A 72,089-nucleotide genomic window follows, 5' to 3' on the forward strand; every position below is an offset into this window, starting at 1 on the left:
AGAAAAACATACATTACTGTAACCACTTCAACCCTATATACATTTCGACCATTTGAAAATAGCTGATCTACAAGCTCACAATGATGAGAAGATAAGATCTTTATTGTCACTGTATATGAGACATACAACGAAATTCTGTTTAGTGCAGCACAACATATAACAGTATCAAGAGAGGACGCAAAGACAACGGAGAAAAAACTGAAGGGGCTAAACTTCATGGCATAAAACTGTTAGTCCGTCATAGTCCTGTCCAGTCAAGTCATCTCAATCCATTAATAAATATGAAATATTCTAATGCGTCGCGATGCATTGTGTGTGACCTCTCTTTTCTATTCAAATATGAATATAAACTAGAAAGGTCGCAATTTTGAAGAAATGCAAAGTTGTGGTTTGCAGTTACATTTCTCGCATTTGCGGCGCCCCCTATGGATGAAAATGGAACTTGGTTGATTGAACCACCCGCGACATGCGATTAAAATTTGGAATGGATCGGACATTCCGTTCGTGATTTATGGCATTTTTTGTAAAATAGGCCCCTCCTACTATCTTCGGACGACGATTACGGCCGAACGATACGCACTACCAAAATTCTGCAGGGCGTGGAAATGCATCATGACCCAAGGAATCCATGGAAAAAGAAAATTTGAGTTTACGACTTACGGTTGAAGAATTATAGGGAAAAACGTAAAGTGGGCTGTTATAGCGCCACCATGAGGCAGACTGATAATTATTTTCAATTAATTTTCATAATTATTATTATGAACCTCCCCCCAAGTCTTGTAAATATGGCGCTTACGGTCTCCAATGGAAAGAAATACTTACATTTAGTCTTCGATTTCCCCATTATAAGTCTATGGAGAACTAATTAATTAATATCAATTAAACTATACAACGGATCTCTTAGAAAAATACAAGCACACGATTCCCGATGAAGCCGGTCAATTTGACATATGGCTCGAGTGTGTGGGAGGAGTAGTAGTGCGGCAAAGTATCCTCATTTACAATAACAATAGTCTGGTTGCCCTGTAACCACACTAATGACAATCTCTTCAAATAAACAATTGAATCAGAATACAGCTGACTTAGCAAAAGGCACTGACCCATGTGATATTTAATTGGTGTTATTGCACAGTTTCAACCTTGTAGTCTTTAAATGGTCTCTAAGGCCTGGGTTGATTAAACAACAACTCTGTGTATGTGCGTGCGTGCATGCATGCATGTGTGCGTGTGTGTGTGTTTGTGTGTGTGTGGGAGGGGTCCGTTAAAACGACCGGATTAAGGTTGGTGAGGGGTCCGTTAAAACCACCGGATTAAGGTGTATTACCAACATGGATAACACTGAATATGATTTGGTCAGACTCATCTTTTTCAGTAAAAGGAAAACACCTGTGGAATGGGATCTGAACATATTTAATGAAAAGGTTAAATACTAGTTGAAATCAATGTCACTGCTTTCATGACTCTAATTTGGGAATGTTATGCTTTTGTAAATGCATTGTTTCTTATTAGGTAGATATTTGTATATAAAGGCCTAAACCAGGGACTGTCACTGGGGGTCGCAAATTAGCCTTGGGATTTTTTTATACCTTGGTGTATCTTTTTTCCCCCTGTTAAATAAACACCTGAGATTGACTAACGACGTACATCTATGAACAATAAAACATCCCTCCAGTAAAATAAGGATTTGAGTCTCATATCATATATCATTATACATAGGCCTACATGACTTCAATTGATTGATTGATTGATTGATTGAAATTATGCAGAATGGGTACATTGCAAACGAAAGCACGAGTCAATACGAAAACTGTTACTGTGGACGACACCATGGTTAAGCATCAGGCCTAGTACACAGGGTCCACCATGTTCAATTAATCAGAGAAAGCAGTGTGTTAGTGAAAAGAGCAAGTATTCTCTTATGACATTCTCTATTAGACATTGATCCTGTGGTGGAAATGCATGTGTCATAGCAGCACAACAGTAGGCATGGGATACAGCAGGTATGATACAGACTTAAAGGGATTGTGACATTAAAAAAAAGTTTTTGTATTTTTCCTTACTTTTTTTTAGGTTTTCAATTGCACCCATAAAATGTAATGCAGTGCGAAGTGATCTGCTATTTCCACTAGTCTGCTTTCCGGGCAAACATCTAATCTTTCTTTTGGGTCTTGAGCTAAAAAGTTTGTGAACCACAGCTCTCAAGACAGACTCTGCTAACAGCAAGAACAAAGGGGTGGGGGAACATGTTTCTTTTTTCGAATCGGTTAAATTGTTAAATTGTTTTGACAGACAGTTACTTAGGTTTAATGCTTACCTGCTAGCTGCTATTCCAGTTATTTTGTGGCAAATAGCCTATTTTCTCTAGCCTATAGTGCAAGTGTGCCTTTTCCATTGATAACAATAAAATACAAGGTCCAATATCAAACACTGAACACATTGAAAAGACAACATTGCCATCTAGTGGACTCATAACTGTTAAAACAGTGACTTTCAAAAAAGAAAAAAGAAAACAATAGAAAATCAACAGATAGAGCAAAGGCGTAGTTCAGGTTCTGGGCTGTTCTCTCTATGTTGTCTCAAAATTCCTCAAAATCATTGTTTGTTAGTTAATTTAAGAAAAAAAGCATTCAATGCAAGCAAGAACACAAAAAAAACATTGTTTCTGCCACCACTTTTCATATGTAATATATATTATTATATAATATATATGAAAAGTGGAAGTGGAAGTGGAAGTGAAAAGTGAAAAGCCACCACTTTTCATATATAATATATATGAAAAGTGGTGGCAGAAACAATGTTTTTCGGCTATTTGACGAAATAGAAATAAAAATACATTTAAAATACTGTGAATACAAAAATGAATACAATTATGTAGTCCTATAAGAGTTAAAATAAAACAACGCAATCTAAAACTATATAGTCAAATATTATTTCACTGAGATTGAGCTAAAGCACACTTGTGTTTACGAAAGCCGCCGGTGACGCGAGGTTATGTTTACTGCTGGGCTATCGAGCACATGGCTAATTTGCATATAACTTCCGGGTTACCCACAGAAGACTGTCCTTTATAAATAATAAAATAAACTATTATTGAGTTTCCAACACTATTATTGCATCTCATCTCTGGCCTCTAGAGTGAACAGATTAACTGTCTAGCACAAAGCGACTAGATTTCGAATCCCCTCGGACTGGTCAGTCTTTTCTTTTATCCCCCTGTTCCCCTTACTGTATATATACTTTTTTTCCCTTTTCGCTTCCTATATGATGAATTCCTGTTCTGTTCTTTAACTACATAGAAGTGTCTATTTGTTTGTCTCTAAATGTTTTGATGAATTGAACAATGTGGACCCTGTTGTAAACAAGTGTAAGGCTTAATTGGGTCGTCCACTCACAGTTAACAGTCTTTGTATTGAGTTTGTGCTTGAAATGTACTGTAATTCTGCAAACTGTTAATAAAGATTTCAATCAATCAATCAATCAATCAATCATACAGTTACAATACAACAGCATGATGCAAGCACGACTACAGCAGCAGCAAACGTTAGCAATAGCTCGTTGCTACATAGCCCTGGTTCAGTGCTTACAGTAAGCACTGGACCAGGGCTATAGTTGCGAATACACAGAAACATGTTGGCAATGGCAGAAAACATGTTTCGTTATGCAGCTGTGAGCTGCACCATATAATCGTTAATTAACTAATTGAAGACCATGCTGTTGCCAGATTGCGCTGGATATTATTGTAGGCCTACTACAAGATTCAGTTCAGTAAACTTCAGTTTACCTTAAAGTTTCCTCACTCACTCGATCGGTCTCAGAGGGAGCTGCGCCTGGACGACAGCAACACATGCATGTAGGGGGGGCGGGCGGCACAACATATTTTCAGATGGGGGACTATATGAGTCCGCGGCCAAATACATATTAATGTGTGTGTGTGTGTGTGTGTGTGTGTTGGGTGCTTGACATGAAATGAAAAAACGAGTACGTCACGAGCAGCACCAATGCAGTTTTCTTTTATCCCCCTGTTCCCCTCACTGTATATATATTTTTTTCCCTTTTCGCTTCCTATATGATGAATTCCTGTTCTGTTCTTAACTACATAGAAGTGTCTATTTGTTTGTCTCTAAATGTTTTGATGAATTGAACAATGTGGACCCTGTTGTAAACAAGTGTAAGGCTTAATTGGGTCGTCCACTCACAGTTAACAGTCTTTGTATTGAGTTTGTGCTTGAAATGTACTGTAATTCTGCAAACTGTTAATAAAGATTTCAATCAATCAATCAAAGTTGCACGGGAGGGGACCTAATACTCTATGGAGTGGACGCGTTCGGAAATACCGCATCGGAGCGCACTCGCCTCGCATTGTGTACAGTGCGAACGTGTGGGCTGTCTGTGCCCCCCCGTTGATCATGAGATCAGAATCACCAGATGGGGTGATCCTCCTCCGAGTAGGCTAGATCGCCTGAGCCAGAGCCCAGAGCCTTATATGGCTCTGACCTGATCGAGCTCGCTTCAAGTAACCTAGGTTACCCGGTACTTACAATCATAGACAATAAACAGGGGCGGCCACGTGACGTCTCTCGAGTCACGAGTGTTCTGTAGTAGTAGTACAGTAGTGCAGCGGGCAGATGTGTGTCTCAGAGAAGAAGTAATCAGGCTATTAGTCATCATTGTTTTACTTAAAGAGAATCAGTTCTACTTCTACAGGTGAGGGAACGCAACGAAATATGTATTCAGTCAAATCACTGATGAGGATTTATTTCCGCATTTTCCCGATATTGATACCGGGAAGCAGCTTCTACAGTCCACACGTGGAAGGTAAGGTTACATTACAGTTACACTATAATGTCGACAGGTCGACACACATAAATTGTGACAAGCTGTTTGTTAGAATCAATGTAATTGTATTTACAGCCGCGTTACTGACAGCAGCTGGCCTGGGGTTTAAACTGAGCTGGCAAGAATGCATGACTCCGCAACAGCCCAGCTTTAATGATCTTAAATCCCTTTATTTATAAACATTACATGGGGATTTTTCATAAAGGGGTAGCTCTGTGGTCCATAGCGCAAATGCTTCTATGATTCAATGCAGGGCAGAATCATAGAACCATTGGCTATGGAGTGGGTCCAGTCCAGAGCTAATAAAGGGGCAAAAAGGTGATGAAATATGTAATATGAGAGAGCATACAACTTCCCCGCCCTCCATCCAGAAGATTCCAGATTGAAGCACCACGGCTACACGCCCCCTCACCAGCCCCCCAGCCCCCCAGTGCCCACCCCAAATCCCCACCGTTATTTACACTCCATAGTTAGTTACTAATAAAACATTTCACCGTTTGTCTGTCACGTCACGTGTGTCAGTAAGTTTACAACACTTTGTGTTTGTGGCAATATTATACCACACACACTGTTGACTGTAAATCAGTCGACGACAGCCACATAATAGCATAAATAGCTCTGAAGAGCATTTACGTTGTGAATGAGTGACCTTGAAGAACGGGATGCTATCACTGTTTGTGTTCGTCCTGCTCAGTGCTCACACTCACACATGCATGCGCCTCTCTCTCTAGCTGCAGGAAAGTCCCATGGCTGACAGCCAGCGCCATGCGCCGCACCTGAATGTGCTGTTACATTTCACAAACTGCTGTGTCATGCATCATGATCCTATTTGATGAGGATCTCATCTTTATGTTTCACAAACCCAAAAAAATCACATTATAACAATGTAAATTACACCTCTGTCTGGCTTTTAGGCTTTGTTTCTAAACAAAACAATGGGCTGGGCTGGGCTGGACAGTCATAACTTTAAGCCACATCAAAGCCATCAAAATTTACTTAAAGTACCAAACATAGAAAGTGCTCACTATGCAGAATGTCCCATTTCAAGCTTTCAAATGTATAAATAAATCTTTTGAAAATAGCAGATCTACAAGCTCACAATGTGTCACACCGTGACATAGTGTGAGCTTGTAGAAAGTACAATATCTGTGGCGTAGAAGTAAAAGTATCGGAAATGAGAAATTCTCGAGTAAAGTACAAATACCTCACAATTGTACAGTACTTTGTAGAGTAAATGCACTTAGTTACGTTGCACCACTGACTAAATGACTGACCGGGAACCAAACATCTAAAATAAAGCATAGCCATGTACTACCGCCTATGTCTAATACGTTTTTTTCAGAAAATAGTGTCGATATATGGCTACAAGTCTACAAGCTCACTCCTCATGTAGTGGAGGAGTTAGAAATAAAAGTACACCACTGTTCATTCATACACTAAAAGAGTTTTCTTCTCTCCTCTCGTCTTAAGGAGAGCATCGGGTGGTCGGCTCCTCTCGGGCCGTCCTGGCCAGGGCAGGGGAGGACGTGACCCTTCCGTGCCACATCGAGCCGTTCCGTCGCGCCGACAAGATGACGGTGGACTGGTCGAGACCCGACCTGGTGCCGGTGTACGTGCACGTCCGACAACAGGGCCGCGAGGTCTCCGAATCTAGTCTGAACCCGCGGTACCGACGGAGGACGTCCCTGTTCGCAGAGGAGGAGCTTCTCCGCGGGAACATCTCGCTGAAGCTGTCCGCCGTGCGCCTCTCGGACGAGGGGTCGTTCAAGTGCTTCGTTCCGAACCTCAGAAACCTGCACAGCAGCAGTTTGATCCAGCTCCGAGTTGGTAAGGCTAGTTTATAGTCTTCAAAGCGTTGAGCTTTTATTTTTATTTTTTATGAATGTATTTATTTTTGCAAGATTTCGCACAGTTTTACTTGTGAACTGTTTAACCCAACTCCTTCAATGCCACATGACGCCCTTGGATGCCTTTCCCGTCACGCCCTCGTTGCCACTGGTGTGCCTCATGACGCTTTTTTGAAAGAAAATAAATATATATTATTTTACTTCATCCAGATTTTCGAAAATTCCTCTAATCTGGTGGTTCAGGTGATGATATGCACATTACTATGCACAATAGAATTTACAATTTATTTATTTTATTTATAATGGGCTTCTGTGGCAACGAGTGGCACTGTTTCACGACTATACCTTCTAAATCAGTAGTTCTCACGCTTTCAAAGATTTTCCAAAAAGGGTTAAAAAATAGGAGATGTACCAGATAGATCTGCTGTTTTTGAATAGCCCGCAAGCAAAAATCTAAAATGACACAGATTGACACAGAGTGAAGATGGATTGATTTTTTTTTTAAATTTGTGTTTATCTGTTTTTTGCAGGGGTCGTGTCTCAGCCAGAGATCTCAACTAGACCAACAACAGACGACGGCTTTACTTTGACTTGTGATTCCGGGTGCTGGTATCCACAGCCCGAGGTGTCTTGGCTGGACAGCGGGGGGAAACTCCTCGCCGCTGATGGCCCCTCGGTGACAGTCGGAGGTCCCGGCGACTGTTACACTGTCCGGAGGAACGTGACGGTGACTCGGGGAGCGGGGCGCGTGACCTGCAGAGTTCACCTAGCACACATCAACCGCACCGTCGAGATTTCACACAGTGTCATCGCAGGTAATGGACGCTTCCATCGCTCACCTAGGATGTCAGAATTGATCCGCTTCTGCCCAACAGCACGATTTGTTTATTAAAACTTTCACAAAGTTGTGCTTCAACATCCTAAAAACAATAGTTCATATCATTACACTGGGGAGAGCAACACTGCATCATAATTTGGTCTTCTCACAGTACTGCATGAAATGTTATCAGATGATGTTAAATGTTATTTTTTTATTGGGGAATAAGACTTGGAAAAAGGCAATAATTTCATTCATGAACTGGTATAAAAGTCAAGGTTGAAGGTACTGTTATCGGTACTGGTATCAGTACCCAGCCCTATAGGCTACATTGCAGATTATTATTAAATTGATGGTTTATTACATATCTGTGAAGGCAATACTTTTCAACACTCCCTCACCTTGATCTTGTTTTATCACAATTCTTTTAGGACTGCTTATTCGAGGCATTCACGGGAATTCCATGCAGGCTCCCTCACGTTCTTGTTCACACTCGCTACAGTCGATTTTGCCATCACATTCTTTAACATTAGTTCAATAACATGGATCATAATAATATAGTCAGTCCAAGACCATCCGTGCATAAGGAAGTCAGGCCGGGCTGTCCAGGGTCCAGCAAAAAAAGCCTCCATAAGTTTCTTCATACGTTGAAACTATCGTTGGTGGCGTCATATTTTGGCTAAACGTGAATTAGAAAGGTTCTGAATGAATGTGGAGTCAGTAAAAGTGAGTCCAAATCCTAATGATAACAGAGTTGTATGTAACTGCCATTTACTGCTGTCATTTCAGATCATAATTTCACTCGACCCATTGGCAACGATAATTCCACTCAACCCACCAGTGATCCTGTCATCATGACTGTCATCATGAATGTCATTTACAGTGTCATTTTCATTGGCAGTGTGCCAACAGTCGGTTACATTGCCTATCGCCTTTGGTGTTGTAAAAAGGCGGGTAGGCCTACATGTAAGTATCTCTTTTTTATCATATATATATATATATATATATATATTAGCCTTTCTATGACATGCCAAGAAAGGCTAGATTGTGTCTACGGGTCATGTACTTTTTAAATTACCATAACGTGCTCAATTTTCAACCACTTTTCAAACAGCTTGGTTTGTTATAAGAGACGTCGGCATACTTATATGCTTTTATATGACATTCATATGAAAAAAATAACATTAATCATCCGACAAGCATCCTGAATCATAGCCACGTTGGTGACGTTTGTAATAAACCAAACCGTTTGTAAATCCGTCAAAACTTGAGCGAGTTATGAGTATTCTCGTTTGAGCTGCCGTAGAACATACTGTACTGTAGCCTACTGTAGGACTGCAGCAAGATGGCCACCGGTGAACTACGTCCGGAGACTCCACCTTGAGCCATCTAGCCTTTATATATGTATCCACACTTTTCCTGGGCTGTGTGTGCTCCAGTTCCTGTCGATTTGATCCAATGAAAGCCAATGAAACTGGTCAGATGACCAATGAAATGAACAGAAACTGGAGCACACACAGCCCAGGAAAAGTGTGGATATGGCCAAAACGCAGTATTAAGACACTTATTTGGCTGTATACTATTTGCAGGCGGTGTCACAGAGCGACACGTGAGCTTGTAGACCTGCTATTTCCGGGGGAATAACACCAGAGCGCAAGCAAGCATGAAACGACCTGTCTTTTAGTTCTACTGGATCTCTTCTATTCTACTACTAGTCCCTCCCTAATATTTTAGTCAAAGTTTTTATTTGTTGACAAAATTGTCAATACATTTTGGGCACCTGTTCACTAAGAAGTTGAACTGAGAAGAGAATAGCGTGTTCCTCAACGCACGTTACATGCCCCTGGGGAAAATAAGAAGACTGGCGACGTCAGATTACTCGCCTGGTGTCTACCCCTATACCCCTCAGCGATGACATGGTCCTATACTGTCCTACAGGACAGAGGGACTTGACCGTGATCAGTATCACCGCAGTTCATTGTTGTGTGTAAAGACAGCGTTCACTGAAAATAATGAAACCACTTTCTCTTTTTTCTTTAGCTTCTACCTTTGAACATGTTTGAGAATTGCGGGGCCCCCCACTTTGAAAACATGCACATGCTTTAGGAGTGTTATTATAAAGAGCATTTACAGAAAGTATTCATGTGGTCAATGTTGTCCTTTGTTACAGCAAGTGGAGGTGAAGGGAATAGCGATGACACGGAAAACGGTCGAATGTTACCATTGAGGAAAGAAGAAGAAGCCAACCACATACGCACTGATGACAACAATTAGGTCATTATTTATTTATCAGCTACAGCGTTCACTATGAATTGTCTTCTGTACGATACGGGAGTTTCACCTGCACATATTGTACAGTTATGCTTCCTGAAAGAATTATCGGGAGCAGTGTCTCTCATAATGGGAGGAAAAAGAAGGTAGTTTTTGCCTACCTGTGTCGTGTCTTATTGGAGGCAGTGTTCTTTAATTATCAGAAACCGTGTTTCTCATAGTAATGCCTTGCAAAAGACCAGCTATATTTAACGTCCGTCTCTTTCTTAGGTAATATTTGACTACTATACTATTTTTAATAGTATGTTGATTGCTTTTGATGCGGTAATGGTCAACATTTTTCATTTGTGTTTCTTTAGAAGTATTAAAAGGGTCCTTAAATTGGCACTTTAGAAATGTGCACCCTGTATACTGTACACTTACGTTACACTGTATGTTTACGGTTGATTGTTGCACATGAAGCAAATCATCTGGGGACCCCCCTAGGGGTCCTGACTCGCAGGTAGAACCACTGCCTATACACAGTGCATGTTGTCCAAATCTTCACAAGCCATCTGTGCCATTTCACTATCATGTTCTATCGTTAAATGTAGGGAAACATTTCAGGGAAAACTTAGTTTATTTATATACTAGTAACTAGTTCATATATAGACAACAATATGAATTGTTTTTGTTATATTTATAATTATATTTAAATGAGAAGTCATGAAAGGGTATCAGAATGGAATTGCACAGTGATGACCCCACGAGAGGAGGAAGTAGCTACCGTACATTTTATAGACTGTATTTGCCTCTAAATGTATAATGTGAGTAGAATTCTCCCCTGAATCCTCTGAATCCAAACATAATGCATGGAAGGCTGATCTACAAGAGGAATTGACATTGGAAGAGTGGAGCTCAGCCTGTATGGATGCTCAATCCCAGACGGGTAACACTCGGTTAAAACTGTTGCAATATAATTGGCTGATGAGGGTCTATATCACTCCAGAGAAATTAAATAAATGTAGTGCAGATATTCCAGATACTTGTATCAGATGTGGTAAAGACAAAGGTACACTTTTCCATTGTCTGTGGGCATGTCCAAGAGTGAAAGAATTCTGGGAAGAAGTGAGGAGGGAGATCCAGAAGATATTGTCGATAGATATTGAGCTTGACCCAAAACTTTTTCTATTAGGTCTTTGGCTTTGCCCACCTGGCCATAAGATACAGAGTAGCGAACAAAGATTTCTGGATTTATGTTTACTACAAGCCAAAAGGGCTATAGCCTTATCGTGGAAAAAGATAGGCAAACCCAGTATTGCTCAGTGGTTTAGGGAGTTATCATTGTGTCTTCCTCTGGAAAGAATCACGTATACTTTAAAGAATAAACAGAAGATGTTTGATAAGATATGGGGAAGCTTTATCCAATATATTACGGTTAATGATTTATCTTATTTAATGGTGGAAATGGTCTAATTGTATTCTCTGCAGCTCTTTGGTCTTGTTTGTTGTTTGACTCTGTTGTTGTTACCATTCAAGTGCCATTATTTTATTATACTGTACTTATATATGTATGTACTGTATGTTATTGTTTTGTTTTTTGTTTTTTAAATAATTGTATTGTATTGTCTGTATTATGTATTGTTTTGTTGTATTGTCTGTTTGTCAAAAACAAAATGCAATAAATGTATAATGTGAATGTTTCTCATTCAAAGCCATCAGCATTATTTTCAAAACCACTGGAATACTTTTGTTATGTAACTTTTAAATACATTTTTTCAAAATTGTCGTTACAAACAAGCCAGTATTGGACGATTGACAGTGGCCTATAATGACTGTATGAGGCTGCTACTGAGAGCTCCAAGAAGCCAGATGTTCGTCAGTGTTGGGGTCCCCCCTGCTCTGCTGTGCTAATCTAATGTATAGATTTATGTGTAGAGTATCTGAGTCAGTAAATGGCATCGTTGATGTCATTACTAACCCTATACGACGTTCTGTCAGGTTCTCCTCCAGACTGTGGAACCACTGGCGAACTTGTCTGTATGTTCGAAACTGAACATGGTGGAACTCTTTTTTATTGTATATTTCTTTATATATTATTATTTATTGTATTGTTTTGTACTGTGATGGATTCTGCAATAAAGATTGAACTGAATTGAAGGTTGGTATTTCCATTTGGCAAAGGAAGCTGGCAGGTTAGGAGAGTAAGTGCTCTGGTGAGACTCAGATTGACAGAGTCCAATAGTTTAGTTTGTACTAGGCTACACATAACTTAGCAGCTTTAAACACTAATGTATATCCTGCATTAAACAAAAGGCCCTCTTATGAGGTTGTGAATTATTTATTTATTGCCCTCTGGCTCCCTCTAGTGTCTTTTGTGAGTCATAGCCCAATTAGTTCAGAGTACTGCAAAACACAATTTCCATGCATATGGGAAGAGAATGAATTGACTACTGGGTTGCTTGAGGAAAAGGGGTGTTTTTCTTTCTTTTTTCCCCAACCAGAGCTTAGGACAGTTTATAGATATGCAATAGCATATCTATCAAATAGGGCGGCTGATGAGAGTCAGCTTTACCACTGTACCCACACAAATAAGTATAGGTGCAAACTATTAACTCCAGCTGTTTGTGTTCTTATCAACTTCATAATGAAAGTGGCTGCACACAAAGGAAATAACTCAATGTCCACAGGGTGAATGTCATTTTTGGTTTGCATATTTTACTTGACTTCCATTTAAAGTGCAGTGATGCATTACAAACAGCTTCTCAGTGCCGTATGGCATTGTTACAGTATATATGTTCACTCTGGTAAAAACAAACAAACATTTGTCCAGCCAGTTGCATGCCCTTTCCCAATCACCCAGGCTCTCTCCATCAATCAATTAGAACCGGGGAGGCGTTCCCTTGGTGTCAATCAGATCATCTAATAACTGAATAATCGATCAAACTAATACCAAATAATGCTAAACAAACTATACTACAATGAGTATAATACTAATCATATATACAAACAAAACAGTGAGTGAGTCAAAATATATTTTCCATCTATAGCCATGAATGGAAGCATGGGTCATAAATATGAACCACTAAAACATGTACGGGCTGTATTTTGCGCGTCTTAAGTACCAGGTCTTATTCCCTAACTTGAGTAAACTAAAGACCTGGAGGCGTGATCAATGCTCTTTGGCCACTCAGAATAGCCAAATGGCATTGATCCAGGTCTTTAGTTTACTCAAGTTAGGGAATAAGACCTGGTACTTAAGACACGCAAAATACAGCCCTACGTAGTCTAGTAGTGTAGTCTAGCAGACCTACAAGTTCATAGTGCGTCTGCTATTTTTCAATAGCTAAAGTATAACAATGCTTAGTTAAAACACCAAAAGGGGTTCCCGCCCCAAAATGGTTAGTTTCGTTAAATATGACATTTCATGGTCCCACTAATAGAGCCTTGTAGGCCAGATTGTAACGACCAGTTGTAACGTAAGACAAGACAGTCGTATACTTGAAAGTATGTGAACCCTTTTGGATTTGTCATTTGTTGGACTCTTAAAATACATTTCCTGATGAACATGTGTCTGAAATGTGAGGAAAAACAGACCATTCCAATATCGCTGAGATATTTTCAAGCAATACATAATTTACTCATGCAGTTGAGGTATATATACACTTTTGAATATTTGTATATTAGCAGTTATTGTCCCATAGATCAGGGGGTTTCTCAACCAGGAGGTCACGACCCCTCGAGACACATGGCCAAAGCATGTCTGGGGGTCCCCATAGCCAGAAACGTTGAACCCCTGCCATAGATAATACATTGACAGAATATTGTGGATGCTGCTATGTACTTTACAGTGATTGATGAAACCTTATTATAGACTATCCACCCCCTCCCCCAAAAAACATTATACTGTCACAGAACCAATGTTAAAACATTGTGAGTGATGTACATTTCACTTTTGGTTTTGTGTGTGTGTGCGTGTGTGTGTGTGCGTGTACGCGCGCGCGCGTGTGTGTGTGTGTGTGTGTGTGTGTGTGTGTGTGTGTGTGTGTGTGTGTGTGCACGTGTGTGCCTACAGTATGTGTCTGCGTGCATGACTGTGTCAAACCACATACTGTATCTGTGGCAGTTTCAGTCAGGTTTTTGTCAGCATGGCTTTTCATGCACCAACCTGCATAATATCAGGTGAGTAGGATACTTTATTTTAATGTATTCATTTTAGATCACTTGAGCCTTTTAACTGTATTTCTCTTGTTTTTGCACAAATTTTATTTCCTGTATTTAAATAGACAATAAATCCCATTAACTATTACTATTGTTAGTGCTTGAGGGACAATTTTTGTGTTAAATGTTTGTGTTAAAGCCTGCCCTGGAGGTACAGTATATCCATATACTGTATAGCCTATCATATAATGCTGAAAATGCTCACAGCTAAAATCCCCACTCATCCCTGCTGTGAACAGACAAAACCCAGGAAGAGAGGACCCACCATGGGTTTTAAAAGCTTGGCACAATCAAGAGTCGGTTAACGAAGTTAGGAGACATAATTGAAGGAGTCTATTGTCTCATTTTCTCATTTGCATCAGCGATATAATCTATTAATATGTATTGATAGCTATTTTCTACTATATGAGCGTGTGCTTGGGCGAATGAAAGGCACTTTAAAATACATTCACCACCACACCATGCAGGGTTAACAAGCTAGTATATAATCTGTAATGATGCCAGTCTTTATAACAGAGCTCGTCTAAGAATGTCCAGACTACTAAACAGACCATGGACAAAGACGTTGAGCCGTATGAACACCGAGCACGACAACTATAATTCTAAAGATATTGTTCTAACTCGAGTGCATGGAGGAGTCCAATTATAGTTACTGTGTATATAGTGCTTGTGCACAGCCCATAAGACATCACTAGTATGGACTCAGATGGGCAATGATGCTAAAATGAATACGTCTGTGGAACCAAATTCACTCTGTTAATACTTGTACACTCACACACATGCGCGCACGCACACGCACACACACACACATACACACACACACACAGCATCAAGAGAGAAAATAAGAAATCGGGTGATTATATGAGAAACAGGAAGTCTGAGTGGAAAGTACAAAAGAACCCCCCTCCACACACTGCGCACGCACGCACCCACGCACGCACGCACGCACGCACGCACGCGCACACACACACACACACACACACACACACACACACACACACACACACACACACACATTTTAGAGGGGGTGCAGGAGAATCATATCGTTAAATATACTATTATTAATGTACTTTCGAAGTGAAGGCTTATTCAAATTAATTACATAAGAACAGACAGACAGATGGACATTCAGTTGTCGTATAGCAGCAACAGCAGTAAGCGTGAAACAGGATATAGGGCTTTCATCTGTACTAAAGTATACAGAGACATGTCTACTGTCCTATCAATAAAGGCATATAAAAGCCTAAAAACAAATCTTACATGAGATTTAAAAAAAGGTTGTGTCCTTTATTTATGTCATGGCAGTCAGAGATGCACATTGCACACACAGACCAATTAAGGACCTTAATGTATCCCACAACCTAATTGACAAATTAAGGAGAGAAGCAGAGAATGTCCGAAAACAGACTAGGGCAGCCAAACTGTCATTCACTTTAATGCAGTTTTTTTTTTACAATATAAAAATATTTTAATAGTCTCTGCTATGCGTGTCTCTCTCTCTCTCTCTACCCTGCTGTCTCTCTCCCCACAGTTATGCATCTCCTCGTCTACTGTAGACCTGCTCAAACAGATGGTGAGACATATTCACTGCGCTAACATATAACATTACACCTTATACAGTAACAATGCACATGTATGCAGTGTATCTATGCAAAATGTGTGCATCCGCTGTTCAGCAACGTGACTGCCTGTAAAAGGAAACAGCACCGGAGGTACAGTAGGTGGTGTGCAATTTGGTATAGGGCTGTTGGCCTCTCCTTTTTACAGCGAGTTGTGGCACTTAATCTTCGCCAATTGTTTTTGCTGCCATGATGAACCCTTGACAGTCTTCTGTTCTGAGCTTTCAGGTTGCCAAACCACAGCCTAGAACACAATGACATTTGCAAGCACAGATCTGCTGTCAGGGTGCGTTCAGAGGACCCAAAAAGCAGTACGACCAAAAGGCAGGATTCACAGTTCAGGATGTTTATTAAACTTAAAACCCATAAAACGGGGCAGGCAAAACAAGGACACAGTAGTAGGCACTCTGACATGAAAACTGGGGTATATAAATAGACAAAGACTAACTAGACACAGGTGAACTCAAAATACAATCAAACACAGGATAGGCTAACAGGACAAAGAGGACACAGGTGAAAACACTGACACGTCACAAGGTAGGTGAGACAAGGTAGGGAACAGCAACTAGGCAGACGGGAAACACTATAAGGGACCATACTACAAAATAAGATACACAAAACCAACAGGGCAACAGAAAACCAAACAGAACAGGAAGACTGAACCTAAAACAACCATTTAAGGTCAAGCCACATATTAGTCCAGTGGTTTGGAACTAAAGTCAAATGCTCAAAGGCAGAGGAGCGAGGCGTGACACAGACCAGATAAAGTTTTAGGTTGTATCTCTGTCTCTCATCTCTTGTTTTATTGTATGTATTTATCCCCCTTCTTGTCTCTATCTCTCTCTTGTCTCTGTCTCTTTTCTTCTTCTTCTTTTTCTTCTCCCAGTGTCTCTGAGAATCAGTCCTGATAGATCTCAGTTCTTTCAATATGAATCTGTCTCACTGAGCTGTGAAGAAGGAGAAGAAGGGAACTCTACGTTGGCGTGGTCTGTGAAACGGAAGACCAGTGAGAAAGGAGATGGAACCTGCAACAATGAATGGGGAACCGCTGAAGTTACCGCTGGTAAGTAGGGACGGATGGAGGGAGGGAGGGAGGGAGGGAAGGATGGGCGGATCGGACCGATATCCTTTGAACTGAAATCCATCTTTCATGTCATTGTGTTTCCTTGTAGGAGTGTCCTCACTGTCCTGTATCATGGTTCTGTACCGTTGGGACAGTGGACTTTATTGGTGCCAGTCAGGGTCAGGAGAACTCAGCCAGTCCATCGACATTATGATCTCTGGTACAATCTACCATATATAACCGCATCATTCAATAATATAATCAATATATTGTTGGGGTTCCATACGTGTAGATAATCATTCATAACTGAACCTGCTGTCGGTTCTATAGAAGGAGATGTGATCCTGGAGAGCCCTGTACTTCCTGTGACGGAGGGAAGTGATGTCACTCTGCGCTGCTGGTCCAAAGACAAGACAACCGGTGAACCATCCTCTGACCGCCCAGCTGATTTCTATAAAGACGGATCCCTCGTCGGGGCTGAGTCTACAGGACAGATGACCATCCGCGGTGTTTACAAGTCTGACGGAGGATCCTACAAGTGTCACATCTCTGACCTTGGAGAGTCACCGGAGAGCTGGATGGATGTGAGAGGTGAGAAAGTCATGCGGTAATTTGGAATACAGGAATCAGTTACAAAACTAAGAGTTCAAATTCCCTGCTATAGTGGCATATACAGTAGAGGCCATGCTAGCTGGTCTGATACACCCCCCACATGGCAAAAGTGGTTTCCTGGTTTGTACCGACCCACCAACCATCCAATCCCCCCCTGTCCATATTTAGAGTTCCACACCTTCACAAAGGGGAGCTAGAAATTGGTATTTTCTGCCGTACTGTTGGTCAGAATTTTGGTCAGAATTGTATTGAAAGGATAGCCCCTTGAGATTGCAGCGTCACATTTTAGAGGGGGACCCGTACACAGGGAAAAACATTACATACGGTACAGTGCAGTTACACAAATAGACAGTGCACAATAGACAATACAGACATGTACAGATACAGTTAGCTTGCTCTCCCACCCACTCCCCCATCCCCCCCAACTCTTTCTGGACAAGCATATACAGTATGAGACTAGTACAGTACAGTGACTTGAAACAGGGGTCAGAAGTAAACAGCAGTACGGGCAGTGTTACGCGTATAGCATGAACAGGTTGAACAAGTTTGTTTTGAGGTGTGAAATGTTAAATCTGCAAATATCTGCCTGAGAAGGAATAGCTCGCATCTTTTTGACATTCGAAAGAGATTCACAGCTGTCAAAATGTGTGATCTATAGAGGAATATTTATCTGCTGCTTCAGACCCTCCTGCTTCCTCTCTGCCTCCATATTTCCACCCTCTGCTGTGGGCTGCTGGCGTCTCCATGGTTCTGCTGATTCTGGGCCTCATGTGCATCTGGAAGAAATGCAGAGGTACGTCAATGATGCTCACACACACACAACCATTTTTAGAGACACTCTTAAGATTCTCAAGGGGCGTGATGTAACCGTTCTTGTTATTTATATGGGACGAGCAGCAACAAAAAGCACACGGCAAAAAGAAAGAAAAACTCTGGCTTTTTATTCTTCCAATTCCAATTCCGGTTCCGGTTCTTCCAAGTTCACAGTCAGACCTTCAGGACAGGGTCACAGACAGACCTTCACCTGTGATTTTGTCCAGAGCATTATTACTTATTATTACTGTATGTCCAACTTAGCAATTTGATACAGTATATACACACGTAGCCTACAGTACTTCGGAAGGCGGTCATGTTACCTGCCATTAATGTAAGTAAATACTAATCAATCAATCAATCAATCTGCAGGCTGTAGGACAGACGGACACAGAGAAGGTGTGCGTGTGAAGCGGGAAGCCAAACACAGCACGAGAAGAGGTAGAGTAACTCAACATCACATGAATCACATCTGTATTATAATCACTGTAAACATGCTGAATTCTACGGCATAGCAATTTAAAGGTTCAAAGATTGATGGTACTTTTTTTCCCTCTATTGACAGATCCATATGCCAGGCAAGTATTGCTCTATATGTCTGTTGTTCATCAACATGCCAGCAGTAACAGTATCCCTATTTTGTACTGTCATTTCTGCTGAATATATATTTATATTTTAGTTTCAGACCCGTTCAGTCTCAGGGCTCATCTGCAGACCGGAGGACCAATCAATGTGGGGCTCTTGAAGACACATACTGCTCACTGCAACATGGTCAGTTTTTGAACCAATCATGTTCGTTAACCCATTTTGACCTGAGATCAGATTCTACAAATGTCTTCTACATCCTGACAGTTTTCTGAAAAAGCTATGTTTCTATGTCAGTGGTTCTTTGATTTTTCAAAAATAGTAGACCTATACAAGTCAGCTTGTAGCTCTGCTTTTTTTCAATAGCTAAAGAAAGCATAACATAATGCTAACACCATTGGTTTAGAACTCTGGAACTGCATTCAGCTCTGCGTTTGTTTTTTTCTCATTTGCAGAGGAATTAACTACTTTGAAACTATGCATGAAATAACAAAAAATAAGCACCACAATAATGCTTTACATTTGTTTACCTTTAGGCAACACAGACATCTATGGCGTAATCAGGCACTCTGCTGTCCCAGCGGCAACACACTCTTGCAGGATCTCGAACCAGCAAACATAGGACGTTTGCGAGATCAGACGGCGCCCACTCAGGGGACCAATTTGTAGGATTTTGTGTACCAATTCTCCTCTAGTGGCTCCAATTGGAATGATGTATCTTGTTCGGTCTGGATCTATTCTGTGCTGATGTGCATATCGGCAGACTCCAGGCACACATGCACAACTACAAGCCCAAAACAAATTGAACTTCTGAACCATTACCTAGGCATTGAGATGTGATCAGAAAGGCATGAGGGGGTTTGATGTTTTATTTTATTTTATTCTGTAAATAGTTTCAAATGGTTTTTAAGATATCCATGGTGCTGCTCTCTAGCTGCCCCAAGCCTGGTCCCGATGGAGGTCGTAACCTGACCTGACCATGAATCTTCTCCCTTCTGGCTCCCAAACTATATGGAATGAACTCCCCGTTGCAATTATATGCAGAGTTCGCAGACTCACTCCCAATCTTCCACCGTAATCTGCAGATCGACTCACGTGTTTAGACTCCACCTTAATTAGCCCACATAGCGCTTGCCCTATAGACTCGACAACCTTCAAAAGCTTAAAGGCTAAACATGTATTTAGATTTAGACTGATGATAGGTCCTTGATTTACTTATGATCCCACATGACTATTTCTCTGCATTTGATGTAGTACATTGTGTTGTCCAGTTGCTTACTGTAAATCGCTGTGGATTATTAAAGAGCATCTGCTAAATGTCTAAATTGTAAATTACCATTGTCTGCTGGGTGTGTATATGTCTTTAGATTTTCGCTCCATGGATCTGTAAGAGGTGAGACGTCTGTCTGTCTGTCTGTCTGTCTGTTGGACTTTTTGTTCACAGATGCTGGACAGATCAGCACCACGTGTCTTGCACATTATGTACGTCTGCCAGACACAAACTGCCTAAAGCTAGAGACGCATAATTGAGGCCCTGCTTTTTAGTCCATTAGCTTGGTATTGTATTCTAAATTATCTAACTAATTTAGTCTGCCTAGCAGCCTATAGTCTGCCTAACTAAGTCTCTTACTATGGTTATAGCCTGTTGACTGTTGTAATGCAATGTTTTCTGTGCTAAAACAGAGAACATATGGCACAGTGACACAAGTTGACCACTGGATGTCAGTATTGAGCTTTGTGTTTGTGCAAAAGGAACAAACTAATGGGTGTGTGTGGGTGGGTGGGTGTGAGAATGAGAATGAGCTGCTGTAATAGGAGAATGATATCGAATGGAACACAACCACCCTAAAGACTACTAATCATTGTGTGTATTCCTGCATCTGCATCGAGTGATCTCATTGATTTATAAAAGGTCGGTATTATGTAATAATTATATCATAGCCTCAGTAACAGGGAGATTCATGAGGTGTTCTCAGGATTTGCACCTCGGTTTCTTTCTTCTTTGTTTTCATGAATATAATAGCGATGTTTTTTTTGTATATCTGTAGGTCTACTGTACGAAATAAAAATGATTTTGATCTAAATAAGGGATGTGAACAAGGTGATGTTCTGCCTGCCTTAATTTGCCCCAACTGCATGTGCCCCTTGCCCGGGTGTGACTTTGCCCTAACTAACCTCACGTCCACCTTGGAGGAAAAAGGTGTGGCGTGGCTAGTGACTAGTGCAGGCCAACAACACTGACTGAAGTGGAGTGGCAGAGGGGGTGATTATATAGGTGTGGACTAATGAGGAGCAGGTGTGTATAGTTAGTAGGTTGGAGATGATGATCTCTGGAATGAGGGCATGGGCGTGGTCCAGCTGACACTAGTAGCCTACTGCCTGTGACTCTGTGCTGGTCCTGCTGGATCATGTAGCCTATACATTGTAGGTCGACATTCCGGGTTTTCGTGTATAGGCCTATTCCTTGTCCTGTATTTCACCATGTGTGGTGTTGGTGTAAGGCCTACCTCACCCCTCACCTCTGTTTGCATTTTCATTTAAGTAAAGACGCCGTTAATCGTGGGTTTCCTGCCTTATTTTCATGTTGAGTTTGTGCATTTGGGTCCAAAAACACATCCTGAGCCCTGACTGAAAATCTAGCCGTCCTCTATTGGCCGATGCAAAGACCCCGTATAGGCCTATACTGCACTTATTGTTCCTGTTAAGTTCACACCAGCAAAGGTTTACATCGCAATCATTTTAACCACTTTATCCATTTCACGTTGGCTATTAAAAATAACAATATCTACAAGCTCCCAGCTCATCACTTCGTGTCGCGCTGTGAGCTTGCGCACATCTGAATTTTTTTGGAAAAATTGCGATAATAAAAACAAAACATGGATCTTCTTTTCTGGGGGTTCCTGGCACAAAACCTTTTCAGATGGGTGTCTGCGACTCTGCGGCTCCGTGCCCAAAAACATCATTTACTTGCCAAGTGTTACTGCTGCCATGTCATGGTTTTATTTCTGTGTTCTGTCCTCTTGGGGGCGCTCTAGGTGTGTTCAATGTGTTGTGGGTTTCTCGTTGTGTGTCTGTGTTTACTCCGGTTTGTGTGTGTGAGAGAGGTCAGAGGTTATCATTGCGCAGAAGGAAGGAAATGCACTGTCCGGATCGCTGAGAGAGAGAGAGTTCTGTGCAAAAGAAGTTGGAATTAAGAAAGAAAACAAAGTAGACCAGAATAAGTAAAGTAAACTAGAAGAAGTAAAGAGAACTATAACATGTAAAGCAGAAGAAAGTAAAGTTAAGTAGCCTACAGCAAAAGTAAAATAGAGAAAAGAACAGAAAACAAAAAGGGTTTTCAAGAAAGACTGAAGGATCCAAGTCGACCCCCCCCCCCCCCCCCCATTCATGTGCAAGCAGGCAAAGTGGTCAGTATTGTATTTGTTTGTGAATCTTATTGTGAAAGTCATGTATTATTATGATGAACGTCCAAGTTAATGTTTTGTTTTGTTGTCTTGTTTTTGTATGTCAGTTCTACGGTGTTAATAAACAGCAGTAAAAATAACTCCGAGTCCCGTGCGATGGATGGGCGGCACACCAAGGTTTGACAACATCGGACTGTCTTAAAGGTATCACATGTTTTGTTTAGAGGTCTGCCGGCTTTCTTTGTTGCCACTCTAGTTGCATGCTCAAAACCACAACACACCCACACACATGCACGACACATTCCACAACATCTGATCTACACAAGACTGAACATCCTGCATGAGAGCTATATATGCGGATATTCATTCTTCACAAACGCGACCTCATACAGTATGCATAGTGTTTAAATGCACATTGAATACACAGATTCATATAGGCTACTGAACATTATTTGTACATTGTACTTGTGTTAATAATTACAATGTATAGTTTTCTGTAACCAATGCACACAGACACAACTTAATTGCAATTCTTAAAATCTTATGAATCTTGGCAAACCAATTGAATCCAACAAAGGCTTTGTGCTTTTATGCAAAGCGCATTTTGTCACAGTGCAACCCAATTGCAGACAGACAGGCGCAGGCAGATGAGCTTCAATGCAAGGGTTTTATGCCAAAAAACCAACACAAGGAAGTACATGTACTTGAAGTACATATATCAGGAATACACTAGGAGTTAAATCATGGATACACGAGGAGCTGAACACTACTGACATAAAGTGACGAACTAGCAAGGGAACTGAACAAACAGGGGAGTATAAATAGACACAGACTAACTAGGCACAGGTGAAACAAAACTCAAAATCAAGACAGGTATTGGCTGGGGGACTAAGAGGACACACAGGTGGAAAACAAAGACTAATCACAATATAGGTTAGACAAGGCAGGTACAGAACTACAGGGGCAGACAGGAAGGCAAAAAACAATACTACAAAATAAAGGGTACACAAGTAACCATGACACGTCACGGACCGTGACACATTTAACCTGTGTTTTTGGGATACATGCACTGCATGCATAAAGGTTATTCTGATCTTAAATGATACACATGCACTACATGGGTACGAATTTGATTTTTTATTAGTGGCACACCTTTCGAATCGTTAACATAGGACCAGAATGGAAACTACGGGAGTGTTCGGAAATACCGCACCGGAGCGCACTCGCCTATTAGTTTGCATTGCACAGTGTGCTCAGTGCGCTATTTCCGAACGCGCCCAAATGAAGTCTCTATATGACTTCTTATGTGTGTGTTTTCATTTTAAAGGTCAAATGTCTTGTGCCGTTTACATTTCTGTCTAATAAAGTATGCAATCAATCAAACAAACCTCATACAGATTTCAGCTGAAGATTTGATTTGTATAGGAATGTTTGTATGTTCTTGCCATTCTTGCCTGACTGGTTGATACAGTCACTTCAATGGTAGTCTCTGCACGTTGTGTGCACAGCCTAGCGACTTTATTCATGCAATCATAGCAACAAACAAATGCATGTCGAGACAGTGGCCTTGTGGTTAGAGTGTCCGCCCTGAAACTGGGAGGTCGGGGTTCGATCGCTGACCGGGTCATACCAAATTAAGACTGTAAAAATGGGACCCAATGCCTCCCTGCTTGGCACTCAGCATCAAAGGGTTGGATCGGGGGGGTCAAATCTACTAATCAAATTATTCCCGAGCGCGGCACGGCTGCAGCTCACCGCTCCTTGGCTGCGGCTCACCGCTCCAAGAGATGGGTCAAATGCGGAGAACACATTTCACTGCGGTAACGTGTGTGACAAATCCTATGACTTTGACTAGTTCAAAGGTTTATTATTGTTTATTTTTTTATCACCATTGTTCCCCACAGAGATAGTCAGTGGTCTAAATGTAAAGTGGCCTAAATGTAATTTCTAGAAATAGTGAGTCTTGCGTGGTCTCTTTGGGGGCCAGATTTTGTATTTTCTACCAGGAAGCATTTAGAAAGTCCTCTTGCCATGCAGTTTTCAATTAACACGGTAATTTCTCCAGATCTTCCGATGTTGTCACCAGAGATTCAGGTACTGCAAGTAATGACAGTAAAGCACACGTCAGTGATCATGCATGGAATGGAAACTATGTGAAACAGACATGTAATCGTACCAGGAAATCATTGTGGGACACATACATTTCTGAAACATCACACCCGTGTGAACTGAGTGGTGCAACTCCCCCCCCCCCCCCCCCCCCTCTTTCTCTCTCTCGCTCATTAGCAGGCACTATCTCTCACTATCTCTCTGTTTCTGGCACAACAGCGCCCCTACTGGTACTAATAGTCATATACTGGTGTGTCACATATAGGTGGGTTAACGTCACATAGGTAGGCGGACACGGACATTGCTGTTCCTTTGAGTGGTTGCACCACTCAAAAATGTATGTTACTACTGTATATCAGTAGTTCTCAAACTCAAATTCAAAATGCTGTGTATTTGCTATTTGGCCCGGCGACCCCCATCTCAAAATATGTTGTTCCAGGGAGTCAGGGACCCCCAAGAAGCAAAGATTTTAGTTTAAAAAAGTTCGCTTTAAAATATATATTCAAAGATTTTCACATTTTCTCAACTTTTCTAAAAAGAATATCAGCTCTACATGAAAGCTGGTTTATCTGCTGTTTCTGAATAGCCAAAGTATAAAATGACAGACGGTATTCCCGGTATTAATGGGTCTTATCTGTTTTTCATACCTTTTTTTAAATTACTTTTCTTCTTTATGAAATACGTGATGATCAATGCCGAAAGCACAATTCCACCTACAAGTCCTGTGACTACACACAGAACAAAAATAGGATCGGACGTCTGTTGAGAGTGAAAGAGGGGCTGGTCCTGGGAGTCGTCTCCTGAAAGACAAACAACACGTACATTTATGAGCACAGTCAAAGTCCCATGCAGCCATATACTGTAGAAACACTAAACACTTTGTTCTCAAGAGTATTAGCTTACAGCGGGTCTCAATGGGGATTTAAAGGTAAAACATGTCTGAATGTGAGATATATAATAGATGTTTGAAACGCCATTGAGTGACTGTCGTACAGAAACAATTGTTCAGGGGAGAATGTTCTTCTGTCCACTGTCCAGCACCTGAAGGTTTATCGTTTAGATCAGGGGTGTCCAAACTTATTTCAAAGGGGGCCATATTCAAAAAATATTAAAACACCCAAGGGGCCAACTTCATAATGTACCTTTGATTCTAAACGATTCAATTTAACTATTTTGTCAGGTGTGCGCTATGAGCAAAAGGTGTAACTCAGCCTTTTTACCAATGTAACCAGACGAACAAGGTAAAAAAAAAAAAGAAATACAAGGAACAAGGAACACTCACAAATTACCATACTATGGGAAATGCCCGCACGTTAAAAAACTTTAATGTAAAAAGTACCCCATACTGTTGGGCGGGCCGTTCATAATACAATTCAGGTATGAAGCTGCTGGCCGTATACAATTTGCCCCAGTGCCGCATTTGGCCGGCGGGCCGCACTTTGGACAGCCCTGGTTTAGACGTACATGCTTTTGGTTAATGCTTTCTCAGTGCATTCTTAGAGGTGGTGGTTCTTAAACCTTTTCATGTCAAGAAGGAACCCCGATACATATTCGTCTGCAGACCCCCATTTGTACAGTATACAGTAAGAGAATATTTTTTTTCGGGGTGGTTTGCAGTGGTTCTCAACCTACTTTCAAGCACCCCTTACTTTGATAAGCATTAGACCCCCATTTTAAAACTCTGGAACCAAATAACTGTGTGTACACAAATTTGGTTCCAGGTGTATATACACTCAGTTACAGACCTGCAAATGTCCATTTCGTTAACTAAATAACTATCAACAATGTTGCTATAGGGACCACCTCAATGACCCCTGGGGGTCCCCGGACCCCACTTTGAGAACCAGTGCACTAGACTAGATGACATGTACAGCGCTAGTCTGTGGTCCAGTTAAAGTGACAAAGTCTTTGCTGAAAAGCCTCACCTTGAAATCGTCTTTCAGGTTGTGTTCGATCTGCATTCACCTGTAGCGGCTTCTCGACTTGTCCACTTCCAGCCAATTTCTGTGTTGAGGTATCTATACAAGTCATCGTAATAGAATGACAGCATTGTAATTGTGAAGTATTTAAGATGGCACATTTTGTATCTAGACTAGAGCCCAGAGTTGGGTGCATTAGTGCATACAGTACGTTGGTTATAACATACCAACAGTTTGACAGATATCGTCAGACTAATGCTGCAAACACCTTCGCTCCTGGCGACATGCGTGGCCGGTTACAACTAACCCGTGGCAGGTTAACCCGTGGCTTCCTGTGAGGTTATAGGTTTAGGGTTGGGTTCTATTATCTATAGGGTGTTGTCCGACTGTTAGTAGGCCTAACGTCGGTTCAATGTCAAATGCAATGCGAAAGTGTCCTTTAAAAAATAAATCTATTTTTATAAAATGGCACCGAAATTAGATTTTCCAGTTTCCAGCACTGACTCACTAACAATAGAAGTGACTCACTAACACTATAAGTGACTCACCAACAATAGAAGTGACTCACCAACAATAGAAGTGATTCATCAACAATAAATGAATGACTTACCAAAAATAAAAGTGACTCACCAACAATAAGCTGCACGACAGCTTCCTTCATGTGACTCCTCAGTTTGGGAATGAAGAGTCTGTATCGCCCAGTGTCTGACGACCTTAATTGATTGATTGAACATTGTATTAACAGTGTTCCTAATGGGTATACAGTTCAAGGAAAGTACAGGTCAATGCAAAAACTGCTGAGAGGACGAAACCAGAAAATGCATTAAAGACTCGTTTTACACATACCTCACCCTGGAGAGTTTCAGGGAGACGTTTCCGTTCTTCAAGTCGTCCGCAAACAGCGACGTCCTTCCACTGTACGACGGGTCCTTCATGTCCAGAACCTCTCGGCCGTCCCGTCGGAGGTGGACGTGGTTCCTCGTGTTCCATTTGGACGACGGCGACGGGCCGGGCTTCGTCCACTCCACCGTCATGCGGACGACGCTGAACAGAGGCTCCAGGCGACAGGGCAAGAGGACATCTTGTCCGGGTGTTGCAAAGATGATCTTAGAGGGACACACGACGCGAGGCTCTGCTGTGTGGGAAACACAAATATTGATTCGTTTATTGATTTTTTTACACTCAACCTTTGTTGCAGTCTATTTGCTTCTGCACATGCAGTGCATGAGTCATGACGAATACCAAAACTCTCGCCGGCAGAACACAGTCGCCCCGGGCTCAAATCCAGGGATTAACCCATATAACTCAGACAACCCATTAGTTATGTTAGAAATGTCGAGTATGGGCCTATCCCTCCGGCATTTAGAAACTGCTGAATGCTAACTTGCAAAAGTTGGACAGTGTTCATAATTAGCATAATAAGATGGGGTACCATTAACAACGTGTACAGTATAAGGCAACATTTATTTATTTTTTATTATGCTTTAAGTAGCTTGTGACGAATCAAACTAGAGGTTCTGAATCCACGATTCTGAATCCATTGCAAGCATTAGTTTTGCATGAAAAACACTCCTTGGGCTAAATTCGGCCATATAGCCATATAGAATTTGTGCACAAATGTGCTGACCTTATCATATTTGTGATGACGGCTATGGTAGTTTTTTGGCCCGAAGGAGTGTTTTTCTGTGCAAAACTAATGATTGCAATGGCTTCAGAATCTATGGGTCAGATTTATTTAGAGTTCTTCCTCCCAAAGAGAAGTGCATGTGTCTGCATCATGTCTATCCAACACAAGCGTGTTAATTACACACAATGAAACAAACAATCATTGCAAGACCAAGACAGTTAATGTTTCTAGTCATACTGGTGATTTTTCTTAGTATGTGATGGAAGAAAGGCAACAGATTAGAATGTCACATGCATCGTACCGTACATACTCAAAGGTGTTTACTTACCAGTAAGTGAAGGAGCTGGCAGCCATGTCAGCAGATAAATTAGACTGCAACATATTAAGCGATGATGAAAACAACATGGTGTGTGATCCATAACAGCCCCTGGACAAGTAAAGCAGTTAACCCTAGAACACTAAACCCTAGAACACTAAACCCAACATTTGTCACTAAACCCCATGTGATAATAATAACAAATATTTCCCACCCGGGTTTAGTGTTCTAGGGTTAAATAAATGCCGTTGTTGGTCATAAAGGTAAATTTGAGGCCGTGCAGCCTATTGGACCGTCGCTCTCCCTCTTTGAAAACACTGCACTCCTTTAAAATATTGTTTCTATGGACACAGCAACAGGTGGGAGGATACTATTAGCCTACTCCTACTGTGATAGGCTGCGCCTTATAGACAGAAATGCAGAGGTGGTTTCAAAAACAAACAAAAGGGAATACCGGGTATACTAGCTGTGCAGGTGCTATTTCCTGTATTGTGTGCGCAGATTTATTATCTTGCTGTTTTGCCAGGAACGTCCAGCTTAATTTCTTCCTTATTGGAAAAATGCTGAAGGCTTAAAATACACACTGGTTTAAAGGGGAAGTTGCTAGAGAGATCAAGAGATAATGAAGTGGGAGCCTTGCCAGACACTGACAGTAACTAACTATAAGAAGATAGAGCTTTCTTATCGAAGATCGCTTAGTATAATCTTAACAATTTCTAATCACATATGATTGGGTACAAGCTGTGTCTACTCTAAAGCAGATTGTAGTGTACCATACCTTTCTCTTGCTCTGTGTTATAAATATGCATGTGTGTGCGCACGCCTGCCTGCCTGCACACACACACACACACACACACACACACACACACACACACACACACACACACACACACACACACACACACACACACACACACAATATGGGTGAGTGAATTTATAAGAACAGCTCTCATCTAAAGTAAAAAGAACGAGAAAAATCAAAATAATGTAACCTTGAACTTAACATTTAAGTACAGTAAATCAGATGAAACACTTGCTATGCATCCCATATCCATAATGCATTATAAACATACTTAAACATACGCTTTGGACCAAACCTCTTAAATCCATTGGACCCTATAAAACTGTCTGCTAAAGCAGGCCAACTCCACCACCTCTCCCCTTCTCATGCAAGTAATTGACAATATATATATATATAGCAGTATTGCTTTGTTTTCAAAAAATAACTTCCTGAAAAATGTAAATTTTTCATTTCCTGAAAAACAAAAACATTTTGGATTTAGGTGGTTTCTTGCGACAGCAGAGTTATGTTATATGTCTCGACTTCTACTCAATTCAATTCAATTGTATTAAAGTGTCAAATCACAACAAGTTGTGTCAAGACACTTGCATGTAGAGCAGAGACCGGACAGTCAAGTTCAAGTTTATTGGTCATTTAAAATACACACACCTTATACAATGTATTCAGGGTTTTCTTTTTTGACCAAAAGGGAGTGTTTGGCAGAGGCCTCAGCTTATAATGCCAGCCCTTTTAATATTCAAAATAGCTATAAAAAAAAGGAAAAAAAATACAACAAAACAAAAAAAAACATAACAAAAAAAAACAGAGGACAACAGAAATTATAATAATAATAATGGTAATGATAATGATGATGATAATAGTAATAATAATAAACATGAAGGAGGAAGGAGTCCAACCCTGAGCAAGCAATTTTGCGACAGTGACAACGAAAAACACATACACCCTTAACTGGAAGAAACGTCAGTCAGACGCCCCACCCTGACACAATGCTGCTTGTCAGGGTGGGTGGGGGATCCCCAGTTCAAATATGATTCTTTGTGGGTGGTCGCAGCCTGAAAAGGTTGAGAACACTGTGTTAGCAGACACTCTTAGAGCAACATAATAGTTGTATTGTTGTATGCACTGTTGTGTAATAATTAAACTGCAAGTGTGAAAAGCAGGATGTTTCTGGAACAAAAACATAATTGGTGCTAAGTGAACCCACCCTGGACAAATGAAAGTAAAATAAATTGCTTCATAAATGCGTTCAAGGTTCAAGGTTTGTGTTGTCACAGGTGTATGATAGCCTATACAGCTGCCGTAACAATGCCTGTAGTGTGATTATTGCACTTATTGCAGTTTCCTCAACATTCTGGTGGTTTTGGAATATTATTATCTTTTCCTTTATTCTTTTAAGTTGAAAATAAATACGGGGCTGCAAAAAGGACTCGCTCCGTTTTTAGGAGTTTACATTTTGGATGTTTACATGAATTAACATTTCTCCATGATGCTTTTTTATTTACTATAAATACATTTGAGCCAAAGAGAGAGGAGGTCAAATGGCCTACAAATTAAAAAAAAATATTTTATTGAAAATGTTTTTCTTTTTGTATTTCTGCCTCAATGTATTTATATTTTGTTCATGATGCATAATATGTTACAGTAGGCTACGTATATTTTAAACGGTTTATTTGATGTTATTACTTGATATGCATATCTGACATTGTGCCTTCTTGTTATAACTTTGTTTGCTTTGTTTATGTCTTAACATTGAGTAGGCCAGGGAATAGAGACATGAACAAGGCAAACAAAGTTATAACAAGAAGGCACAATGTCTTGAAACTGAGACCATCAGGGCTTCTATACTTCCTTCCATGGACACTAAACACACAAGGGCAGCGACTGTTATGGTCTGGCTCCCTGCCTGTCCATCTTTCCATTTTGGCCACTCCCCCCTCCCTTTGCTTCTACACACACCTGTCTCCCACTGCCTCATCAGCCCTATTGGTCCCCTCTCACTACTCACCTGTGCCAACTTCCCCCATCAGCCTCCACCCATAAGACTGGACTCATTCTGCTCATTCTTTGCTAGAGTATAACCATTTGTTAGTGTGTTTTCCGGCCTCCTGCCTTTCAGTACATTTTGCCTGAGTGTTCCTCAGGTTTGACCCTCTGCGTTGTTTTGGACTTGTTACTTGTTACTCCTTGTTTACCTTTTGACCTGCCTATTTGGATTTATGGTTTTGCCTGCCTGCTTCACCTTATGTAAGCCTTTTGTTTCGTCTTCATTAAACCCTTGCAAAGTACTCTGCCTGTGTTGCCTGCATTTGGGTCCTACTTTGACACGCACCGTAACAGCGACCAGTTCATCCGTTCCACAATCATTGACTCTAGTGATGGTTCTATACAGATAGGTCCTACGTTGGCAACACTACAGAGCAGGTATACTTACAGACAGCCCAGGTTTGACCCCTTCTGTTGCGGCCTCTCTACCATCTCCTCCGTTCCTATAGGCCATGAAGTTCACCTGGCTGAACTTGAACCTATCGCATCTGGGCGGGCAGACCCCCCCCCCCCCCACGGCAAGGGGCACACACTCCGGAGGTCGTGGTGCTTAAAGAGTCGAGGGACATGGCTACCGCTGCCCCCCCCCCATGGGGGTCGTGGTCGTGGCACTTACAGCCCTTCTCATGTCAACATCATGGCTACCACACTGGCCCCGGCCGGGTGCATCTTGGCCCCCAGCCATGGTCACTGCTCTCTTAAAACCAAAAGCATGCCAAATATAGAAAACGGAGCAAAACACAACACATCTAAATTTCCACCGGCTCGTGTGTGTGTGTGTGTGTGTGTGTGTGTGTGTGCTGCACTCTCTCTCTCTCTCTCTCTCTCTCTCTCTCTCTCTCTCTCTCTATATCTTTCCTGTTGTGTTCTTACTTCTTACACTAATAGTCTTTGAAGTTGGCATAAATGTTTCCTCAGCATCATTCGTACACATGCTGTATATGCGCATGACCCTGGCCCAGAGGGGAAGTGGTACGTGGTTTGTCTGTCATGTATTAGGGTCAGTCAGTCAGCCGTCAGTCAGTCAGTCAGGCAGTCAGGCAGTCAGGCAGTCAGGCAGTCAGTCAGTACAAGACAAGACAAGACAAGACAGACAGACAGACAGACAGACAGGAAGGACACAATGGATGTGATAACACTCTCTCTTCTGTTCTGTAAGTACATCTTTACTAGTGCATATTGGTGTTTGAGGAGAGAGAAACGGAGATAGCAAAAGAAAGAAAAAAATCTCTCTCTCTTTCTCTTTCTCTCTCTCAGCCTCAGTGAGGGTCCGTCCCGACAGATCTCAGTTCTTTGAATACGAGACGTTTTCTCTGAGTTGCGAGGAGGAACGGAGGAGGAACTGGACTGTGAGACGGAACACAAGCATCACCAGTGTTTCAGAGTGTGGACTCACCTGGGGGAGATTGGTGAACTCTCTCTGTACCATCGGAGATGCCTATGCGCTGGACAGTGGAACATACTGGTGTCAGTCTGCAGACGGAGAGAGGGGCAGTGCCGTCAACATCACTGTGACTGGTGGGTTCATTGTTTTGTAACCCATTTTCACGTCTGTGTCAATTATCTAATGTGATCCTGGGCTCTTATACACACCCTCCGCCAACCTGGGGTAGAGCAACGGACTTGAACTCATGCTTCCTTCATGCCCGAGTGTCCAAGTCGCTCCTTTACACCTGACAGGGGGGGGGGAGTTTCCCTGGTTGGACGTATAGCGTAGCGCGTGGAAGGAACACGTTATTCCAACCAGTTCCTTTCCCCTCCATGCTAAATACATTCTTAAAACGCTGTTGTTTTCTTACTGTTTTGTTCTGTTTTTTTTTTTTAGAAAGAGCCGTTATCCTGCATAGCCCTGCACTTCCGGTGACGGAGGGAAGTGACGTCACGCTGAGCTGCCGGTACGAGAACAAGGCAACTGGTGAAACATCCTCTGACCGCCCAGCTGATTTCTATAAAGACGGATCCCTCGTCGGGACTGAGTCCACAGGACAGATGACCATTCGTAGAGTTTACAAGTCTGATGGAGGATTCTACAAGTGTCACATCTCTGACCTTGGAGAGTCACCGGAGAGCTGGATGCATGTGAGAGGTGAGACATATAGTTTCTAACAACGTTTCTATTAATTTATTTCAACAGTTTTTCTTTGTAAGTTGACATAGTCAGTGGATTGTATTATATTGTTTATCCTTAATACAATGCCATTGGGTGGTATAGTGTGGGTCCGGGACCATTTGCATGAACTATTACACAATTTGAACATTCACTTTATTTTACACAATCTGTGTGAATTTGTGTGAATTCTATAGTGTCAGATGACACTAATTCCGCATGGGATTTGCATGAAAATACTTTTTTTAGAAAAGTTGATCCAGAGAGATATTGATCCATGCAAGAATAAGACCAACGTATCAGATTCAGAATATTAAATTATAACTCATGCTATAAATACATACTAAAACTTAAGAAAATACACATTTCTTTATGAGAGGCCTCCTATACAATGCCATATGAAAGGGGATTTTGTTTTCCATATCTGGGTCTTGTATAGGGATGGGGGAATTCCACTGATATGTGTGTCATTTGACACATATCAGTGGAATCGAGATATAACCTGATTGATTGTTGTGTTTTGATCAGCCACCCACACTGCAGTGTTTGACCTCGTTTAACGCTGTGACATGCATTAACGCTGTGACATGCATTAAGTTAGATCTGATCTGTGATCTGATCTGTGCTCAGTAGAGTCGACCTCATTCAGTGGTTTTCTGTTTCCTTTAGAAGCTCCTGAGAAGGCTGACTTCCTGCACAGGTATGTCCTACCGTCTGTGTTGGGGACTGGCCTCCTTTTGGTCCTCACGCTACTGCTGGTGGTGCTGGTGTGCGTCAGGAAGAGACACAGGGGTGAGACCGTGAGAGTGAGACTTAAATTGTACTGAAAATGATTTCCTATTAATTAAAGGGACACTTCACCCTTTTTGCAAAAAAAAATATGTTAATGACGTTTAGAAGCTTTAGAACACTTTCCTGGGGGGTCTTTTATGTGTGTAATATGTGATTTTAGATATTTTAGACTGTAGCAGTGAGCCCGGTGTCTCTGATGTCATGGACACTGGGCTCACTTCCTTCCTGGACTACATGTTGTCTCAGTAAGACAGCTCTCCCCCTATCCACAAGGAGGAGCAGTGCACCAAATAATTATGGGAATTGTAGTCCAGGAAGGTAGAGAGACCAGTGTCCATGACATCAGCTACAATCTAAAATATCTAAAACCACATATTACACACATAAAGACCCCCAGGAAAGTGTTCTAAAGCGAACTAAATGTCATTAACATATATGTTTTTGCAAAAAGGGTGAAGTGTCCCTTTAATGTCGGTTGATTGATGAAATGCATGATTTGTTGAGAGTCACTGATGTTACTTACTGAAATTCACAGCAGGAACTAAATAAAACGTGTAGATTTGTTCCAAAATGTCATATACAGTATAGGTTATAGGGCAGGTGGAAGAAAACATACATACGTGCAGACATTATCGGAGTAGATACAAACATTCATCACTCAGAGAGTGCATCTGTCTATATACACAGGTATTTTATGCATGTAGTCACATGTACGTAATTATTCATGTACCACAGTATCTGTGTCTAAATGGGCGGCTGTGGCTCAGGAGGTAGAGCAGGTCGTCCAATGATCCCTGTGGGTCGGCGGTTCGAATCCCGGCTCCTCCTGTCCACATGTCGAAGTGTCCTTGGGCAAAGACACTGAACCCTACATTGCCTCCAATGAGTCGGTCGGTGTAAGCTCGCCACCATTGGTGTGTGAATGTGGGAAGTGAGGACGCTGGCGTCGACTGTTCGCCGCTTCACCTCCCAATGTATGAGTGAATGAACCGTTGTAAAGCACTTTGAGCACTTCGGAAAAGCGCTATAAAAATGCAATTCATTATTATTACTAAATTGTTTATTACTGCTGTGTATATAGATAATATGCTTTAGGTCCTCAGCAACCTATACAGCATGGCACTGAAGATCTAACAGAGACTGTACTGTGTTGTAGGTAACTCAGAATGCCAGCCTTCATTTGTGACATATGCTGACATCACAATCACACAGGGGAGACAAGCTAACAGAGAGAGAGGTATACAGAAAATAATTTACACAAGCACGCACGCACGCACGCACGCACGCACGCACGCACGCACGCACGCACACACGCACGCACACACACACACACACACACACACATTTGAGTTCAGAATAATATAAATATAATGTTGTTCCAGCCTTGTTGGTATATATATGGTATGAATTATTATGATGTAAATTCTGTGTGTGTGTGTGTGTGTGTGTGTGTGTGTGTGTGTGTGTGTGTGTGTGTGTGTGTGTGTGTGTGTGTGTGTGTGTGTGTGTGTGTGTGTGTGTGTGTGTGTGTGTGTGCGTGCGTGCAGGTGTGTCTACTCTACAGGAGACCGTGTACTCTTCAGTAAAACAAGGTGCCACCTGAAGCCAATTAACGTCATTGTTTGATCATCAGACTTCAGGCCCATTCACTTGGATTGTTAATTGTTTGTAGTTGTACTGTATGCTGCAGTGCAGACAACTCTATGACATATTCATCGTACTGTGTTAATAATGGTTATGGTTAATGAGATGTTTTAAGAATATATTTAATCAAGTAACTGTAAACCTTTATATTTGATGTTGCGACTATATCTCCATACATGGGCCTGATGTGAAGTTAACCATTATTCCCATGGGCTACGTTACGTATGATATGTGCCGAAAATAGCCGATCTACAAGCTCATAACGGATTGCGTTGTCACGTGTGGTGAGCTTGGAAATCAGATGTGATTAAAAGCCTGCCTGGGAGGGAGATCCACAGGTGCGGGGTCAAACCGAGACCATTATAGGGCCCTGCTGCACTGCTAGGCTTTTACAAACAAGAAGTAAAACCTTAAAATCTATATTCTAAAACTCACATACGTATACCCTGCAGCGAAGGGCAAGGGTCGTTGTGCATATTCTCACTTTATATCTCTTAATATGTGTGAATTAGAGACCTGCGGATGGAAGATTTAGCCGCGGATAACCGGATTTAAGGGTCATTAAAATATATTATAGATTTATATTGGATAAACCGCGGGTGAAATAATGCAGGGAAAAAATGAATGGCATCTATCTATAGGCTTAGTATAGCTTTTAAAACGCACAAAATATCAGCAAAATCTCACAATCGGTGGTTGCGGATATAAAATTGGAATAATTAATTAATGCGGTTGGATACCGGGCGGATTATAAATATGCACACGCGAATTCGGGTGACAAAAAAAGCTCATTCGCAGGTCTCCACTAAGGGCTGTATTTTGCGTGTCTTAAGTAGCAGGTCTTATTCCCTATAACTTGAGTAAACTAAAGACCTGGAGGCGTGATCAATGCCATTTGGCTATTCTGAGTGTTTACTCAAGTTAGGGAATAAGACCTGGTACTGAAGACACGCAAAATACAGCCCTTAGTCTCTAGTGTGAATATTTTGTCAGCAGCAATCTGTAGCAGTTGCAGTCCTTGTTATGTCACTGACATCTGGAATAAAGTGCATTGCACCAGTCAAGTCTACATGGAGGAGATCAAAGGCATATTGGATGACCTTTTCTATGTCTATTCAGGGGATCGCCAAAAGAGGCGTAACAAGCATTCAGTTGTGTCGTCGAGCCGAGGCATTATTGTTCCTTGTCTTTGTTTTCCGTGTCTGGACCAACCCATGGTTTTACTATCTGAAGACAGACTGACTGCATATCTCACACGCACACCGGAGGCATGCCCTGATAATAATACAGATGCAAAAGAAGGAAGGTTCTTTAGGTTCTTTATTATTGGTCTCCCGAGGAAGAAATTTGTCTTAGACAAAGGGCCCGCATGCAAGCGTAGCCCTGCTAAAAAGTGAAATTCACTTGCTGGAGTAGTAGTAGGCTATATTTTAGTCAGACGTTATATAAGATTAAACCACATGGCGCTCTCAATCTGATTCGTAATGGGACCTAATGTTTTGCATGAATCACAACGTTATCTTTGCAGTGACTTTAGTCTCAATGTGTTTTTTACTGGTTAAATAAAGGTTAAATAAATAAAAATAAAACTATTGTACCTATGTCACGAAATAGCATTGCATATGCATGGCTATAGTTAGGGGTCTAATGATATAGTAACGGCATCAAAATTCTATTTTAATTCCCGGAATCGAAGTATGTCAAAATGTAAACATGCGGCAACATTGACTTTGTATCGTATTGTTTTGCAATTTAAATAATCAGTATCGAATCATTTTGCAATGCGAAAAATTGATTGTATCAAATACTAAGTTCTTGTGTGCTGTATTTAGCAATTTTAAGAAGAAAAAAATCTCATTAATTGAATTCGTACAACAGACAGAGAGATTTGACTTTGACCCAAAAAGGCACGTATATTTGCTGTAGGCCTATATATTTACATAAATCTGAGAGGGTACAAATGGAACCAAATAAGCTCCCCTCTCCAATATCCATGTGCAGCAATAGACACACCTGGCAAAGGTAGCCTAATCAAACCCTCATGCAGAAACAAATAACATTGAACCTGTGTGTTTACTAGCTGAATTAACACAGAAGTAGAAGAAATACAGTATATTTGTAGATCTTATCACCTCTGGTGGGAAAATGTAAAACGTACAGTTCCTTATCAAGAAGACATTAAATGGAAAGGTAGAATAATATTAAACAATACAGCAAAGACCCTCAGTCCAATCATTCTGTAAAATGAACTTGGAACAGCAAATAGCCCAATCGTGGGCATGGCATGTGCAATGGTACTAATTTAGTATTAGATATATAGAATTTGCAATACTCTGCTGATTTTGTTTTTTTAATTGTTGCGAATGCAGTGAGCACTTACTATGAGACCTAGCAGATCATGTCTGTCTGTGTGTGTGTGTCTGTCTGTCTGTCTGTGTGTCTGTCCCGCTATCCAAATATGGAGTGTGTTGCATCAGCAATCACTCAGCTCCATATATGGGCACAAAAGGGGCCAGGTCCACTCAGCTCCATATATGGGCACAAAAGGGGCACCATATAAGGAGTCCCCAAAGCAGCTATACGTCCAAAACCCAAATATGTACGAGCTGCGTTCGCTTCCCGCGTTTGCGCGTCTTACTCGTAGTAAGTGCTCACTGCGTTCGCAACTACTGTTGAGTTAAAACTCGTAAATGGAGCATGGATCTTCTACAAGACACCTCAGACTTCAGACAACTACATCTCCCAGAGTGCATCAGCTGCAAGATGGCTGCTGGTGCTCATTTGGCTGATTGAACACCTGTTAAAGACTGTAAGTAGCCTTGCCGAGTCATGAGGCCCATATAGGGCAGGAGCCTATCTCCTGTTTCTGTAGCGTGAGGCAGCTTGAAGTACACCCCGTGGACATGACGCTAGTATGTCGCAGGGACTCCAACCCTTGATGCTGAGTGTCAAGCAGGGAGGCACTGGGTCCCATTTTTAGAGTCTTTGGTATGACCCGGCCGGGGATCGAACCCCCGACCTCCCAGTCTCAGGGCGGACACTCTAACCACAAGGCCACTGAGCTGGTATAGACATCAATACTGTACTTAAGTCATTTTTTTAGGTATTTGTACTACAATTGTTTGCATTTTTTATTTACTTTGGAGATTTAACTTTTGATTAGAAAACATGCATTATCCACTTCAACGCTATACATTTTGGAAATGGCCGATCTACAAGCTCTCAATGCGTCGCAACGTGACGCATTGAGAGCTTGTAGATCGGCTATTTTCAATAGATTTTGACTTGTGAAGTGGGACATTCTGCAATATGAGAACTTTTACTTTTAGTACATTTTGATGCTGATACTGTTTTACTTTTACATTTTCAATTCCGTACTTTTACTTGTAACGAAGTAGTTCTAAATTGCAGTATTGGTACTTTTTACTTCAAGTCAAACGTTTTCCACCTCTGTCCTGCTCTTCATGCCTATACTGTCCGCAGATGAAGCTGTGTCTCCTGATCTGCGTGGCCTCCATGTTGGCTCCAGCTGTGCCGGCTCCCAGCCTGTCGCCTCAAGGTATGTACACACACGGGCTTTAATTTAAAAGGATAGTTCACTGCGGGTCACTCATTAATTAATCCACAAAACTATAGCGTCATTTGTATTGTCCATTCTTGAGTCTTGAGTCAAGACTCAAGAATGGACAACATAGTCCATAGTTCTATCACACGGAACTACGGTATCTGTTTTTTCCCTGGAACAACAAATGCAGATAATTCTGGGGGTCCTTGACATGAAAAATGTTGAGCACCACTGACATAGAGAAACTGTCATGATTTAGAAGACATTTGGTAGAATCGTCATCGAACAACTCATTAACCATTATGTTTTGGTAACAGAGGACAGTAACAACTCATTAACATTATGTTTTGGTAACAGAGGACGGTGGTTATTGGAACGCCTGGTTCAAGTGGGGGACAGTGGTGGTAAACCACATCAACGGCAATACGGTGAGTCAATAATAATGCTGCTCAGTTTTTATCACTTCAAGAACCGTGTATACAGTCATGTAAATTATTATAATAATTATTATTATGATTATATTTTTTGCTGGATTCTGTTGAGCCTTTATAACTCCTATACTCTTCATTCTGTTCTCAGGCGAACATCCAGTCCAATAAGCAGACTGCAGATGCTAATAAGGTGAGTCAATAATGCTGCTGTTCAGTTGTTACGAATGACTATTACCCTTATTATTTAGATTTAGATTTTAGATTATTTTTATTAGCATATGCACTCCATAGGCCTAGACCATATGGCCATATGACGTCATTAACTTGCGACAGGAACGGGTCCTATTGAGTGAAATTTGCTTTATTTATGAAAGAAATCAAATAATGAAGGTGTTTTTATTTTTACATTTTGTTTGATATTTTATTCTTTTATCTTTAGGAATAGGCTACCCCATTGATGTATAGTATCTCGTTTTCGAGAGGGTCCTAACTGTACAATCAGTATTTTAGTTGTAGTTGTGTATAATGATTTAAGGCATATTTGTATTAGCTGCAGGGTTCCTTTTAAACTCTACCAACGAGACAAGGGAATTAAAGCATCCAGCTAAGGCCTATAACACCACAAACGCAACTAACTGACATCCGTAGCACACAGTGAACTGACACAGCAACACAACACAACACAACTAACTGACTTCAGTACCACACAGTGAACTGACACAGCAACACAACACAACTAACTGACTTCAGTACCACACAGTGAACTGACACAGCAACACAACACAACTAACTGACTTCAGTAATTATTATTATTGTTGGATTCTGTTCAGCCTTTATAACTCCATCTCTTCTTTCTGTTCTCAGGGGGAGATTGAGATCCTTAAGGTGAGTCAATAATCCTGCTGTTCAGTTATGAATTATTATTATTATTAGTAGTACCCTTATTATTATTTTTATGTTCTATTAGCATATGCATTCCATTGGCCTAGACCATCTGGACATATGACATCATTAACTTGTGACAGGAACAGGTCCTATTGAGTGATTTTTTTTATTTTTTTTTGTTATGAAAGAAATAAAATATTTAAGGTGGTTTTATTTTCACATTTTACTTGTAGAGAGTATAAAGTTTTAAGGCATATTTGTGTTATTAGCTGCAGGGTTCCTTTTAAACTCTACCAACGAGACAAGGGAATTAAAGCGTCCAGCTAAGGCCTATAACACCACAAACACGACTAACTAGTAACTGACATCAGTAGCACACAGCAACACAAATAACTGACTTCAGTAGCACACAGTGAACTGACACAACAACACAACTAACTGACTTCAGTACCACACAGTGAACTGACACAGCAACACAACACACTGACAGACATCAGTAGCACACAGTGAACTGACACAGCAACACAACACACTGACAGACTTCAGTAGCACACAGTGAACTGACACAGCAACACAACACACTGACAGACTTCAGTAATTATTATTACTAGCCCTTACCCGTTGTGAGATATCCCCCCCCTTGTGGCCGTGGGGGCTACTGCGTCCGGTGCGTTTTTAATTCACTAATGATCATTAATGTGTCAAATCAAAAAAAGGGCTTCGTTACGCCCTCCATATTCATATGGTAAATGCCTGTGTGAAAAGCGGGAGCGATTGGTGCAGGCAATGAGGAGCTACGGCGGTGTTTCTGACGCACTGACAGACACTCAGACATTGTTAGAATTATAGTATGATGATGATGATGATTGTTGGATACTGTTCAGCTTTTATAACTCCAACTCTTCATTCTGTTCTCAGGGGGAGATCGAGATCCTTAAGGTGAGTCAATAATGCTGCTGTTGAGTTGTTACAAATGACTATTATCCTGCTACCCTAATAGACAGGGGTACATAAGCACAGTGGCCGTTTATCCAACAGCTTTCTCCGACCGAACCACACTTTTACCACACATCTCTATATGCAAAATAAATTCGGCACACTCCCAGAATACATATAGGCTACATTTAATTGAAAGAAATGTCTTAATTACTCTATAAATATTGTTTTACATCACCACACGATCCCATGGGACAACTTTCTGTGACGTCAAAATCGTCATGTTTGCCAAACTCTCCACCAGCACATAGCCTCCTCCCCCTTTCACTGCTCCTCTGTGCTGTGTGTGACCGACCCACTGTACTACTAAACGGTGAACAACAAAGTGAACAAACAAGACTCATGCTTGCCACCGCCAACAACTGGACTGGAATACATCATGCCACGATGAAAACGCTCCGCACTTTCTCAATACACGCCACACGCCAAACGTTTGCGAGCCAGTCACGCAAAAGAAACCAAAACAGGTCATCACAGCATGTTGCATGCGTGTGCTTCTCAGCTTCTCCAAACATTTGCCTGTGCGTGCTTCTATGCGTGCTTAATCATTTGCACGCCCGTGCATCGTTTGTTCTTTCTGTGCTTTTCCCAAATCACATCGTGTGTGTGTGTGTGTGTGTGTGTGTGTGTAAACATTTGCCTGTGCGTGCTTAATCGCTTTCACGCCCGTGCATCGTTTGTTCTTTCAGTGCTTTTCCCAAATCACATCGTGTGTGTGTGTGTGTGTGGCGCGTCGCCCTCCAGCTGCAATTGCGAGTGTGCGCAGATTTGAACCCAAACTCACGCACTATCCATGCACATTATTAATACTCGCCTATATTTACTACATCGCCCTGTGTGTGTGTGTGTGTGTGTCGCGTCGCCCTCCAGCCGCAATTATTACTCGCCTATATAACGACACTTTCACCCAGTATGAAGCTAAATGTGGAAGCCGTGTGTGTCACACCAAAACTGGTGACCTATACAATCCTGTAACGCCGTGCATTCTGTGCTTGCGTGCGCATTTCCCAAATCTCAGTGATTTATCCACACATCGCTCTGTGTGTGTGTGTGTGTGTGTGTGTGTCGCGTCGCCCTCCAGCTGCAATTGCGAGTGTGCGCTGTGTGCAGGGCACACTACTGAGTTTAAAAACACAGCTGAAACATGAAGTGGAATCTTTTGTTTGTGTAAAAAAAAAAGGGAATATCAACAAAACATATCTGTTTATTGTACACAATGCAATATTGAATGCAATGATATGGTGTGTCCTGTAAGCCCATGTGGGCTGGGCGCCTTTGGTGCATGACACAAAAATAAAGAAATCTATCTATCTATCTATTCAGGCCCATTCAATTAATCTATCACTACATTAGTTGCCTGTTCAAACTAAACTACACTTTATGAAATCATTGTTGCAGCCTACACACATATATTCAGGCCCATTCAGAACACATTTCCCAAATCTCAGTGATTTATCCACACATCGCTCTGTGTGTGTGTGTTGGCGTGTGTGTGTGTCGTGTCGCCCTCCAGCTAATAGACAGGGGTACATAAGCACAGTGGCCGTTTATCCAACAGCTTTCTCCGACCGAACCACACTTTTACCACACATCTCTATATGCAAAATAAATTCGGCACACTCCCAGAATACATATAGGCTACATTTAATTGAAAGAAATGTCTTAATTACTCTATAAATATTGTTTTACATCACCACACGATCCCATGGGACAACTTTCTGTGACGTCAAAATCGTCATGTTTGCCAAACTCTCCACCAGCACAGAGCCTGAACACAGCTGAAACATGAAGTGGAATCTTTTGTTTGTGTAAAAAAAAAAGGGAATATCAACAAAACATATCTGTTTATTGTACACAATGCAATATTCAATGCAATGATATGGTGTGTCCTGTAAGCCCATGTGGGCTGGGCGCCTTTGGTGCATGACACAAAAATAAAGAAATCTATCTATCTATCTATTCAGGCCCATTCAATTAATCTATCACTACATTAGTTGCCTGTTCAAACTAAACTACACTTTATGAAATCATTGTTGCAGCCTACACACATATATTCAGGCCCATTCAGAACACATTTCCCAAATCTCAGTGATTTATCCACACATCGCTCTGTGTGTGTGTGTTGGCGTGTGTGTGTGTCGCGTCGCCCTCCAGCTAATAGACAGGGGTACATAAGCACAGTGGCCGTTTATCCAACAGCTTTCTCCGACCGAACCACACTTTTACCACACATCTCTATATGCAAAATAAATTCGGCACACTCCCAGAATACATATAGGCTACATTTAATTGAAAGAAATGTCTTAATTACTCTATAAATATTGTTTTACATCACCACACGATCCCATGGGACAACTTTCTGTGACGTCAAAATCGTCATGTTTGCCAAACTCTCCACCAGCACAGAGCCTGAACACAGCTGAAACATGAAGTGGAATCTTTTGTTTGTGTAAAAAAAAAAGGGAATATCAACAAAACATATCTGTTTATTGTACACAATGCAATATTCAATGCAATGATATGGTGTGTCCTGTAAGCCCATGTGGGCTGGGCGCCTTTGGTGCATGACACAAAAATAAAGAAATCTATCTATCTATCTATTCAGGCCCATTCAATTAATCTATCACTACATTAGTTGCCTGTTCAAACTAAACTACACTTTATGAAATCATTGTTGCAGCCTACACACATATATTCAGGCCCATTCAGAACACATTTCCCAAATCTCAGTGATTTATCCACACATCGCTCTGTGTGTGTGTGTTGGCGTGTGTGTGTGTCGCGTCGCCCTCCAGCTAATAGACAGGGGTACATAAGCACAGTGGCCGTTTATCCAACAGCTTTCTCCGACCGAACCACACTTTTACCACACATCTCTATATGCAAAATAAATTCGGCACACTCCCAGAATACATATAGGCTACATTTAATTGAAAGAAATGTCTTAATTACTCTATAAATATTGTTTTACATCACCACACGATCCCATGGGACAACTTTCTGTGACGTCAAAATCGTCATGTTTGCCAAACTCTCCACCAGCACAGAGCCTGAACACAGCTGAAACATGAAGTGGAATCTTTTGTTTGTGTAAAAAAAAAAGGGAATATCAACAAAACATATCTGTTTATTGTACACAATGCAATATTGAATGCAATGATATGGTGTGTCCTGTAAGCCCATGTGGGCTGGGCGCCTTTGGTGCATGACACAAAAATAAAGAAATCTATCTATCTATCTATTCAGGCCCATTCACTTAATCTATCACTACATTAGTTGCCTGTTCAAACTAAACTACACTTTATGAAATCATTGTTGCAGCCTACACACATATATTCAGGCCCATTCAGAACACATTTCCCAAATCTCAGTGATTTATCCACACATCGCTCTGTGTGTGTGTGTTGGCGTGTGTGTGTGTCGCGTCGCCCTCCAGCTAATAGACAGGGGTACATAAGCACAGTGGCCGTTTATCCAACAGCTTTCTCCGACCGAACCACACTTTTACCACACATCTCTATATGCAAAATAAATTCGGCACACTCCCAGAATACATATAGGCTACATTTAATTGAAAGAAATGTCTTAATTACTCTATAAATATTGTTTTACATCACCACACGATCCCATGGGACAACTTTCTGTGACGTCAAAATCGTCATGTTTGCCAAACTCTCCACCAGCACAGAGCCTGAACACAGCTGAAACATGAAGTGGAATCTTTTGTTTGTGTAAAAAAAAAAGGGAATATCAACAAAACATATCTGTTTATTGTACACAATGCAATATTCAATGCAATGATATGGTGTGTCCTGTAAGCCCATGTGGGCTGGGCGCCTTTGGTGCATGACACAAAAATAAAGAAATCTATCTATCTATCTATATTCAGGCCCATTCAATTAATCTATCACTACATTAGTTGCCTGTTCAAACTAAACTACACTTTATGAAATCATTGTTGCAGCCTACACACATATATTCAGGCCCATTCAGAACACATTTCCCAAATCTCAGTGATTTATCCACACATCGCTCTGTGTGTGTGTGTTGGCGTGTGTGTGTGTCGCGTCGCCCTCCAGCTGCAATTGCGAGTGTGCGCTGTGTGCAGGGCACACTACTGAGTTTAAAAACACAGCTGAAACATGAAGTGGAGTCTGTCAACTCCCGCAATTTCTTTCTTCCCATATTGCGCTGCAACGACACTGGGATGAGGCTCCCGAAGGGGGCCGAAATTCTAGTTACTATAATTATTAGTAGTATTACCCTTATTATTATTTTTATGTTTTATTAGCATATGCATTCCATAGGCCTAGACCATCAGTAGTACACAGTGAACTGACAAAGCAACACAACACAACACTGCTGGATTATGTTGATTGTTGAGCGGCACCTTCATAACTCCAACTCTTCATTCTGTTCTCAGGGGCAGATCAACATGAATAACCAGTTTGCAGTTGTTAATGCGGTGAGTCAATAATGCTGCGGTCCAGTTGTTGCCAATCTATCAACTAACTACTTCAAGAACCGTGTATAGTCATGTAAATTATTATACTAATAATAATTATTCTGGGTGCCTGCCATGCAATGGCAGAAACACAGGTTGAAATCCGAAACCAATACTTAATCGTAATAATCATCAAGACACGAAACTTTGACCGCTATGGCCGGCCACACGGTTTACCAAAGCCCCGCAATATATACATCGAAACGTGCGGCTCGGCCGGGAATGGTGTGCTTGTGCTTTTCTTTCCGTTTCGAGTTACCGTGCCGACGTAATTCGCAATAAACAACGCGAAAAATGCCCCATGCAAAGTCAATGGGGAAAGGCAGGTAAAAACAGAAAATTACGTCACGTTACTCACGTTACTTTGGAGCCACATTACTCTGGCATACTGTTACGTAGAAACACGATTTAAACGTCAAACAGCACACGAGGCAATCGTCTTTGTCGTGGTTCAGACGGAATTCGAATACGTTGCACGGTTTGCCCGCTATCGCAGTTCAAAGTGTGTGTGGTCTGAGCAAAAATCTCGACTTAGAGTGTCGCACGCCCAGAGAGAGAGCGGGTCAGAGTGAGAGGCCAATGTGAAAACTGTAGCGAAATTCTCCGAACAAATCGTTCTCACGGCCAAAATATTAACTTTACACGCATGGGTTTCGGTAATTTTGTAGCCACACTCGTCCTCTTTCACCCAATGTCACAACCACAGCCCAGATTCATATGGTACGTGACCTACAGCCCTGAAAGCGACAGGTGTACCATCATAATGTGTCATGAAACGCCATGTTAACTGCCTGAATGAGTCAGCAATTTTTTCATCACAAACACAATTTCTTAACTCGCTCTTATAACCACGTTTTTTATCGTACCAATACCACGATCGCACACGGCGTACCTCAATGTCTCGGGTCACTCACGGCGAAAACAAAAATCGCATTCGACTTTTACTTTTTGCGCTAGAGCAATTTGTTCGGACCGTATGTCTTAACAAATTCTATCATTGAGTCAGTGTGCTGACTTTCAAGTGTTTGCATTCGCATAGACTAGCCCTGCCCCAAGCTCAGGTGAAATTGATACTTTGTTAATGATTCAAGGTCAAGTTGACCACCCCTCAAACACGCGCACACACGAACGCACATGCACACATGTGCACGCACACACACACACACACACATTGAAAGTCAATAGAGAAAATCGGGGAAACCCGTAACTCTGTCATTTCTCAACCATTTCAGACGCGGGGTGGCTCGCCGGAACCGGGCCGCCCCCCTGAGCGAAACCAAATGGACACACGCACACACACACACACACACACACACACACACCAACACACAAACCCTCTCTTCCTATTGGCTGGCCTTTACACAGCTCTAACTTTTGCTTGCAGCATGCTACAGTCTTGAAACTTGCTCCATGGACTTGGACCACCAATAGGAGCACGCTGTAAATGTTTAATTGCTTAAGCCCCGCCCCTCTGTCTTCCTATTGGCTGGCCTTTACACAGCTCTAACTATTATTTACAACATGCTACAGCCTCAAACTTTGGTACATGGACGTAGACCATCAAGAGGAACAAGCTGTAATGGCATAATTGCTTAAGCCCCGCCCCTCTGTATTCCTATTGGCTGGCCTTTACACAGCTATAACTTTTGTTTGCAACATGCTACAGTCTTGAAACTTGCTCCATGCACTTAGACCAAGTTGACCACCACTCACACACGCGCACACACAAACGCACATGCAAGCACATGCACACATGTGCACGCACACACACACAATGGAGAAAATCGGGGAAACGCGTAACTCTGTCATTTCTCGACCGTTTCAGAAGCAGGGCGGCTCGCCAGAACCGGGCCGCCCCCCTGAACGAAACCAAATGGACCCTTACAGCTCAGACATCTTAGCATTAGCATGTTAGCATTAGCATGTTAGCATTAGCATGTTAGCATTAGCATGTTAGCATGTTAGCATGGTGGTCCGTGGCTCAAATGCTGCACAGACTTGGCGAGCTTCAAGCACCCAGTAAAATTTCTTGAAATTTTGTTTCTAGTTTGAACTTGCCGTGACGTTGGCGGACGTTGGTCGTAAAATCCGCTCATTTCCTCGTCAGCTCAGAGGGTGGTGTACCAGTGATCAGGAGGGTGGTGTACCAGTGATCAGAGGGTGGTGTACCAGTGATCAGGAGGGTGGTGTACCAGTGATCAGGAGGGTGGTGTACCAGTGATCAGAGGGTGGTGTACCAGTGATCAGGAGGGTGGTGTACCAGTGATCAGGAGGGTGGTGTACCAGTGATCAGGAGGGTGGTGTACCAGTGATCAGGAGGGTGGTGTACCAGTGATCAGGAGGGTGGTGTACCAGTGATCAGAGGGTGGTGTACCAGTGATCAGAGGGTGGTGTACCAGTGATCAGGAGGGTGGTGTACCAGTGATCAGAGGGTGGTGTACCAGTGATCAGAGGGTGGTGTACCAGTGATCAGAGGGTGGTGTACCAGTGATCAGGAGGGTGGTGTACCAGTGATCAGGAGGGTGGTGTACCAGCGATCAGGAGGGTGGTGTACCAGTGATCAGAGGGTGGTGTACCAGTGATCAGAGGAGGGTGGTGTACCAGTGATCAGAGGGTGGTGTACCAGTGATCAGAGGGTGGTGTACCAGTGATCAGAGGGTGGTGTACCAGTGATCAGGAGGGTGGTGTACCAGTGATCAGGAGGGTGGTGTACCAGTGATCAGAGGGTGGTGTACCAGTGATCAGAGGGTGGTGTACCAGTGATCAGGAGGGTGGTGTACCAGTGATCAGAGGGTGGTGTACCAGTGATCAGAGGGTGGTGTACCAGTGATCAGAGGGTGGTGTACCAGTGATCAGAGGGTGGTGTACCAGTGATCAGAGGGTGGTGTACCAGTGATCAGGAGGGTGGTGTACCAGTGATCAGAGGGTGGTGTACCAGTGATCAGAGGGTGGTGTACCAGTGATCAGGAGGGTGGTGTACCAGTGATCAGGAGGGTGGTGTACCAGTGATCAGAGGGTGGTGTACCAGTGATCAGGAGGGTGGTGTACCAGTGATCAGAGGGTGGTGTACCAGTGATCAGAGGGTGGTGTACCAGTGATCAGGAGGGTGGTGTACCAGTGATCAGAGGGTGGTGTACCAGTGATCAGAGGGTGGTGTACCAGTGATCAAGGCATGTGTATATTTATCCTGAACCCACGTCACCCCAAGTGCAATGATGAATTCCACAGGTAACCTGCATGCTCGTAAATGTCCGTAAGATAGATAGATAGATAGATAGATAGATATTCTTCAAATAAAGCATAATTATTATACACAGGGTACAGTGGAAAACAAATGAGACAAATATGTTAAAACAACTATAACTGAGAATAACTGATCTACAAGCTCACAGCACAACTCTCTGTGATGTGTTGTTGAGCTTGTAGATCAGCTACTTTAGGTGCGCGACATCAAACAAATATATAATGAATTGAATCCACATGATAATCACGCAAACATTTTCTATGATTCCAGAAGTCTGTACCTCAGAGCAGAGTCTCCAACTCCCAGCCTTCACTCTGTGAAGAGTGACTTTGTGTGTGTGTGCGTGCGTGTGTGCACGCACGCACACAGTTAGTTAGCATCGGCAAATGTCGGACTATTGCCCGTCGGAAATTTTGGCGCGTCAGATAAAAAGACCTTCACCCACTATTATATGTATTCGTGTCCACAGAGAGAGGTGCGTTGTGACCGAGGCTGATCAGACACCTGGACTGAAGACACCCAGTCAAACCACACCTGGACTGAAGACACCCAGTCAAACCACACCTGGACTGAAGACACCCAGTCAAACCACACCTGGACTGAAGACACCCAGTCAAACCACACCTGGACTGAAGACACCCAGTCAAACCACACCTGGACTGAAGACACCCAGTCAAACCACACCTGGACTGAAGACACCCAAAAAGGAAAGGAAAGGGAATACGTTCAAGAACTTGTTTACAGCCCGCAGGCCCAGTCAAACCACACCTGGACTGAAGACACCCAGTCAAACCACACCTGGACTGAAGATACCCAGTCAAACCACACCTGGACCGAAGACAACCAGTCAAACCACACCTGGACTGAAGACACCCAGTCAAAGTAAGAATGTGCACTCATTGAAAATTCATAGTCAGACTAAATGTTCAATTTATCTGTATCAATTAGATCTAAGTGCAAATAAGGAAGCTAAACAATTATCAACTCTGAACAAAAACAGCTGATCTTGTGTTGTTACCTTTGGCAAAATGTTTCTTATCAAAAAGCAGATTTTCTGGGCGTAATTAATTAGCAATGTGTGCTGTAAAAGATGTAAAGTTATAAATTAAGTAATTAACCTGAATTTTTTAAACATCATTTCAGATGTCCGTCTGCAGGTTGATTTGAACGATTATAAGGTCAGTTTGAAGGTCAGTTTGGACAGTCTTGATGGAGTGAAAAACCACATGACGGAAGAGTCTGGAGACTCCGTCACCAGCACCTACTCAGAGCTCTACATCTCAGCCGGACGGAGTGAAGGGGTTAATAGCCAACATGAGGTGATACAGCTTGAGAGAACTTCCAACATGAAGACCTTCCATGACGATGCAATCGACTGCTGTAAAGTCTTTAAGATCATCCTCCCTGGCAGAGAGAAACACAGCCAAACAGTTCTGACCAATGGCATCGCTGGCATCGGAAAAACATTCTCTGCGCGCAAGTTTGCTCTGGACTGGGCAAGAGGTTTGGAGAATCAAGATATAGATCTCCTGGTTCCCTTTTCATTCCGGGAGCTGAACTTGGTCAGAGATAAGCGGTACAGTCTTCTCAACCTGATCCATGATTTCCACCCAACGTTAAAGAAGGTCACAGCAGAGCAGCTCGCTGCCTGGAAAGTTTGCTTCATCTTCGATGGCCTCGATGAAAGCAGTTCTCCGTTGGACTTCGACGAAAATGAAATCATCTCTGATGTCACAGTGACATCATCGGTGGATGCTCTGTTGACGAACCTCATCAAGAGGAATCTGCTCCCCTCGGCCCTCCTCTGGATAACCACCAGACCTGCAGCAGCCAATCGGATCCCTGATGCATGTGTTGACATGGTGACAGAAGTGCGAGGGTTCACAGACCCCCAGAAGGAGAAGTACTTCAGGAAGAGATTCAGTGAAGAGAAGCTGGCCGACAGAGTCCTCTCACACTTGAAGACATGGAGGAGCCTCCACATCATGTGTTGCATCCCACTCTTCTGTTGGATCATTGCTACGTCAATTATGTTGAGGACACACACCACGATAGGAACGCTGCCCAAGACCCTGACTGAGATGTGCTGCCACTTCCTGTTGGTTCAGACAAACACGAAGAAGCAGAAGTATGAGGTGACTCATGGTGTGAACAAGAAAGACAAAGAAAAGGGGACTCAACAGCAGCTCAGACTGACAGGGATGTTCTTCTGAATCTGGGCAAGCTGGCGTTTAAACATCTGAAGAAAAGTAGCATCATGTTCTACCAAGAAGACCTGAAAGAGTGTGGTCTTGATGTGAAAGACGCCGCACTGTACTCAGGAGTGTGCACACAGATCTTCAAAACAGAGAGTGTGCTGTTCCAGAAAACGGTCTACTACAGCTTTGTTCATCTGATCATCCAGGAGTTTCTGGCTGCAGTCTACCTGTTCCACTGTTTCACACAGAAGAACATGGAGGTCCTGAAGCCATTCCTGGGAGATGAATACAACAGGAAACGCTCCCTCTCAGGCTTCCTGAAGGCTGCTATCAAAAGATCCCTGAAGAGTAAAAATGGCCGCCTGGACCTCTTAGTCCGCTTCCTTCATGGCCTCTCACTGCAGTCCAACCAGAGTCTGTTAGGAGGCCTGCTGGGTCAGACAGAGAACAGTCCAGACGAGGAGATCCAGAAAGCCATCCGGAACCTGAAGACGTCTCTAACTGATGGTGATACCTCTCCTGACAAATGTATCAACATCTTCCACTGTCTGATGGAGATGAACGACCACGCATTACATCAGGAGATCCAACAGTTCCTGAAGTCAGAGAACGGAACAGAGAAACTGTCTGAGACCCAGTGTTCAGCTCTGGCCGTCATGCTGCAGATGTCAGAGGAGGTTCTGGAGGAGTTGGACCTGCAGAAATACAACACATCAAAGGAGGGGCGACTGAGACTGATCCCAGCTGTGAAGAACTGCAAAACAGCCAGGTTAGTGTGGATGTTAACATGTTAGATCACTATATACTTCATTCATTCATTCATTCATTAAAAGAGAGAGAGAGAGAGAGAGAGAGACCCCCTCACTTCATATTTTTTTGAGTATTGCAATCCAATTCAAGTGTGATTTGTGTTTAGTATATTTAGTGATATCAGGGTGATTTTGCCATGGCATGCGGTCGTACAGACTGTTCATCTGTTGACAGAACATTTCTTCACTTCACTGCCATAGAGTGGAACAACAGCAGCGAGTTGGGATCGTTTTAATTATTTAATGTTTGTTTTACAATCAAATGACAACAGTGGAAAGCTATGAGCACATTTCAATTAAATATGTGTTACTCACTGCCGCTATTTGCTTAGCTATCCAAACACACACATTTCAGACAGCACCACAGGGAACCTCCTTGACAGTGAACATGGTCTGTTCTGTTTTGATCATCTCTGATTTTACATTTAATCTGTAATTACAGACTTGTTGACTGTGACCTCAGAGTGAAACACGTTGAAGTTGTGGCTTCAGCTCTCAGCTCCAATCCGTCCCATTTGAGAGAACTGGACCTGAGTGGAAACGTCTTGAAGGATTCTGGACTGGATCTCATCTGTGCTGCACTGAAGAGCCCAAACTGTTGTCTGGAGACTCTCAGGTCAGATTCAAGTAAAGTTCTGTTATAGTAAGTGATTATAATGTAGTTATGATGGTGGTAGTATTTGAAGAGTGTGGATGAGGTTAATATCATGGTAACTCACACTGACCATAATATTGATAAGATACAGTGACTAATGTATGTACTAGTCTTTATGCTGAGATACCACATTTAAAACCTAAACACCTCTGAGTGGTTCAATGTGTTATGTTGTCAGAGTGTCATCCCCTAGTTTTGAATGATATTTATATTAACTATTTTGCTGCTATCTAAGTTTATAAACGTAGCGAGGCTAACGGTGCCTAATGGTGCTAACTACACGTATGTGCGGAGACAACCGTATACTCCATAATGAAAGCGTAGTAGCTTAGGTCAGGAACCCCTTTTGGTGTTTTAACCCATTTTGGGTGGGAACCCTTTTTGGTTATTTAACTAAGCATTATGTTATACTTTAGCTATTGAAAAATAGCAGATCTACAAGCTCATAGTGCGCCGAGTGGCACGCCACCCAGTGGCGTGCTACGAGCTTGTAGGTCTGCTATTTTTTTTTAATCGTGAATGCAACACAAAGCTTTGAATATATAAATTCTTTCAGAAGACGTTTTTTTTATTTTGACGTCAGGCCTAAATGGGTTAAACATTATGTTATAATTTAGCTATTGAAAAATAGCAGATCTACAAGCTCATAGCACGCCACCGAGTGGCGCGCTACGAGCTTGTAGGTCTGCTATTTTTGGAAAATCGTTAAAATGTGGCGCAAATCATTGAATATATATTTCAGAGCGAACATTTTTAACTAAAATATTTGCTTCTGGGGGGTCCCTGGAACTACATATTTTCAGATGGTGGTCCGTGGCCCTATAGAGAGAATTCTGGGGGTCCTTGACATGAAAAAGGTTGAGCACCACTGACATAGAAACATACTGTAGGTTTTTCAGAAAAATGTTAGGATTTAGAAGCCTTTTATTTAATCGACCTCAGTCCAAAATGGGCCAATAGCGTTTCTGTGCTTGCTCAGTATGAAGAAAGTGTCCAGAGATATGAGGGACTGAGACAGACTACCCTTCAGTAGCCAGGCTTTTATTTCCGTTCACATCGGCAGAGTAGAGAGAGAAAGATGGACGGACTTTTAGTGTTGTTCACTGTGTGTGTGTGTGTGTGTGTGTGTGTGTGTGTGTGTGTGTGTGTGTGTGTGTGTGTGTGTGTGTGTGTGTGTGTGTGTGGATAGGCCAATCACAATGATTGACACATAGGAGGAACAATGATAAACTGTAGCCTCGCATGGCCAGTGTTGGGAAGTACCAACTACAAGTCAAAGCAACAGAGGGGTATTATTAGACAAAGTTCGACTGAATAGAAACAAAAGCTGCAGTAAAACATGTAAAAACCCAGACTATTTTATATCAAAATTGGATCACCCTCTCTTGGACTCTAAATACAATTAGCTCACCCTCCCTCTGACTACAATTAGAAAGGCATCACCCTCCCCTCTTTTCCTCCATGCCCCCCTTTTCCTAAAATTCAAGTGGTCCCTTAGAACATGCCATTGTGATTCACATTGAATGTGAATGTGAACCACATTCAATATGATTCACATGCAATAATTCACATGCAATGTGAATCTCTCTCTCTCTCTCTCTCTCTCTCTCATCTGGTTGTATTCTTTATTTAGACTGGAGAACTGCTGGTTGTCAGAGAGATGCTGTGAAGTTCTGGCCTCAGCTCTAACTTCTAATCCCTCCCTCCATCTGAGAGAATTGGACGTGAGTCTCAACATGGTGAATGAGTCAGGAATGAAGATGCTGCTCTCTGCTGGGCTGGAGAATCTCAAGTGAGTAGACCCTGTTGTGGGGCCCGGTTTACAGGAGAACCTTTTGTGGGTAATGTTTGTGGGGCATCACCACAATTTTACTATTTTCAGACATGTGATGATTGATGCATTGTTGTTCTACTTCCTACAGAGTGAAACACTGTAGTGTCAGCTAGTGGAGGGAGACGTTGTGTTAGACAGTCAGACATTGATGCATTGTTGTTCTACTTCCTACAGAGTGAAACACTGTAGTGTCAGCTAGTGGAGACGTTGTGTTAGACAGTCAGACATTGATGCATTGTTGTTCTACTTCCTACAGAGTGAAATATGGTGGAGAAGATCGGTTCAATCCTCATCTCATGAAAGGACGTGAGTATCTCTCACTATTGACATCTTATACAGAGTTTTTTAACACCTACTGTATAGTTTGGTAGACTTCAGGGCTGTAGTTGTAACATTGTTGGCTGGGTTTGCTTTCACATTGTAGTTTGTCAAGCACGCAGTCTGGCGCGCACACAGTGCATCTTCAGGCGTGTGCGTGTTGGTCAAACAAGGATTTCATACTCCTTAGTGACACGTTGCAGACAACTACAGCCTTGGCTGAGAGATAAAGCCAGTCAGTAGAAATATGTTGGAGATCGGAATGACAGAAACACTCACTCGCGTGTTCTCACTCACATATTTGAATGTGGGCCAGATATGGTAGGCCTGAGGCCTATATTGCTATAGTCCTGAGGCCTACCATACCGGCCTGACCGCTCAATAAAAGAATGCTGAATTAACTAGCTTGTATTGGTAACTTTGACTGCACAATAGCCTCCCATTTAACCTCCTTGTCTAGTAGTCCGGCAGTCGAGGTTGACGCGTGGGAATATAGTCTTTTTTATTGGCCTAAAATATTACATTCATGATGTGACATGTCAAACAGCCATAGCCACTTGCCCAAAATGTGCTGAGCTCATCACATTTGTCATGACGTCTATGGCCGTTTTTAGCCCAAGGAGTGTTTTTTGTGCAAAACTAATGCCTGGAATGTATTCAGAATCATGAAAACCCCTTAGTTTTACATGTCACATGCTACTTAAAGCATGAGGAAAGTTTGACATATTGGACCATTTTGCCTGCCGTAGGATGTTGATGAAAAAGAATGCCCAATAGTGACAGCCGGTCAGCAAGTGGATTCATGAATGTATGAATATAGACAATAGTTCAGGCCAATGAAAAAGACTATATACCAAATATCCCACTTTAACCCATTCTGGTGTTTCAAGCATTATGTTATACTTTAGCTATTGAAAAATAGCAGATCTACAGTACAAGCTCATATGTTGTAGACCAAATATGTTGGTCCCTGGAACAACATATTTTCAGATGGGGGTCGGTGGCGAAATACATATATTATTGGGGGTCCTTGACATGGAAAAGGTTGAGCACCACTGACGTAAAAACATGAGGTTTCTTCAGAAGACATTTGTAGAATCGTCCTCGGGTCTAAATGGGTTTATTCAATTTAATTCACTTGCACAATGTTTTCATATAGGCCTACATTTACCTTTCCGACATCAGTTCTGACATTTAATGTAATAATATTTGGACTGCTGGACAGCTGACAGTAGGCTCTCTTCACCCTGTAAAACAATTCTCTGCGAATGGTTTTACTACTGCCACATGTGGACGGTGTGTGTAACTACAGAGGCTTTAGGGAATGGTTTTACTACTGCCACATGTGGACGGTGTGTGTAACTACAGAGGCTTTAGGGAATGGTTTTACTACTGCCCCATGTGGACGGTGTGTGTAACTACAGAGGCTTTAGGGAAAGGGGTTTGCTTCTAAATGTAATCAATACATTTTTCATGTCAAGGACCCCAACAATTATATGTAACTAGTCCTTACCCGTTGTGAGATATCCCCCTTGTGGCCGTGGGCGATACTGCGCCCTGGGTGCGTTTTCGCATTTTTTATTCACCAATAAATGCATTTATTGGTTTTCTCATCAGATTCCCAGCGTCTCTCACTGGACACAAACACAGCAAACTGTGACCTCACTCTGTCTGAGGACAACAGGAAGGTCACACGGGTGGAGGGACGACGTCATCAGTATCCTGATCATACAGAGAGGTTTGATGTCCATCAGCAGATTCTGAGTGCAGAGAGTGTGAGCGAACGCTGCTACTCTGAGATAGAGTGGAGTGGAGGGTTTTATATAGCAGGGACTGACAGAGCAATCAGCAGGAAAGGAGCTGGTGACTGTTGGCTTGGAGGGAATGGCATGTCATGGAGTCTGGAGTGTGGTCTCAGTTACTCTGTCAGACACAATGGGGAGAGGACTTTCCTCCCTGTCGGTCCCTCTAGACGCTCCATCAGAGCAGCAGTGGATGCTGACCGTGAGGACAGGGAGGACGGGGTCTACAGAGTAGCAGTGTATGTAGACCGTCCCGCTGGGACTCTGTCCTTCTATGAGGTGTCCTCAGAGGACACTCTGACCCACCTGCACACCTTCCAGACCACGTCCACTGAACCCCTCTGCGTTGGGTTCTATTTGTATCTTGGCTCCTCAGTGTTTCTGTGTGAGCAGAGATAGAGTCTCGATGTGAGCGAGGGTCACATCAGGTCGCCATGGTTACTCCACATGTCTGAGTGAGTCATGGTGACATCACACTGATGATGTATATAAGAAGCACAGTGACAATCTGTCAGTCAAACCGTGATGTGCTAAAGAGCCCAAGATAGGGTTTGACCTCCGACCTCCAGGTTGATAGGGTTTGACCTCTGACCTCCAGGTTGATAGGGTTTGACCCCTGACCTCCAGCTGAACATATTTTGTTCCAGGAATCTCCAAATTGTACACAAGTAGAATTGTTGCGCGCTCCAGTCCAGGGGAAACAAATATATATCCTATAATAAATGGACTCACGGTTGTCCAGAACCGCCACAAAAGGCCTCTGGTCTAATGGACCTAATGGACCTAATGGACCTGATGAGCCTAAAGTCCACTCAGCCTCACCGGTACCGTTCTCTGCCTCAGCCAATTGGTTGCCATTTGATTACTTCCACTTTTCACAGTCAGTTTGCACTCTCCAGACACAGGCAGACAGATACAGAGATCTCCATATATGGACACAGGCCAGGAAGATTTATACCTCAATGTATGAACATGAAGATTTCTACCTCATCTCAGGTTAATGTATGAATATGGAGATTTATACCTCATGATATCACAACGCCATACAGAAAAATTGGGGATGTTGGGCCAAATACTGCAACAGCAAAACAAGATGTTGGAGCTAATGGTGGCAAAGACAAATGAAAAATTACTTTACTACATTTGAGTTTATTTTCTGATCAAATCGCCTTTTTTGTGCCAACAAACATTAAATGCCATTGACAATTAAATGAGAAAGTGCTAATGCCTAAGCTGTAGGCTACATTGGTCTAAATTGTTTTTGCATTTATGAAAATAAACATTTGAAAGATGCAAGCTTCAGAACCAGTTTATTTGACATGTGCACATTTAGCAGTTACATTCATCACTGTCGGGTGAAAACTTTCACAGTTCAGTTCTGACTTTGCATTGAGTGAACCATTCCCCGAAACATCAGGATTTTACAGTGAAAAGTGGAGATATTTTACTAAATAAATGTTCTGCCATAACTTTAAAATGAATATGAAACTACTCCCCAAAACAACTACAAGTCTTAGGAATTAATTGTTGGGTGAGTGTACATTCAGTGCTACAAGTTTAAATGCAGACAAGGTCAGTCTGTTAACCATGCACGGCTAGGACAATCTATGGTGTGTATTTGGAACACGCATGCAAGATCAGACTATTAATAATCATTCAATATTCAAACCAATGTATTCACCATATATTCACTATATTTGTGTGTGCTTGTGCTCCGGACAAGTGACTTGTGTGCCCAGACAAGTGAATGGGAAATGTTAGTTAGTAGCAAAAGGAGAAAGTACTCATTATGCAGAATGTCACATTACATGTTTTCAAATGTTGGAAAATAGGCAATATACAATCTCACAATGCATTGCGACACAGTGTGAGCTGGTAGATGGGCTATTTTCAAAGTCCTGCAACGAACGGCACCCTGTCCTGGTCATGACGCTCCTCCTGTGGTGGATCCTCATGAACAGCACCCTGACCTGGTCATGACGCTCCTCCTGTGGTGGATCCTCATGAACAGCACCCTGTCCTGGTCATGACGCTCCTCCTGTGGTGGATCCTCATGAACAGCACCCTGTCCTGGTCATGACGCTCCTCCTGTGGTGGATCCTCATGAACAGCACCCTGTCCTGGTCATGACGCTCCTCCTGTGGTGGATCCTCATGAACAGCACCCTGACCTGGTCATGACGCTCCTCCTGTGGTGGATCCTCATGTAGCTCTTCCTGTCCATCCTGTGAAGATTGTTTGTGTTAGGATTGCACTTGTCTAAGGTTTACTTTTAAAGACCACTGTCCTGTTTTCCAAAGAACGGCTGCCACACGGCGGAGAGACAATCTCCATCCTAACTTTTAAAATCATTTTAACTTTTGTGAACACCACAGATGTTTAAGTTGCTTGATTCAGTATTTAGATATTTGATATTCATTTTATCAGACATATTATGCCCCCTTCCTATACAAACCCATTGCAAATAAAAAACCTTGGTTCTGGTGACTCATACTGCCCTCCTAATATGTGAGGGGCCGTGTCTTTTCAATGACTTTTTTTATTTGTGACTCCTGTGATGTGAATTATCGACCGAGTTAGTAGTTATTTATGGCATACCTGGATCATGTCCTCCACCTCCTCTCCATTGGCTAGACATACATTATGGAGTACGCAGCAGGCCATGACACACAGCGGGATCAAGTCAATCCTGTTCATGTCCATTGATTGATTGATTGATTGAATACTTTATTGAAAATATATTTCAAAAGGATAAATTCACAAGAAAGCTGTTAGGCTTGTTTCCATTGTGGTCCTCTTGGGGAAAGGGGAGCAACAGACAAAAGGTACAATACAGACAAAAACAGGAGGCAAAAAACAAACAAAACTAAAAACAAGAAACAGGACAAAATGCATATAAACTGACCAATAAAAATGGATTTCTATTCTTTTTTCCCCTTACTTTTTTTTCTTTTTTCATTTATGCCATTTATCTATTCTACACTATATTTACACTATGTTTTCGGCCAACCATCTTTTTAATGTGGATTTAAAAATATCAAAGGAACTGGTCACCTTGAGGCTGGAAGGCAAACCATTCCACTGAACTGCTGCCGAGTACAGGAATTATCTTTTTCCCATATTGTTATGAAAAAGGCAGGGTTTAAAATCAGTAGGGCTCCCTCTGGTGTAGTGCCTGTGAGTATCACTAACTGTTGAAAAATAGTCACTGAAATATTTGGGTGCTACATTATTTCTAATCCTGTGAACTAGACACATTTTAAATTGGGATACTCGCTCCTCCACTTTAAGCCACCCCAGACTGGTGAAGTGGGCAGGGAGAAGGTGAGTTCTAGGATGCAACTTCAGGATCACTCTAACCAATTTATTTTGAGAGATAGATACTTCAGGCGGCGAAAGCGTCCTTTAAGGAGTGCAAAAGCCCTGTATACAGAATGTAACAGCACAGTGATAGTCATGTTAGAAGTGTCAAAAGGTATGAGACCTGCAGGATTGCAGTGATAGCTATTACACTATTTGCCTGTTAAAGGACCACTTCTCAACCTATCTTCATAGAATACGTCCATACTAATAATAATGATAAAATGGCACCATTTATTTCTGTCTGTCGCTGTCTGTGTCTCATAGGAGGGCTGTGGGCAGATCAGAAACCCGTCCACCAGTGACATCATCTTTAGGCAGATATTTTTTTTAAACAAGAAACTAAAATGTTTAGATTTGAATTATCGTGAGAACGATAATTCAAATCTAAACATCCATTAGCTTAATTGTATTCCCCATCGATGATGTCACTGGTGGACGGGTTTCTGAACTGCCCATAGCCCTCCTATGAGACACAGACCGAGTAGGAAAAAAAAGTGCCATTTTATTGTGATTATTAGTGAGGACCTATTATATGAAGATAAGTTGAAAAGTGGTGAAGTGGTCCTTAATAAGTTAATATGTACCACAAACACCATCCTTTATAATAGAAACAATCACATCACACAAATGGACAAATTATTGCTAAACCAACCAGCGTGAAAGGTGTGAAGTGGTTGCACTAAATACGTGTGTCTGCCCTGTCATGGATTATATGGCGGGAATATGGGGCTCAAACATGAATATGAAGGGACAAATGGTTCAGAATAGAGCCATACGGTACTTTTTAGGAGTGCACAAATTTGCGCCTGTATTAGCAATAACAGGAGACATGGGTTGGGAGCCGTGTGAGATAAGGTGGAGAGGCAGCATGATGGCCTTATGGAACCGACTAATCAGAATGCCAGAGAACAGAGTTGCTAGGAAGATTTTCAACTGGGATGTATCAGTAAAAGGTGCATGGGCAAGTGCAATAGAGGACACTCTTGTACGTACTGGGTTACATGACAGTTTTCTAAATAACAGGGTTGTAAACATCTCAATGGTTAAAGACACACTTTATAGTTTATTTCAGAACAAATGGTCACAGGACATATTGTACAAACCAAAGTTGAGAACATTTGTTACGATAAAAAGCTGTTATGCTAGTGAAAAGTACGTCTGTGCCCCATTATCCAAAAGACAAAGATCCCTATGTGCCCAACTTCGTTCTGGGATCTTGCCCTTGCACCTTGAGACTGGGAGGTATAGAGGAGTTACAGAAGAAGAACGTATTTGCACCTACTGTGACATAAATGATATTGAGAATGAGTTCCATTTTCTTTTCCATTGCCCGTTGTATCATGAGCTAAGTCAAAAGTTATTTAACAGATGTAAAAATATAGATTTGATGTGGTTAAGTGATGCAGAGCGACTGAGATGGATTTTTGAACAAAATATATTTGCATTAGCAGAATATATAGAGAAAGCTTGGGACATAAGGACAAAGAAAACTTATATGTGATGTATTATTTATTATATTATTTTATGATAATGTTTATTTCTGTTTTTGTTTTGATCAATTGTGTAACTTCTGTGTGGGAAGTGAACGTGAAATTGTTTATTTATGTTGTTGGTGTCTTATAATCCCGTAAGGCATGGGTCTTAATTGACAAGACACGAAAATAAAAATTCATTCATTCATTCATTCATATAACTATTACAAACCTTTCAATGGTCGTCCTGGTGCCCGACAGAGCCAAGTTGCAATGTTGCTGCTCTAGGGTCAGGTGGCCATTATCTTTGAACCTGACCAACAACCACGGCTGTAGGGGGTAGGCAGGGTCTCCAATGATGTGTGTGTCGTCTGGCATCATCTGCTCAGGGTTGGCTTCAATTCTTGCAGCCAAATCGGACTCTCTGTAAACCCTGGCATCATGCACCGAAGCAGGATATCCACTGAAGCAGTCTGTGAAGGCCATGCTGTGGTCACAGACTGCTTGCAGGTGGATGCCGTGGTTTACATAAGACTCTGGGTACTTCAGGGGAGCCTTGATTGGGATATGGGTCCCATCAATGGCTCCAATCACTTTGGGGAAGCTATAGTTTTTACGGTAACCCTTTATGATCTCTGCTACCCTGGGCCCAGTAGGCCATACTATAACAGTTTTTGCGATCCGAGACAATGCTTTCAGGACTCTCTTGAAGCAGGCCTCTATACTGTTGACTTTGTCACATTGAAACAGTCACTGAGCCCCCTGCCGAGAAAGAAATATTTGTATTTGTCAATACAAAATGCAATACTTTGTGTGATTGATTGATTAACAGTATGCAGAATGGGTACATGTCAAACGAAAGCACAACTCAATACAAAAACTGTTACTGTGGACGACATCATGATAATACACTTGTTTACAACAGGGTCCACCATCAATTCATCAGAACATTTAGAGACGTACAAATATATACACAATTATCATATAAAGAAATTCTAAAGGGGAAAACATACATTAAGGGGCAACGGGGGTGGGGGGGCAGTTTTGAAGGAGTCAAGGGATTCACATGTCTTAATGGCTGTTGGTAGGGCGTTCTACATTTTGGTGGTATCAGTGTGTAGTTTGTGATTGAATGGACTCGTTGATATAGCTAGTAGTAGCTAATGAACTAATGAAGGTATAATATGTCACTAGGCTAAGTTACCTGAATGACTCCTGGTTGCCCAATAGCCACAGAACAATCAACAGCTGCTTGGAGGCTGGAATGGATGATCGGCCCACTCCATGTTGGTTGATCAGGTCCTCTGCAATTTGCTCTGTTACGCAAAGCAAGACAAATGTAACTTATTTGTGGAGCACATTTCAATATGGTAATTCAAAGTGCTTTACACAACATTAACCCTCCTGCAGCTTCTGGTTGGGCAGGGGCTGCCATTTGCAGCATATGTCTGTCCACCCTCTCAAGTCCTGGTCCTAATAGAAAAAATGGTATAATCTATCATATAGCCATGTATTGTCACTCACTCATATATGCAGTTAAAATGTTGGTGTGTAGCAGACGGGTCAGTCAGTCAGTCAGTCAGTCAGTCTTCTACAGTAGGCTAGGCTACTTGCTTGTGAAGTTGTGCTGCGTTTCTCGTTGGCTCTTGGCTGCAGAGACTCGAGTGTTAGTGCAGGCGTAGGATCAAAATAATCACAAACGTGCACGCCCCCTACAGGAAGATGTTTGGTTGTAAGGTGACACTGAACGCACTCTGTGACGTCACCGCCCCCCACACTCAACAAACTGACCACATTCCCGGTGCGCATTTCCGAACGCGCCCGTAGGCTACATGTCCGGCGACACCTCCACAGAGAGCCATTGCACTACTAAGTAAGAAGTTAAGAACTAACGTGGAGACGTGTCTGTTATTCTTTGTCAGAATAAAGCGAGGTTTCCAAGGACAGTTCTGGGTCCGTCTCATGTCTATTCTACACAACGCAGAGAGAGACAGATTACACCGGTTACAGCAGCTGTAACAGAAGAATGAAAGTGAAAGTGATTTATTCTTATTTTTGTTGCTGTGCAAATTCAGTAAACACAGTAAACAGACTACCCTCAGATTTAAGTATAGTCTTTCAGAAATTAAGTTCGTGTTGTTTGTACATCAGACATCGAGATGGGGAAAACTCAAAGTGTCTATGAGAGGCATGGCTACACTGTCCAGTCTAACGTGGAGAAAAGAGTTGTTGCTACTTCTAAGGAAGGTGACGAGGTTTTCATCCACGAGATCAAAATGTCACAGGTTAGTTCCTCCAAAGCTATTCTTCTATAGTGCGGCTGCTTAGCTCCTGAATACACAAGAATCGTTCAGTTTGTGATAAAAGCATGAAATTTGGTACACTTATAGCCAAAGGCATTACCAAAAGATTTGGATGTGGAGGCATCTTGAATTTTCATCACGACGCCCATGGCAGCCATTTTTCAAAATGGCTGCAACAACAATGGCTCTCAATCATGACGTAAGAAAAATTGTCATTTGTGTAATCTGGTCCCAGCAAACCAGGCACAGATTTGCTGTTTTTCTTGCATACGCATCAAATGGTTGACGGCTGTCACGTTTTGGCACAAAGTAACCACAGTATACCGCTAATCAAATTACAACTACATACTCTATATAGTATATGTATCTAATTTAACATTTGTGGAGTTGGTCACCTGACCAAAAGCGGTTGACAGAAACTGGTCGACATGTTCTGTTGCCCCAACACGGGCAGAAACAAGGCCTTTTAACCAGGCTACTTACACACACTACAACTCGCTTACAATTCGCAAACCTGGCAACACTGTTCCGTGTTCTCATAGGCCCTCCAGGCCCGCCCCCACAGCTACTTTTCAGTCTCACAATCGGCCATCTTGCTTTTTACTTCGATGCGCGAGTGGACATTTAATGCAAATACATTAATTATAGCTCCAGCAAGCAAACACAAACACCTCAACTCCATCTCATTGTGAATAAGAATTCCGAGGGGAAAAATAATTTTTGGAACGCCACTTTCACCCAGTATGAAGCTAAATGTGGAAGCCGTGTGTGTCACACCAACACTGGTGACCCAGAGAATCCTGTGCCGATTCTCAGGCATCTGGCCTGAGGCACTGCCTGCGAGTTGGCTCTGCGTGCGCTTTTTCCAACTCTCACTGATTTATCCAGCTCACACGTCAATCACAGTCAGCAGCTCTCAGCCTGCACACACACGCACGTCTGTCTTGCGCACACGCGCACACACACACACATACACACACACACACACAGAGACACAGAATAGGCATGCAGGCTAAGGCGAGTGGCAATTTAATGCAAATAAATTATTTATAGGTCCAGCAAGCAAATCATGATGGTCTGTAGGTCACAATCACATTCCGATTTGAGGGGTTGTGTTTTGTATGACATTTTGGCCAGTAGTTTTATATCTATCTCAGCTTTTGCCTGATAGCACACATGCTAACAGTGCTGACCACAACGTTAGCAGCATTTGATGACAGCTTGCCATAGCAACGTACAGTGTGCGCAGACCTAACGTGAGCTTCTGGGACAGAAACTTGCGTTTTCATGACAGCAGCAGCTGCTGCACCCTGTGATAGATACTGTGCTAAAGATGCTAAAGCAACACAAAACAACATCCACACGCAAAACAAACCAGGGACCAGGGTTGCCACATATCGTGGATGTGAGAGTGAAACAAGCAACCAGGTCTATAAAAATGTTAATAGGCCAGTTCAAAGTAGGTAAATCAGAAATGGTCCGGAAATTAGTCTTAAAATAATCAATTATAGTGTTGACTGTCACACTTTGTTGTCTAATGTTGTTTCAGAGCAGTGGAACTCAAACATTTCCATGTCAAGGACTACCAATAGATAAACAAGTCCAAAGTAGCTTATAATGATCAGACTTGGCAACACTGTCTCTAGGTTGAACGTTCGACTTTACAAGCTCACACATATGAAATATGTTTTTTTGAATCTTCAAACTGAGACATATTTGATGATAATACTGTAGCACAGTCATCATACTCCAAGAGCATACAAATGGAACCAAATGGACCCTGATTTTCCCAGAGAGCAAATGGTATCAAATGGGGGTCTGTGGCCTAATGCATTTCAAACTGGGGCTTCTTGCTATTATATTCTCTGCATATCTTATCAACTTGGGGTGAATATTTCACCACAATACTTTACTGAATATTTCACAAGAATATAACACAAGAGTCAAATGTACGGTCAAATGTAATCACAATATAGGCTACAGATGTACATATTTATGACACAGTAAAATGTCGAAAATTAGTGCTATCCCCCCCCCCCACACACACACACACACACGACAGGCAAGGCTGTTGTTTGCATCGTTAGCAGGCAGCAGCTACCTTGCCACTGCTCTCTGTGACTGTAGTTGTTTCACCATGTTTGCGTATTTATGAGAAATAAAAAACACTTTCTGTTATTGCAACGACACTGGGATGAGCCCGGCGAAGCCGGGCGAAATTCTAGTATGTATACGTATGTCTTACGACATCATTTAGAGCTAGTCATACGTATACTATACACATAATCAGTAAAAAATAAAATAGCAAATTGTGCCTGGTTTGCTGGGACCAGAGTACGTGGTGTTTATATGTATGACTAGCTCTCAATATGTATATGTATGACTAGCTCTCAATATGTATATGTATGACTAGCTCTCAATGATGACGTAAGAAATATGGTAATTTGTGTAATCTGGTCCCAGCAAACCAGGCACAGATTTGCTGTTTTTCTATCAAATGGCGGGACGGCTGAGATGTGACAGTTTACAGCAGTCGAAAGTACTTGCGCGCTCTGCTTGTGCACTAGTTGGCCATTTATGGCCTACTAGTGTGCAACAAGCAAGTATGCACTCGGCAGAGTGCAGTTCTAGTTATAATTTATTATTAGTAGTTGTAGGCTAGTAGTAGTAGTAGTAAATTTAAAATTTAGTTTATTTTTATATTCATGAGTTTATAGGCTATATTTCCATTGCACCTTATCCTCTGAATAGTGTTGTTGTTGTTGTTGTTTTTGTACATAAGATGATGTCTGACATATTTATTTATGTTAAATACTATTAAGTAATGACATATAACCTCTCAAAATTAGCACACGATAGACTTGTGATTTTTTTCCCCCACTTCTTGCATAGGTAAGAAAGAACTGGTAAGAAAAGGATAGATTAGTTTAGGCCTACAGTTACTAGCCTATAATTGAAAAGTGTCAGAAGTTTAGAACCTTTGAATGCATATTGCATATGTTATTTATCTGTGAGATCATTTTAATTCCTTCCTTTTAGTCAGTATATATATGTGACGTTATGGCGTATTGGCCATAGCATGAAATAATGTTCATCACATTTTAATCAACAGGATCCTAATGACGCTTATCAGAAGATCAAATCCGAGACTGATCAGCTTAAAGATGCAAACCATCTGCATATTGAGAGCTACGAAAAATCATTTGAGGAGGGTAGGTTTACATTAGCGTTTTATTTTACCCCCAAATAATCACATTTGAACTGGAGACCCCCAACCCTGATTTAAGCATTTGGAATTGTAGGAGTTGAGGCATCGCTTCCACAGAGAATAGCAGATCTACAAGCTCATAACGTCTTTATTTTCTTTTTTAGGTAATACAAGGGTCTTAGAAGTCATTAAATTGTCATTTCACTGTCATCTGGTTGAGAACCCTTGAATTAAGGAATGAACCTGTCTGTATACAAACTTCAGCAGACGAAACACTTAAATTCTATATAGTTACGCATGGGAAGTTAATAAAATCCAAGACTTTTTTTGGTCTTCTTTTGTTTCTGAGCTTTTCAGGATGTGCAACATTAAACTAAATAAATGTATGGCATTATATATGTGTATATATGTTAAAAAGTCTTCTATTTTAATAGATGGAAACCTCTACATTGTGATGGATCATTGCCTGGGTGGAAATCTTGCTCAAAAGATTCAGGAACAGAAACGCTCTGGAGGTTCATTTGAAGAACACCAGGTATTGCTAAAATATACATATTTGTACAGTATTATACAGTAGTTGCTGTCAGGTCGAAACCCCCTATCTCCATAGTACTTTCTGTGTGTGTGTGTGTGTGTGTGTGTGTGTGTGTGTGTGTGTGTGTGTGTGTGTGTGTGTTACGACTCACTGAGTCTAGGACGGTTATGAGGAAAAATAAGGCAAGATGGTATATGCCAAAAGTTGTTTTATTCCTTCTAGCTTTAGATGGCATACGGAGTGAAACAAAATAGTGCAACAACACGTGAACAATGTGAGCAGGCTGAGCAGGACCATAAAGGAAAGAGAGTAACAAAATACCCTAACACTGCACCCTATACTAAACCCCCCTCCCAATACTGACTATCTGACTGGTGACAAAAGAAAACGCTATCTGACTACTCTATTCTTATGCCTACCATCAAACAAAAGTACATGTGAAAGGTGCCTGCTTAACGAGCTATAAGGTGATACAGTGGAATACTAATATAGGGAAAATACTACCTGCTCGTGATTCACAGTTTGTATGAAAGCACTTTACGTAACAGTTCTCTCTTAGGAGGTTTGTATATATACACTGGTACAGATTGGGACACTCTTCCCTGCACGGAGGGCGCGCTGTCACTTCCCTACTCTAGCGACACACAAGACAGTCTGACAGCGGCCTGGATCGCAGTCTTCAGTTAGCCTTTATCTCATCAGGGTGGAAGCGCTGGTTGGACGCGCAGGATTGGGAGTAGGCGGCCAATGGTGGAGCTTAGGGAACGCTCCCCACCAATGGCTGCGCACGGACGGATATGCAGGGACGACAACACAGGGCGCGCGCACAGACAAACAGACATAGCAGACCCGCGCCCCGACATCCGTAACAGTGTGTGTGTGTGTGTGTGTGTGTGTGTGTGTGTGTGTGTGTGTGTGTGTGTGTGTGTGTGCCACACAAGGAAATCTCTTCCTTGTGTGGCAAATGGGATGATCTCATATTGTATCAACATTTTGGCAAGCCACGTTATATACCGGTATTCATGCACTTGTTACTTTTTTAACAGATACTACAGTGGATTGTCCAAACTTGCATGGCTCTGAAATGCATTCATGAAAGAGGTCTGCTCCACAATGACCTCTCAGTCCAGGTACCACACATGCACACACCTGCACACACACCTGTACGGAGCACGCACACCAGAAACGAATAGTTTTCATAATCCTCATGGGGGCCCATGCCTGGTTTAGCCAGGGGAGGGCGGTGTTGGACAGTGTCTTGACTGTCTTCAGTGTGGTTGGGTGCAATTCCCCGAAAATCCTCATGGGGGCCCTGGCCCTCCGGCCCCCACAGACTCTATGGCCCTCATTTATCAACCGTGCGTACGCCAAAATATGGGTGCACGCCGAAATTACCGACATTTTCGACATTTACCATTTCCGGCAAAGCTTGAAATTGAACTTGACAACGTTCAAAACCCACGTCTGCTCCGCAGCTGGCATACGCTTTTACCTTGGCTGTTTTTCTGTCTTACACAAGCGGAGCAGCATTGTCTGAACTGCTGACACGCTGTCACAGGCATCTAAACATGTTTTCACTCCTAAAATGTTAATATAAAACGGTATGTGTATTTAAAAAAAAAAAGGGAGAGATTTCCAACTTTACAAGTAATTAAAATCGCGCAATTAAAAAAACAATATAACATGTTTACAATGTATTCGTTTGTGCTTAATCAAACAGTGCTTTACTGGCCTTGTTATGCAAGCGCACTTGTGAGATGATTTTGGAGCGCATGCAGTGATGCGGCATATGTGATTATGATATTATTTAAAAAAAGGCATAAATGGACTGCACGCCTTTATTTCCAAGTGACAATGACAAGCATACAGCTTGCCTATTTGTAGTAAGTACTAGCAGGCTATAGGCGTAAGGGGCTTAATCATTCACCATTTAAATAAGTGCTTAGACAGGTTTTGACAGTTCAGATAAAAGCGAGATAATTTTCGGGGGTCGGACTCGGGAAGACGGGACCGCGGCGTGCGTCGCCAACACATACCAGCACACATGCAAGCGGCAAGCCTTCATCCATATGTTTATGATTCGTTCATCAATGATCAAATCACTACATAAACGTTGATTATAACTGCCTTGACCGCGACATAATAATGAATAATGAATTGCATTTTTATAGCGCTTTTCCAAGTGCTCAAAGCGCTTTACAATGGTTCATTCATTCATACATTCAGACATAATAGCCTATCTCTCATGCAGGCATCACTGAGTCATCCACAGGACTTTAATATCACAGCAGTGCAGTATCACGCCTTTGCTGTGCACTGCGCACGAATGGGTAAAATGTATATATGCACACACACACACACACAGACCAGGAAGGAGGGGTCATTACAACCCCCCAAAGCCACTTCACATTATGGTGTGATTGTTTTAAATCAGCTTTCAACACAATTTAACCCCACTACACCTGGGTGGATAAACAAATTACTTTACGGGTGATATGCTACATCAAGTGACATGATATGGTTTCACAAATTTCACAGTCTTCTCTTTTGTCATGTCCCAGACGATACTCCTCACAAAATTTGGAACCATACGCCTGGGAGGCTTTGGAGAACTCAGTGAGAGGTATTTGTACAAAATTCAGTAAATTAAAAAGGGATCTACTCATTGATTTAATTACTATGCTAAAATTATCCCTCCTCCCACAGATTTAATGATGCGAACACGGCTCCCTCGCATGCTGGCTTAAGTTACGCGAGTCCTGAAAAATGTACAGACAGCACATACGATGCCAAAAGGTAAAGAGGTCTACTGTATGTATCTGTTTATGTTTGGTTTACACAGTGTAGACCAGGGGCCGCCAAATCTTCGTGTGATATATACGGTACTTATTTTTTACATGAATCCTCAGAATAGGGATGCGAGAGTTCAAGGGTGAACTCTAGCATATCCCTATTCTGAGGAGAACTGTAATGACATTATTGGATGCAGGCGCAGGTTTCAAAGATGTTTAATAAATCCAGGCAAAGCGCGTGTGTATAGTCAAAGTTAGAAAGCAACAAACACTGACAAAAGCTATAAACGGATGGGACCGTGTAGAGTGGCTAGTGCAGGCAAACAATACTGACTAAAGTGGAGTGGCACAGGGGGTGATTATATGGGTGTGGACTAATGAGGAGCAGGTGTGTATAGTTAGTTTAGTAGGTTGGAGATGATGATCTCTGGAATGAGATTTTGTGTACCGGTAGATGGAAAAAAGAGAAGACTACTGTAAGTACATATGTAGTGAAAGCAGGTTGTCCAAGTATTGACGGTTTAAGTGGTTAAATGCCTGAAAATACACATTAACGTGAATCCAACTGATAGTGCTGTCAAACAAGTCTATGAAGCGATATATTCAATCTATATGAGAAATTATACGTTCTACAATAGAAATTGCAGGGTCCCTGCTTCATCTTTCTCCCAGTTAAGGGGTCCTTTGCCTGAAAAAAAAGCAAGGAATATTATCAAGGAATATTACTAAAGTGAATATTTTTGAAAGGGGCCATTTTAAATAATACTGACTTTATATATATTTTTGCCTTACAGTGATATCTGGTCTTTAGGCTGTGTACTGTATGAACTTTGCACACTGGATCCGGCAGTAAGTGGACCATGAATATTTTCAATTTAATTATGAATCATGCTTTATTTATGGGATAATGTTTGATGGGTATTCTTTTTTATTTTATTTTACTTTTATTTTTTTGAAAACTTGTATTGATCATTGTCACATACATACATTTCAGACATCAAAAAATAAATTACGCATAGGCCTACATACCAAATTTACCCTGCATTCAAGTATCTGCAAGAAATACAAAAAAACAGGACAACAGGAAAAACAAACATCAGATTTACATTTCACTTTATCTTCAACCATTGGTCAGGGCCATAAATCATACAGACCAACAATATATACAGTATTTTTCCCTGGCATATACTTTTCACCTCTGTCTAAGCCATGACAGAAGGGCCGGGGGGCCCTCGAGAATTTCATATAAAAGAATCTCTTCTTCCTTCAAGCCAATCGACATTTCCTTGCATCAGTGCTGCCCCCCTTCTCCTTCAGCGGGCAGTTTGAGAACCAGTGTGGGTTGTCGCCCATGCAACTCTTCCTCTGTACAGCCATAACATGGCATTCGCGGACAGTCCAGTTGCTCATGGTCTACATACTGTTCATTGCACCAGCACCATGTTTTGTATTCCTCCGGGTCTTCGAAGAAACTGTCGAGGACGCCGTTAACGAGGCCCCTGATGAGTTCATTTGTGAGGCATCTGACGAGGTATTCGGTGAGGCCTGCGGTGAACCCTCTGACGAGACCGAAATTATCACTCGGGCCTTTGATACTTCCTCCGGTGGGCGTTTCTGGTTCCCCTCCCCCATCCAGAGGGAGCGGCACAGCCTCGGCCTTCGCTGGGGCTACTTTCCGCCCCACTTGGCGGAGGTCGTTTCTTGCTCCCCCCCTCAGCTTGAGCGTCCTATCGTCCTTTCCAGCCTCTCC

General features: G+C 42.0%; 3 protein-coding genes and 1 pseudogene across 4 annotated transcripts in view; 3 read left to right on the forward strand and 1 right to left on the reverse strand.

Annotated features, from left to right (window-relative positions):
- Positions 1-15,504: 15,504 nt before the first annotated feature.
- Positions 15,505-19,235, forward strand: LOC308335314 (Fc receptor-like protein 5; the record flags this gene model as incomplete). Its single annotated transcript, XM_080792333.1, has 8 exons — positions 15,505-15,544; positions 16,477-16,653; positions 16,763-16,873; positions 16,984-17,244; positions 17,948-18,058; positions 18,451-18,519; positions 18,644-18,849; positions 19,200-19,235. 7 exons carry the CDS (start codon positions 15,505-15,507, stop codon positions 18,736-18,738), a joined length of 864 nt encoding a protein of 287 aa, XP_080648459.1. The 3' UTR covers positions 18,739-18,849; positions 19,200-19,235.
- Positions 19,236-22,665: 3,430 nt separating this feature from the next.
- On the reverse strand, positions 22,666-27,235 carry LOC308335626 (butyrophilin-like protein 8). Its single transcript, XM_080792726.1, has 5 exons — positions 26,942-27,235; positions 26,726-26,808; positions 26,102-26,194; positions 24,839-24,976; positions 22,666-24,164 (listed from the first exon to the last, which is right to left on the reverse strand). The coding sequence occupies exons 1-5, from the start codon at positions 27,127-27,129 to the stop codon at positions 24,112-24,114; spliced, it is 555 nt and encodes a 184-aa protein (XP_080648852.1). The 5' UTR covers positions 27,130-27,235; the 3' UTR covers positions 22,666-24,111.
- A 5,721-nt stretch (positions 27,236-32,956) lies between these two features.
- Positions 32,957-54,509, forward strand: LOC308335315 (protein NLRC3-like; annotated as a pseudogene). Its single transcript has 10 exons — positions 32,957-32,969; positions 33,660-33,796; positions 38,910-38,985; positions 39,349-39,419; positions 39,571-39,612; positions 40,287-40,307; positions 41,226-41,246; positions 50,209-52,018; positions 52,501-52,674; positions 54,347-54,509. The product of its transcript is annotated as a protein NLRC3-like (transcript).
- Positions 54,510-63,582: 9,073 nt separating this feature from the next.
- The window catches only part of LOC308335747 (serine/threonine-protein kinase Nek4-like), an 11,393-nt gene continuing 2,886 nt past the window's right edge, over positions 63,583-72,089 (forward strand). Inside the window, exons 1-7 of the mRNA XM_080792920.1 lie at positions 63,583-63,786; positions 66,917-67,016; positions 67,447-67,547; positions 68,594-68,677; positions 70,109-70,170; positions 70,254-70,343; positions 71,134-71,188. Of these exons, the coding sequence (XP_080649046.1) occupies positions 63,661-63,786; positions 66,917-67,016; positions 67,447-67,547; positions 68,594-68,677; positions 70,109-70,170; positions 70,254-70,343; positions 71,134-71,188 (618 nt within the window). The 5' untranslated portion in view covers positions 63,583-63,660. The remainder of the gene's footprint in view (positions 63,787-66,916; positions 67,017-67,446; positions 67,548-68,593; positions 68,678-70,108; positions 70,171-70,253; positions 70,344-71,133; positions 71,189-72,089) is intronic.

The sequence above is a fragment of the Protomyctophum bolini genome, assembly GCF_963924005.1.
Source record: "Protomyctophum bolini genome assembly, chromosome: 20".
NCBI lineage: Eukaryota > Metazoa > Chordata > Actinopteri > Myctophiformes > Myctophidae > Protomyctophum > Protomyctophum bolini.

Excerpts from the sequence above, each read along its gene's own strand:
- LOC308335626 (XM_080792726.1), bottom strand. The coding sequence starts at position 27,129 with ATGACGGTGGAGTGGACGAAGCCCGGCCCGTCGCCGTCGTCCAAATGG. Across the intron at positions 24,977-26,101 it reads ACCTGAAAGACGATTTCAAG|GAGACGACTCCCAGGACCAG; the intron begins GTGAGGCTTTTC and ends TTTGTCTTTCAG. Across the intron at positions 24,165-24,838 it reads GTATTTCATAAAGAAGAAAA|TACCTGAATCTCTGGTGACA; the intron begins GTAATTTAAAAA and ends CATTACTTGCAG.